A 55,085-nucleotide genomic window follows, 5' to 3' on the forward strand; every position below is an offset into this window, starting at 1 on the left:
TGGTTGCTGGGAGATGGAGACTGTCATTCCTCCGTTTTTCTTCACGCGTGTGAAAAACACATGCACACACTGAATACAATCACAGACAAAACTGATTGAACTTGCCTGCAAAACCATCAGTTTTTCCCTGAAAAGATCCCAGCACAATCCATATCGCTCAAGTGAAAGAGGCCTTACCGATTCAATACTGATGACAGTCCGCCTCCCGGATACGATCAGATTTCCATACGCTCGTGTGAAAGCGGCCATTGGCAGAACTACACAACTTCATCCACTGTATTCCCAATCACTTCAGTGGGAAAAGCGCAGCACTAACCAGCTCCATCCATATTGATGACCTATTCTATAGATAAGTCATCATGGCCTAAATCTTGGAGAAATCCTTTAACCAGATGTAAGTTTTCTCCTCCACCAATGAGTTAAAAATTGCACTTCTTTTGAGTGGTGCAATCTGACAATATTGTCCCCAGATCAGAAAAGTTTGTGCACCCCTGATGTAGTGCAAAGAGCCAACTATTTCCTAGAGAAATATTCCTGAACACTAGAGGGCGCACCATACAAACTATTTAGGGTGAAGGAAAAAGTAATGCCTCTATAAACTCAGGCCCCATTCACACATAAGTATTTCGGTCATTATTTTGCATCACTAATCGAAAGCCAAAACTGGAACTCGAATCTGCAGAAAAAAAGTATCATGGAAAGGATTGCTCCTCTTTTTGTTTTTGGACAAACTTTATTTATATGTGTTAATAGAGATATACATTTTTTTTAAACCACACTCATGGTTTTTATAGGCAGTGTTTTGGACAAATTTTTGGTTCTAGGTTACAAATGCTAATGCAACTGACCAGAATACTGCCTGACTGAGTAACCTTAGGCCCCTTTCAGACGAGCGAGTTTTCCGCACGGGTGCAATGCGTGATGCGAACGCATTGCGCCAACCGCACTGAATCCGGACCCATTCATTTCAATGGGTCTGTGTACATGAGCGGTGATTTTCACGAATCACTTGTGCGTTGCGTGAAAACCGCAGCATGTTCTATATTCTGCGTTTTTCATGCAGCCCTGGCCCCATAGAAGTGAATGGGGCTGCGTTAAAAAACGCATTGCATCTGGAAGCAAGTGCGGATGTGATGCGTTTTTCACTGATTGTTGCTTAGAGATGTTTGTAAACATTCAGTTTTCTATCATGTGTGTGAAAAACGCTTCAATGCGCATTTCACCTGCGCGATAACAACTGAACGCAATCGCAGACAAAACTGACTGAACTTGCTTGCGAAATTGTGCGAGTTTTCCTGAACGCACCCTGAACGCATCCGGACCTAATCCGTATTATTTGTGTGCAAGAGAAGCCTTACATCTCCTGATAATGTGCGAAGTAAAATAAAGCGGGATTTTGAAAGTGGATTCTATTTTTTCCGATTGTGCCAAGAATAAAAATGTTTATTCTTGGTGCGGTTTCTACATAGACATCATGGGAATCCATGGTGGGAGTCTGCGTACAGCTAAGCCGCATTCAATGGAGTTAAACTGCAAGTTGGTCCGCAACTTTGAAATTGAAAAAACGCAACAGAACCGTGGCGCTTTCTACTACGCAATACACACATCGCCTTGTGGTGGAGAGAAGTTGAAGGAACAGTTGAGAAACTTTTCAGGAGAGATTTATCAAAACCAATGTACAGGAAAACTGTCTTTGTTGCCCGTAGCAACCAATCAAATTCCACCTTTCATTTTCCAATGGAGCTCTGAAAAATAAAAGGTGGAGTCTGATTGGTTGCTATTTGCACCAGTTTTGATCAATCTCCCCCTTCCTTTCTACCACAATAGATAGATGGGAGGTTACACGGCTCACCTGTTCCTCATTACTGCTGGGAGCTCTGTAGCCTTTGTACAAGGCAAACACTTGCTGTGCTCTACTGAGCGAGAACTCCACGTTTACCACTAAACCCTCTGCCAGGCTGAAGCGATTATCAAGATGTCTTGCAAATTCAGGCTTTTGCTGGAAAATGCAGATCAGTTGGTTGTTATCTGTCAGAAAGGAGAAGAATTCCTGCTCCTGGAAGGAATGCAACATCTAGTGGTGCTGGAGAAAGCCAGCCTGGTGGTCGGCAAGTAAGTCACTGTCACCCATCACAACCTTCTAGAAATCCATTTACCTGTCTATTAGCATGATTCACTGAAACACTGGTTTAGTATTTTCTACACAATAATTATTATACTGCTCCCTGCCATTTGCCTTAGACCAGTGTTCTGTATAAAAACTTCTCAAATGTCTATAGAAAAATATTTAGTTACACTAGTGAATACTCCTAGAGAGGAGCGAACTTGTGTTTCCATAACTTATTGTCGGTGGTAGCGGAATCCATAACGGAATTCTTAGATAACCCGAACCTTGTAAGCCGAACTTAAAACACAAGTTCACTCAACACTAAATACTGACATTTTAACTTTCTCTAATGAAACAGAAAGAAATCCCATTACTATTTCTCTTTTGGTATTTCTTTCATGTCTCCAGATACCTTCCACTAGGTGAGTTGTATTTAGTGTTGAGCGAACTTGTGTTTTAAGTTCGGCGTCTAAAGTTCGGGTTATCGAAGTATCCCGTTATGGATTCTAAATTCCGTTATGGTCCATTGTAACGGAATCCATAACGGGATACTTCGATAACCCGAACTTTAGATGCCGAACTTAAAACACAAGTTCGCTCAACACTAGTTGTATTCCATATACAGCCATATTCTAACAAAGCACATTTGGCTTTGGCTTTGTCTAGATCACGTTTCCCAATTTTTATTTTTAGGGACACACTCATGCCCTACAGATCATCTTGGGCCACAATCCCACAGTCAGGACTATTTCACATTTCCGTTTTTCACTGACTTGTGCTTATCTGCATTTTCTGCAGATAGCACACGTACCCATTGATTTTAATGTGTCTGTTCACATAACACCCACTGGCGGTGGGTCAGTGAAAAAAATCACAGAAACATGCAACACTTTCGTCTGTGATGCGGCCCAAACGCGCCCATTATTGTCTATGGGTCTGTGAAAAAACATGGACAAAACGTGGTGGCCATTTTTCACTGAGCACTGATAGGAGATGCTTTGGAAATTAACTTTCAGCTGAGCAGTGTCCGTGAAATATGAATGACACCCAGAAGGAAAAAAAACAGACACACAGGACAAACATGCACCGATTTCCGGACAAGGAAATGTGAAATTGGCCTCAGTCTTTGATCAGTAATTTTCTTCAGTGATTGTGAGCCAATACAAGGTGCCGGTCCAAAACACAGAACAGGTGGAAATGTTTCCATTACACCTTCACGATGTAGACTTCACTCCTGGTTTTGTCTCGGAGTCACTGATGAAAATCACTGATGAAACACTGACCAAATACTGCCTGTGTGAAACTGGCCTAAGGCCATTTTCGCACAAATGATACGGATTGGCTCAGGGTGCGTTCAGTGAAACTCGCACCATTTTGCAAGCAAGTTCAGTCAGTTTTGTCTGCGATTCCGTTCAGTTTTTTCCACGCGAGTGCAATGCGTTTTGCTGCGTTTTTCACGCGCGTGATAAAAACTGAAGACTAAGTCTCATGCACACAACAGTATTTTTTCACGGTCCACAAAACGGGGTTCCGTTGTTCCGTGATCCGTTTCCGTTTTTTTTTTTTTTCGTGTGTCTTCCTTGATTTTTGGAGGATCACCAGACATGTAAAGTCGACAATCTTGTGTGCCTCCGTGTTTTTTCACTGACCCATTGACTTGAATGGGTCCGCGAACCGTTGTCCGTGAAAAAAATAGGACAGGTCATATTTTTTTTGACGGACTGGAAACACGGATCACGGACGCGGATGACAAACGGTGCATTTTCCGAGTTTTCAACGGACCCATTGAAAGTCAATGGGTCCACAGAAAATCACGGAAAACGGAACAACGGACCCGGAACCCAACAACGGTCGTGTGCATGAGGCCTAAGGCTGAGTTCACACGGGCGAGATTTCTGCGCGGGTGCAATGCGGGAGGAGAACGCATTGCACCCGCACTGAATCTGGACCCATTCATTTCTATGGGGCTGTGCACATGAGCTGTGATTTTCACGCATCACTTATGCGTTGCGTGAAAATCACAGCAAGCTCTATGTTGTGCGTTTATCACGCAACGCAGGCCCCATAGAAGTGAATGGGGCTGAGTGAAAATCGCAAGCATCCGCAATCAAGTGTGGATGCGGTGCGATTTTCACGCATGGTTGCTAAGATGACAGTCTATTCACTGTATTATTTTCTGTTATAAGGGAAAATAATAGCATTCTTTAATACAGAAGTAGGTGCATAGTAGGTGGTCAAATGAGGGTTAAAAAATAAAAAATACTGTGGTGATGGACCATGTGATTGGACCATGTGATCTGACGTCACCACAGGTCCTTTAGCTGGCAGCTCATGATTAAAGAAGTAAGAAGAGACCGGCAGCTACGCGATCAAGAGGAGAGGGTGAGTTAATTATTTTTTATTTTTTAACCCTCAATTGACCACCTACTAAGCATTCTGTATTAAAGAATGCTATTATTTTCCCTTATAACCATGTTATAAGGGAAAATAATTACATCTACACAACACCTAACCCAAACCTGAACTTCTGTGCACCCGCGCGATAAAAACTGAACAACGGAACGCAATCGCAGTCAAAACTGACTGCAATTGGGTACCTACTCGTGCGGGTTTGCCGCAACGCATCCGGACCTTATCCGGACACGCTCGTGTGAACTCAGCCTAACAAAAAACATCTCTTGGCAGCCATCAGTGAAAAACTCATTACATCCGGATGCAATGCATTTTTCACTGAAGCCCCATTCACTTCTATGGGTCCAGCATTTAAGTGCGTAAAATAAATAATAAAACAGTTCTATCCTTTTCCGTAATGCAGACAAGAATAGTACATGTTCTGTATTTTTGCAGGTGCCACAGAACGGACATGCGAATGTCGACAGCACACGGTGTGCAGTTCGCATCTTTTGTGCCCCATTGAAGTGATTGGGTATGCATCTTACCCGCAAAAAATGTGGATCAGATGCAGACAAAAAATATGTTTGTGTGCATGATCCCTTAGGGAGAGTTCACATCACCGTTATTTTTCCATTCTGATCCATCATAAGAACAGGGAAAAAAAAGATTATTTTAAAAAACGGATCCTGTACATCAGTTATGCACAATTGGCATCCGTTCAAGCCATTTCCTTCTGAGATCTGTTTTGGGTTTTTTTGTCGGAAAAAAAGGTCCTTCCTCCAGTACATTTTTTTTCTACCTATAAAAATGGATCTCAGGCGAAAGTGGCTCTAACAGATGCCAAATGTGCATAACTGATGCACAGGATGCTTTTTGTTTTACAGGATCCTGTGAGGTTTTTTTCTGTTCTTCTGACAGATTAGAAGAATGGAAAAATAACGGTGATGTGAACTCTCCCTAAACAGTGTAGTCCTAAGGCCTCTTTCACACTGGCGGATCGGGTGACGTGCAGGAAAAGATGTGGGTGCGTTGCCGGAAAACGTGCGTCTCCCCCCCCCCCCTCCCCACGAGTGCAAAGCGTTTTAATGCGTTTTGCACGCGCTTGAGAAAAATCTTGGTACCCGAACTCGGACTTCTTCACAGAAGTTCGGGTTTGGGTTAGGTCTTGTGTAGATTTTATTATTTTCCCTTATAACAAGGTTATAAGGAAAAATAATAGCATTCTTAATACAGAATGCATAGTACAATAGGGCTGGAGGGGTTAAAAAATAAATAAATTTAACTCCCCTTAATCCACTTGTTCACACAGCCCGGCTTCTCTTCTTTCTTCTTTGATGACAATCGAAGAAGAAGAAAGAAGAGAAGCCGGGCTGCACGAACAAGTGGATGGAGTGAGTTTAATTTTATTTTTTAACCCCTCCATCCCTAATTTACTAAGCATTCTGTATTAAGAATGCTATTATTTTCCCTTATAACCATGTTATAAGGGAGAATAATAAAGATCGGGTCTCCATCCCAATCATCTCCTAGCAACCATGCGTGAAAATCGCACCGCATCCGCACTTGCTTGCGGATGCTTGCGATTTTCACGCAGCCCCATTCACTTCTATGGGGCCTGCGTTGCATGATAAACGCACAATATAGAGCTTGCTGCGATTTTCACTCAACGCATAAGTGATGCGTGAAAATCACCGCTCATGTGCACAGCCCCATAGAAATGAATGGGTCCGGATTCAGTGCGGGTGCAATGCGTTCACCTCATGCATTGCACCCACGCTGAAAACTCGCCCATGTGAAAGAGGCCTAAGGCCTCTTTCACACGAGCGTGTCCGGATAAGGTCCAGATGCGTTGCGGCAAACCCGCGCGAGTAGGTACCCAATTGCAGTCAGTTTTGACTGCGATTGCATTTCGTTCAGTTTTTATCGCGCGGGTGCAATGCGTTTTGCACGCGCGTGATAAAAAACTTCTTCTTCACAGAAGTTCAGGTTTGGGTTCAAAGTCAATAGGTTTTGGAACCGCGCTGCTGGGAAATATGTATTCCGGTCCCAGGTGGATGATACAAGGGTGTCAGCCCCTCTCCTCGACAACCAGAGGGTACGGTCCTCCTAGACCCCCTCCTCTACAAGATTTAAGGAGATAGGCAAGATAGTGAAGCACCCTTGAGAATGTTATAATAAAAGGTTTTATTCTACTTACAACAGGTCAGTAGACAAAAGGCATAAAATTACAAAATGATCGTCACGTTCCTGCCCATGGGCAGGAACGTGACGATCATTTTGTAATTTTATGCCTTTTGTCTACTGACCTGTTGTAAGTAGAATAAAACCTTTTATTATAACATTCTCAAGGGTGCTTCACTATCTTGCCTATCTCCTTAAATCTTGTAGAGGAGGGGGTCTAGGAGGACCGTACCCTCTGGTTGTCGAGGAGAGGGGCTGACACCCTTGTATCATCCACCTGGGACCGGAATACATATTTCCCAGCAGCGCGGTTCCAAAACCTATTGACTTTGCCTGTGTGAAACCTACCACACTATCCCGGGACCAGCAGCAGCGCAAGTAATTGTCCGTGTTGGGACACAGGACTGACTTTCTGTTTTATCTGTATTTTACCTAGGTTTGGGTTCAAGGTTGTGTAGATTGTATTATTTTCCCTTATAACATGGTTATAAAGGAAAATAATAGCATTCTGAATACAGAATGCATAGTACAATAGCGCTGGAGGGGTTAAAAAAAGAATTATTATAATTTAACTCACCTTAATCCACTTGTTCGCGCAGCCGGCATCTCTTCTGTCTTCATCTGTGAGGAATAGGACCTTTGATGACGTCACTGCGTTCATCACATGGTCCATCACATGATCCATCACCATGCTGCGGTTTTATCTTTTGCCTGATCAGTCAAAAAGACTGAAGACATCCTGAACGGATTGCTCTCCATTCAGAATGCATGGGGATAAAACTGGTCAGTTCTTTTCCGGTATAGAGCCCCTAGGACGGAACTCTATGCCGGAAAAGAAAAACGCTTGTGTGAAAGTACCCTTACCCCACTCCCGGCGCCGCTCCTGGTCCCCGCATCGCCGCTGCTGCTTCTCCTTGCACACCGATGAAAACATCCGGTGTTGGGGGGGGGGAAGCAGCCAATGGCAGACGGGGACGAGCCTCCCTATCATCGCGGGTGACGCTAGGGATTCCTTCTGGCATTGGCTGCTCCCCCCTGACACCGGATGTTTTCATCCGTGTGCAGGGAGAAGCAGCAGCAGCGGTGTGGAGACCAGGAGTGGCGCCGGGAGTGGGTTAAGTATACTACAAGTGAGGGGCCCGGAACATGTGGGGGGGTTATCTTGAAATTAGATAACCCCTTTAAGGGGTTTATATTCTTTAGAATAACTAATATGTGCAGATGCCATTAGCCTAATACACTATTCAGGATGTTGAGTGTTCATGATTTATTCTATGGAATTAAAGCATCTGTAATAAAGACATGTATTTGAAACTGATCACAACAGTATAACATAGCATTGTTGTTTTTAAGTGACGGCTATATAAAGGCTATAGGACCCACAGAGACTATACATGGTCAGTTTTCACATGCAGAATTTGAGACTGTGATTGACTGCTCTGGAAAATGTGTTCTACCAGGTAAGTGACTGTACTTTGTTACATATCTCTCCACAATAATCAGTCTTATTTTGTTTTTCAACCTTTATAACAATATTTTCCACACAAATATATATCAAGATTTGAAAAAAAAAAAGAAAACAGAAGATCTTAATATTTCAGTTGTCAAATTGATTAATAAAGCTAACAAAAATAACATTTGCCATATAAATCAAGCGACCATAATAGTGCCAGGCAGTGGATAAATACTGCTGTAGTATATTGCAAACAGTGTACCAGCTTCTAAATAACAGTGCCAAAAATTAGGAAAGTAAAAGCCATTTATGACACACCCAATTAATAGTGCTCCGTGCAGAATAAGCAAGCGTTACAGTGCCCTAATAATACTGCCATGTATAATGGTTGATTATGTGATGGATAAACAATATCCTGTTGTAAACAATGTCCATTGACTCCTTGTTCAATTTGTTTTCCAGGCTTTGTAGATGCTCACACCCATCCTGTGTGGGCAGGTGACAGAGTACATGAGTTTACTATGAAAGTAAGTTGATTTAAAGGGGTTGTTCAATTTATTAAATGATATCCCCCAACACAACTAATTGTCATAATATAACAAAGACTTGCCTATTTCATCCCCCAATGCTTCATTTGTTTAGCTGCAGCAACGACATGTCCGATACTCCATGTGACAGCTGCAGCCAGTTACTGGCCTCAGCAATCTTGTGCCATATACCGCTAAGGCCAGAGATTGACTGCAGCAGTGCCTGTTGTGAATTTTTTTAATAAGCCTGACAACCGCTTTAATGTTGGCTTAAAGAGGACCTTTCACCGATCCTGACATTGTGAACTAAGTATCATGACATATACAGCGGCGCCCGGGGATCTCACTGCACTTACTATTATCCCTGGGCGCCGCTCGGTTCTCCCGCTATGTCCTCCGGTATGTTCGGGGACTTGGTTATAGTAGGCGGAGTCTGCCCTTGTTCTCCAGGGCGTCTTCTTCTTCTAGGCTGTAGCGCTGGCCAATCTCAGCGCAGAGCTCACAGCCTAGGAGTTTTTTTTCTCCCAGGCTGTGAGCTCTGTGCTGCGATTGGACAGCACTACAGCCTAGGAGGAGACGCCCAGCAGAACAAGGGCAGACTCCGCCTATTATAACAAAGTCCCCTAAGTCTCCGCCTACTATAACCAAGTCCCCGAACATACCGGAGGACATAACGGGAGAACGGAGCGGCGCCCAGGGATAATAGTAAGTGCAGTGAGATCCCTGGGCGCCGCTGTATATGTCATGATACTTAGTTCACAATGTCAGGATCGGTGAAAGGTCCTCTTTAAGATACTTTAATATACTGTTGCGTATGCTACAAAGAGATTTATTCATTTTTCAATGTATATTTGGGATATGATAATACAGTTAAGAGCAGTGCTGAGAGGCACAGGGACTAAGGTACTCCATATGCAACCATACATGCTCTGTGAATACTGCTTTGTCATGTGCACAATGTCCATGTCCAATCTTCTATGTGTGAATGGCTGTTTATTATATGCTCTCCTACATATTTAACGCCACCTTTCTCTGTACGGAATTTAGCTTGCAGGTGCCACTTATATGGATATTCATCAGTCTGGAGGAGGAATAAATTTTACGGTAGAACATACAGAATCTGCTTCAGAAGAAGAACTGTTCTGTAGCTTTAAACAACGGCTAGAACGCATGCTCAGGGCTGGAACCACTTTAGTAGAGTGCAAGAGTGGATATGGGTTAAAACTAGATACAGAACTAAAGATGCTAAGAGTGATTGAACGAGCTCAGAGAGAAATGGATATTGGCATCTCTTCCACATATTGTGGAGCTCATAGTGTACCAAAGTAAGTAGTATTAAGCGCATACTGATATGACATTAATGCATGTTGTCCTAGTGATCTGAACAAAATTTCATTTCTATATAAATTTGTGAGCAATTATGTTTCCGGAAAACTTCTGTAGGAGATTTGTTTTAACGAAAGGTATCAAAATTCTATGGGTGCTTTCACACATGGCAGATTTGTAGCAGAAAATGTCTGCTATTGAAAAATCGGTCCAGTCATCTGAATGGGACTTGCGAAAATCCAAATGCTTCCCTCCAAAACAACCCCATTCAGATGAAGGGAACAGATTTTCAGTTGCAGAAATCTTCAGTACAACATCGGCCACGTGTGAAGGTACCCTAATACTTTAGTTCCAATTAACCCAATGTCAAAAATCATGGATACTTATCCCTGTGCTTTTTTTCTTGCGTGTCAGAGGAAAAAGTGTTAAAGAGGCCACGGATGACATTATAGAACATCATCTTCCTGCCTTGAAGCAAATGGCATTAAACGATGAAATTCACGTAGACAATATTGATGTCTTCTGTGAAAAAGGAGTCTTTGACCTGGAGTCCACAAGACAGATTCTTCTTGCTGGGAAAGCAATTGGCTTACATCTAAATTTTCATGGAGATGAACTTAACCCCATGAATTCAGCAGAGGTATTTGTATGTTTTAAGTATTTGTCTAGATTAAATTAAATGGCGAACAATGGTTTCAAATTGGCTTCATCTACATAGCTTCCAACTGTTTTACATTCATGGGTGTCTGCATAACCCCTTGAGGACCACACATTTTTAAACTGTTACAGAATGTTAAAATGCTGGAAAAGGCAGCTTATAGAAATGTGCCTGTCCAAATTAGAAAGGAGCTTTATTATACTATTTTGCTATTACTGACAGATCCAAAACCAAAGCCCTGCGACCACTGGATATAAGGAGAGCACCTCAGGTTGGGCAACAAGTACTGTATGCCAACTCTATTATGGAAATTGTCCTGCCAGAGACAGGGGTGTGTAATGTATGTGCCACCTCATCTATATCTGAATGAGCTTCTCTTGTTTGGCAGCAGATCAAATGATCCTGTCTATTGGTGGTCTTTCTGGGTCGTCCGAAGCCTGTTCGCTGTACATGTCCTCACGTAACCACTGCTTCCAACACCTCATAACAGTTAGGTCAGAATGACCTAGATGGCAGGCAATTAATCAAACTGACCATCCTGCTTCTCTCCGTCCAATGATCCGCCTCCTCTCCAAAATCTTTCAACTAAGCAAAATGTCTTTGAGTGTTATGTTAAGACATGTCTAGCAGTCAACGATATCTCCTCAAAAGGTACACAACCCAAAAGCAGCCTCAGAAAGCCTTTTCATAGGGTAGCAGGGGAAGCACTTTTACGCCCTCTTGTGACAGAACCCCTTCCTCTATTTACTATTTCGGTTTCAATACATTATATTCAGAGATGATTTACTGCTGGAATCTGTATCTGCCAGAAATCTTTGGTCGCTTCACTTAATGTGTAGGTACAGTGATGGGGAACATTTTTCTGATATACTTTATTTAGTGAAGTTGTACATATATAGTAGAAAACTTGCCCAGAAATGTCATTTAGCAACACTCCTAAAGAAGCACGGCCACAAAAAATGGTACTCTGACCTGTTAAAAAGGTATATGATGTAATCTGTAGTGAAGGTAATCCTTTTACCAGTGACTGTATTTGTGTGTTATAACCTCCCTTCTGCTTTTCAGCTGTGTCATGTGACCAACGCTCTGATTTTCCAAATAACACAGCATCCTATGTGTGGACAGGAAGCCGTTTTCTCTATGTATTCCCATGGGAGCCTCAATGTCAGTCTCTTAGGAATAAACACACAAGTAACTGACTTCCTGTCCTGTGTCAGTTGGAGATCAGAGAGTTGGTCACATAACACAACTGAGAATCAGAAGGGAGGTTATAACTCACAAACAGTCACTGGTGAGAAGATTACTTTCACCTACAGATTACATAATTTTCTTTTCTAACCGGTCAGAGATTTAAAATTTTTGTGGGAGTACTACTTTGAGTGTTAACCGCCTCACGTCCGCCCATAGACTATAAACGTCCTATGGGTGGACGTCTATTTCTGACAGCACGTTTTAAAACGTCCTGTCAGAAATAGCAGCTGCACGCTAATCGTGCAGCTGCTGATCGGGTTGCCCGCTGTCAGTGACAGCAGGGCAACCCTAAGACAAGGCAGGGACAGTTCCCAGGTGTCCCTGCCTTCACGATCGCTGCAGACACAGCGCTCACCGAGCGCTGTGTCTGCAGAGCAGGAAGCGCTGTGCGCTTCCTGTTCCGGCCCGGCGGTCATGTGACCGCCGTGACCGGAGAGTGCAGGGGCTGTGTGAGGTCTCTCAGAGACCTCGATCAGCCCTGCACTGAGGCTGTACAGCGCTGGGTTGCTGCTGTACAGCCTCTCTAGGGGTGCATTTGTCCTGTAACTGGGGCTACTATGTCAGCCCCAGTTACAGGAGAAATCAACAGTGAAAAAAAAAAGAAAAAGTGAAGTAAATGTCCCCCAGAGGTCTTTTATGACCTTATGGGGGACGAAAAGTGTAAAATAAAAAAAATTAAAATAAAGGGTTGAAAATAAAAAAAAATAAAAAAGTTTCACATGTAAAAAAAAAAAAAAAAAAGTCCCCAAGGAATGAAAAAAAAAAGTTAAAAATAGAAAAAATTTAAAAAAGTATACATATTAGGTATTGCCGCGTCCGTATAAACCAGCTCTATAAAAATATCACATGACCTAACCCCTCGGGTGAACACCGTAAAAAAAACAAAAAAAAAACTGTGTCAAAACAAGCAATTTTTGTCACCTTGCATCACAAAAGGTGCAACACCAAGTGATCAAAAACGCGTATGTCCCACAAAATAGTACCAATAAAACCGTCACCTCATCCCGCAAAAAAATGAGCCCCTACATAAGAAAATCTCTCAAAAAATAAAAAAACTATAGCTCTCAGAACATGGACACATTAAAACATAATTTTTTTTGTTTCAAAAATGCTATTATTGTGTAAAACTTTAATAAATGAGAAAAAGTATACATATTAGGTATCGCCACGTCCGTAACAATCTGCTCTATAAAAATGTCACTTGACTGAACCCCTCAGGTGAACGCTGTAAAAATAAATAAATAGAAACTGTGCTAAAACAACCAATTTTTTGGTCACCTTGCCCCATAAAGTGTTATAATGAATGATCAAAAAATCATATGTACCCAAAAATAGTACTAATAAAACTGGCACCTTATCCCCTAGTTTCCAAAATGGGGTCACTTCTTGGGAGTTTCTACTGTAAGGGTGCATCAGGGGGCTTCAAATGGGACATGGCATCTAAAAACCATGTGGAGTTCCTTTTCTTCTGCGCCCTGCCGTGTGCCCATACAGCAGTTTATGACCACATGTGGGGTGTTTCTGTAAACCGCAGAATCTGGGTAATAAATATTGAGTTTTGTTTGGCTGTTAACCATCGATGTGTTAAAGAAAAAAATTGATTAAAATGGAAAATCTGCCAAAAAAGTGAAATTTAAAAATTTGATCTCCATTTTCCTTTAATTCTTGTGGAACGCCTAAAGAGTTAACAAAGTTTGTAAAATCGGTTTTGAATACCTTGAGGGGTGTAGTTTCTACAATGGGGTCATTTATGGGGGTATCCACTATGTAGGCCCCACAAAGTGACTTCAGACCTGAACTGGTCTTTATAAAGTGGATTTTGGCAATTTTCTTAAAAATTTGAAGAATTCCTTCTAAACTTCTAAGCCTTCCAACGTCCTAAAAAAATAAAATTACATTTCCAAAATGATGCCAACATAAAGTAGACATATGGGGAATGTTAAATAATAAATATTTTATGAGGTATCACTTTCTGTTTTAAAAGCAGAGAAATTGAAATTTAGAAAATTGCGAATTTTTCAAATTTTTGGGTAAATTTGGGATTTTTTCATAAATAAAGGTGAAATATTTTGACTCAAATTTATGATTATCATGAAGTACAATGTGTCACGAGAAAACAATCTCTGAATGACTTGGATAAATAAAGGCGTTCCAAAGTTATTACCACATAAAGTGAGATATGTCAGTTTTGCTAAATTTGGCCTGGTCAGGAAGGGGGCAAAGGGCCCAGATGGGAAGTGGTTAATAAGGCATGTCCTTCTTCCTGGTACAGTACAGTGCAGTACTGACTGTGAAGATGGATGGGCTCCCAGCTGCTGCCCTCACTGCTCCCACATAGTGTACAGTATGTTCACATGCCTGCTATTTCTCACTGATCAGCATGGCCAGCACTGGCAGTGAGTGATTCTGCTGTATCCTCTACGCGCAGAGTAACCGGAGGCCGCGAGGTCCATGACAGCGAACAGTAAGCACTCGCTATTGTGAATGCAGAGAGAAGCTGTCCTACAGCATACAAGGAGAGTTATAGTATGCTTGTAAGTGGATGTGACCGCTACGTTTAAATACAGCGATCTCTTCCACAGTTTGAGGAGGAGTGATCACTAATGCCATATACAGACACGTTGTTTGCCACCAGCAGAGTTCTGTTTAGTTGACATGATCCATCTGCTGCTTCGACACGATGATGAGGTGTTCACATCAATAATCCTATTACCCGATGAACGAGCATTTCGCTTGTTCATCAGGTAATCGGCGGCACCTTTTAAACGAGCGTTCATACCCTTTTTAATTTTAACCAATGGGTGTTCACTTCAATTGCACAGCTGAATTTTCAGCTTGAGATTTTTGAAGCAGATCTGTGCAGAAAACGCAGAAAAATATACTTGGTATACTTAGAATGTAGCATGGTAACATCTAGAAAGAGACAGTGAGATTAATAATATTCTATATTTGATTAGTCTTTATTTATATGTCCCAGCTGGGAGCAGAGCTCGGAGCACTTGCTGTTAGTCACTTAGAAGAAATAAGTGATGAAGGGATTTCTGCGCTGGCTGCTGCAAAGTGTTCAGCCATTCTATTGCCTACAACTGCCTACATCTTGAGGTACTGATCGTGCACAGTGGTGTCCTTCATAGTCTGAAGTCATTTTTGGTTGTGTGAACAAAATATACTGTTCAATTAAAGGAAACCTGTCACCAGGATTTTGTGCATAGAGCTGGGGACATGGGCTGCTAGATGGCCGCTAGCACATCTGCAATACCCAGTCCCCATAGCTCTGTGTGCTTTTATTGTGTTAAAAACCGTTTTGATCAATATGCAAATGAACCTGATATGTGTCCTGTATCCGGAGATGAGTCCAGCGGAAAGGAGCCCAGCACCGCCCCGCATCCTCCGAATCTCCTCCTTGCTGGCTGATGTCACAGAGTTGGAGCGCCGAAATCTCGCGATGCGCGAGCTAGCGCATGCACAGTGTCGGCATCATGTTCATTCCCTGTGCTGGCATCAGCACAGGGAACGAACTACGCATGCGCTAGTTCGCGCATCGCGAGATTTCGCCGTTCCAGCTCTGTGACGCCAGCAAGGAGGAGATTCGGAGGACGCGGGGCGGTGCTGGGCTCCTTTTCGCTGGACTCATCTCCGGATACAGGACTCCTATCAGGTCATTTGCATATTGATCAAAACGGTTTTTTAACACAATAAAAGCACACAGAGCTATGGGACTGGGTATTGCAGATGTGCTAGTGGCCATCTAGCAGCCCATGTCCCCAGCTCTATGCACAAAATCCTGGTGACAGGTTTCCTTTAATTCTTTCTAAATCGGGCACACTCCTGATCTATAATATAACCAGATGTTGCATACTCTGATAACCTAATCCTCTGAAAGAATTCAGATCATGCTTATTGGATCATTCAATATTACTATATTCTGGACATATACATGTTTTTATTGCATGGATGATATGTATTTACTCTTTTTAATATTCACCAATTGTCCATATTTCTTTCTCCACTCTTAAAAGACTGAAGCAACCTCGAGCAAGGAACATGCTCAATGCTGGAGTAATAGTATCTCTAGGCAGTGACTTCAATCCCAATGCATACTGCTTCTCAATGGTAAGTCTACAGGATACTGGATTATGCATTCTAATAAGTAAAATGATTTCACTAAATAGCGAGGCATAAAGTATAACTGTCAGTTCAACTTTTTGTTGTTGTTGTTTTTTTAATGTGTAGGGACAGTGATGTTAATAACATTTGTAATAACTTAATTAGGGAATTTCTAAACGTTGCTGTCCGAGCATTGCTTAGGAGAATCTGTATTCAGTGTTCTGCTTTACACTGAATATGCCTAAGGCCTCATGCACGCGGCCATTGTGCGACTGTTCCGTGCATTGGGAACCGCAATTTGCAGTCCCCAATGCACGGGCAGCGTCCGGGACGGATCGAGACCTATTTAACTTATATGGGTCCGTGAACCGTCCACACCACAAAAAAATAAAACGTTTTTTTTTTTTTTGCGGTGCGGAGGCACGGACAGAAACTCGCCGCAGCTCCCATTCAAGTAAATGGGTCCACATCTGTGATTGCGGGCCGCAATATGGCCACTGCAAGGCACCGGCCATGTGCATGAGGCCTAACTGTAAGATACAGTGGGAGGCTTCTCAAACTGCCTCTGTTTTCCCTGCCCCTGCATAAAACTTATTTTATTATTTTACTATGATTTTTCACTAAGAGTCCTATTGTAAGATTCCCTGCCTATTAGACCTGCTGCCAGCACTGATTGCTGGCAGCCTCATTCTTCATCTGCCAAGCTCTTACTTACTAAAAAGGGATGCCTTGGAGGGCATTGCTGCCAGAAATCGGTGCTGACAATAAAATGCTACATGCAGCACTGATTGTTTGCAGTCCTGCTGTCCTCTATCTTTACAACATCTCCCTGGTTGGTTAGTAGGTGCTGGGAAGATAGAGAGAAGTGGAGCTGCTAGTGATAAGTGCTGACAGTAAGTGTACTCTGTTCATGTGTAAAACACTTACTATCAGTGCTGATACTTAGCAGCCCTGCTTTGAAGTTAGTTCCTTTGTAAAGTGGTTTTTAAAGAGTTCAATACTGAGGATAGGTCATCAATATCTTATCAGTGGGGGTCTGATTTCTGAAACTCCAGCTGTTTGAAGAGCCTGCGGCCCCCCAGTGAGTGCTGCAGCCATTTTCTAGGCCAATGACATCACATTCATCAGTCACATAGCTTTTGTGCAGCTGAGTACCATTTAAGTGAATGGGTCTGGACTGCAATACCAAGCACATTGCAATACCAACCACTATACAATGCACTGCTCTTTGCTTGGTTTGCTGTGATAGGCAGGACTGCCAGATGTCAGACACCCACGAATCAGATATTGACAAACTATCCTGAGGATAGGTAATCAATATTGAGTTCCAGGGAAAAACCTTTTAATTAATGATTTAATAACTTTTGAACCAGTATGCTCTTATTGAAGAGGCGATCTACAATGTCCCTCACAACGTTTTATGGTATCCTGTAAAGGATAGGTTGGCAGTACTAAGACTTCATAAAACAATATGCTGACTGCTGACAAATCCAATCCATAAGCTCGACTGTCTTACCAATCTTCAGTGGTGTTCTATGCAAATGAAGATAAATATATAGTCTCAAAGAAATAGAAAGCATGGCATTCGCCATACGGTAAAATCCTTTCTTTATTGCAAAAGTAGGTACATCACGTGTGGACAAACAAGACCATGGTTGTTGCGTGCGCTCCTGCACTTTATCTGGCCTACACAAACACTTCAATCCCGCACCTTGTAACCGTATTATGTCAGTAAGTGAAAACATTAACAATATATTGCAAACCATACAAATATGAGAGGCTAAAATGTGAATTATACATCACAAGGACAAAGATATTGAATAAATAATATTTTATCTATCACTAATGCCGAGCGGTCCTAGTGCCCGAGTTTTCATTATTATCTTAGCTTCCTTAGGTAAAAGTTCTCCGTGTGTACAACTCATGTTAATACAGTGGCTGGGTTTGGGGTGGTCCCAATGCTACGCTGGGTCCACTGGAAACCATCAAGGTGTCACCACATGTTGCTGCTCTACAGAGGGCATGGTAAGGGATGGTGCACCCCAATGGAAAATAAGTCCAGAGAGTGGGGTTTCACAGTAAACTAGTGTGCTTCTTTACTGGAGGAACCCAAGTGTAAAACAATACAGGCAAGGCACTGAGCTGACTTCTACAGTCTTCTCTCTGGCAGAAGAAAGTTCTGTACTGAAGAAAGGTCTGAGCTAGCTGCCTCTCTCTTTCAGAAGGCTGGTACCCTGGCCAAAGGGCTAGTGGACCAGTGTCTGTGGCTGTCACAGTGTAGGGGTAGGGGAGAAACACCAGAAGGACAACAGAAGGAAAATGACCAGGAACTAGGCCTCAAGGCTATGGAAATGGAAATGGTGACCACCTACGGAAACCCTAAACCTAGCCCTGACTCCTGTCAGTATGAATAGACCCTGAAGGTGGGAATATTCATACACCGTAAACCTAGGCCCTAGAAACCCTGAAAATCCCTAAGATTAGTAACAGGGTCTAAGACTACTGGTTCCTTCCCATATGAACAAACCAGTGTTTCCCTGAGGCCTAGTAAACAACGAGCAAACACAAAATACCAAGAGAAGTACAGGTCCTTCTAAAAAAATTAGCATATTGTGATAAAGTTAGTTATTTTCTGTAATGTACTGATAAACATTAGACTTTCATATATTTTAGATTCATTACACACAACTGAAGTAGTTCAAGCCTTTTCTTGTTTTAATATTGATGATTTTGGCATACAGCTCATGAAAACCCAAAATTCCTATCTCAAAAAATTAGCATATTTCATCCGACCAATAAAAGAAAAGTGTTTTTAATACAAAAAAAATCAACCTTCAAATAATTAAATTCAGTTATGCACTCAATACTTGGTCAGGAATCCTTTTGCAGAAATGACTGCTTCAATGCGGCGTGGCATGGAGGCAATCAGCCTGTGGCACTGCTGAGGTGTTATGGAGGCCCAGGATGCTTCGATAGCGGCCTTAAGCTCATCCAGAGTGTTGGGTCTTGCGTCTCAACTTTCTCTTCCCAATATCCCACAGATTCTCTATGGGGTTCAGGTCAGGAGAGTTGGCAGGCCAATTGAGCACAGTAATACCATGGTCAGTGAACCATTTACCAGTGGTTTTGGCACTGTGAGCAGGTGCCAGGTTGTGCTGAAAAATGAAATCTTCATCTCCATAAAGCTTTTCAGCAGATGGAAGCATGAAGTGCTCCAAAATCTCCTGATAGCTAGCTGCATTGACCCTGCCCTTGATAAAACACAGTGGACCAACACCAGCAGCTGACATGGCACCCCAGACCATCACTGACTGTGGGTACTTGACACTGGACTTCAGGCATTTTGGCATTTCCCTCTCCCCAGTCTTCCTCCAGACTCTGGCACCTTGATTTCCGAATGACATGCAAAATTTGCTTTCAACCGAAAAAAGTACTTTGGACCACTGAGCAACAGTCCAGTGCTGCTTCTCTGTAGCCCAGGTCAGGCGCTTCTGCCGCTGTTTCTGGTTCAAAAGTGGCTTGACCTGGGGAATGCGGCACCTGTAGCCCATTTCCTGCACACGCCTGTACACGGTGGCTCTGGATGTTTCTACTCCAGACTCAGTCCACTGCTTCCGCAGGTCCCCCAAGGTCTGGAATCGGTCACCTCTTCTCGTTGTGCAGCGTTTTCTGCCACACTTTTTCCTTCCCACAGACGTGCCTTGATACAGCACTCTGGGAACAGCCTATTCATTCAGAAATTTCTTTGTGTCTTACACTCTTGCTTGAGGGTGTCAATGATGGCCTTCTGGACAGCAGTCAGGTCGGCAGTCTTACCCATGATTGCTGTTTTGAGTAATGAACCAGGCTGGGAGTTTTTAAAAGCCTCAGGAATCTTTTGCAGGTGTTTAGAGTTAATTAGTTGATTCAGATGCTTAGGTTAATAGCTCGTTTAGAGAACCTGTTCATGATATGCTAATTTTTTGAGATAGGAATTTTGGGTTTTCATGAGCTGTATGCCAAAATCATCAATATTAAAACAAGAAAAGGCTTGAACTACTTCAGTTGTGTGTAATGAATCTAAAATACATGAAAGTCTAATGTTTATCAGTACATTACAGAAAATAATGAACTTTATCACAATATGCTAATTTTTTGAGACGGACCTGTATACTTATCTTCAATAGAAAATGGATGAGCAGGAACTCAGATGAGGACCACACACCAGCTCTTCCAACTCCAGGCAGATAATATCAACCGCATGGTATGAAGTGAGAGTCCAGACTAAATAGAGGAGCAGTAATGACCACAAGCTATACCTGAGACAAGAGGTGTGGTCATTACCAACAACACTGCAACAAGTGAAAACAGGCTGTCAGATGACCTAACGTGCAGCCAGTCTTTCAGATCTTCTAACCTCTGTCACTGGAGGGACCGTTACAGTATTCCCCCCCCCTTCTACCGGTGACCTCTGGACACCCAGGGCTGACCTTATCCAGATGAGCCCTGATGAGCCCTGTGAAAGGCTTTCACAAGTCTACTAGCATTCACATCTGTCGCTGAAACCCACATTCTCTCCTCTGGACCGTAAGGCTGCGTTCACACGAGCGTGTCCGGATTAGTTCCGGATGCGTCCCGGTGTGTTGCGGCAAACCCGCGCGAGTAGGAATGCAATTGCAGTCAGTTTTTGCGGTGATGGACCATGTGATTGGAGCATGTGATCTTACGTCACCAAAGGTCCTTTAGCCCATAGTTTATCTTTTGAGAAGTAAAGAAGAGACCGGGACTTATGCGAACAAACGGAGAAGGTGAGTTAATTTTTTAAATTTTTTTTAACCCTCAACTGATCACTTACTATGCATTCTGTTTTCAGAATGCTATTATTTTCCCTTATAACCATGTTATAAGGGAAAATAATACAGTGAATAGACTGTCACCTAGCAACCATGCGTGAAAATCGCACAGCATCCGCACTTGCTTGCGGATGCTTGCGATTTTCACGCAACCCCATTCACTTCTATGGGGCCTGCGTTGCGTGAAAAACGCAGAATATAGAGCATGCTGCGATTTTCACGCAACGCATAAGTGATGCGTGAAAATCATCGCTCATCTGAACAGCCCCATTGAAATGAATGGGTCCAGATTCAGTGCGGGTGCAATGCGTTCACCTACCGCATTGCACCCGCGCGGAAATCTCGCCCGTGTGAACGCAGCCTAACCCTTCTATCCTGAAAGGATCTACGGAGAATTTGTGAGTACACTATCCTGGCGATCTGAAATTCAAGATTACCCTCCACCATGATAGGAGCAGGAGGCAAGGGGGATGGTTCAGCAGGTTCGACATATCTCTTCAGCAATGATTTGTGGAAAACAATATGAATTTTTAAAGCCTGCGGAAGTTGAAGACGAAAGGCTACCGGGTTAATAATGGCAGAGATCTTATATGGACCAATAAACCTTGGACCCAACTTCCAAGAAGGTACTTTCAACTTAATGTTTCTTGTGGACAGCCACACTGAATCACCCACTCTCAGGTCTGGACCACTCATACGTCTTTTGTCAGTTATCCGTTTATACTTGTTGCCCATTTTTTATTTTTTATTTTGAATTTTCCGCCATATAGATGACAAAGAGGAAAATCTTTCCTTTTCAGGTATACCAGAAGTCTCAGTACCAGAAAATGTGCCAAACTGCGGATGGAACCCATATGCCCCCAAAAAAACGGCAACTTATCAGTGGACTCCTGCCTACGGTCATTTATGGCAAACTCGGCCAAAGACAAAAATGAAGACCACTCCACCTGATTCTCTGAGACAAAATGTCTCTAAGTCTCCAGATTCTGGTTAGTGCGTTCAGTCTGTACGTTCGACTAATGATGAAAGGCTGAAGAGAAGGACAAGAAACAAACTGAGTCCCCCTATCAGACACCACATCAGAGGGAATACCATGTAGCTTCACGATGTTATCGACAAACACTTGTGCAAGAGTTTTAGCATTAGGTAGACCTGATAATGCTATAAAGTGCGACATCTTGCTGAAGCGATCAACAACCACCAGAATCAGTTTTTCCTGAGGAATTCGGCAAATCTGTGATAAAGTCCATGGACAAATGAGTCCAAGGTCGGGACGGGATGGACAACGGAAGTAGAGATCCTGAAGGCCGAGTATGTGTCATCTTCGCACGTGCACAAGCTGACACATAGCCCTCAACACATTTACGCAATCCCGGCCACTAGAATCTACGAGAAATGAGATTGACCGTGGATCTGCTCCTAGGATGTCCTGTAAGAACTGTACAGTGATGTTCCTCGAACACCTTGTGTTGTAATTCGGAAGAAGCAAACAACTTCCCCGGAGGACAGGACTTCGGTGCATCTCCCTGGGGCTCCCACACCTCTGCCTCAAGGTCAGGATAAAGGGCGGATATTACCACCCCATCCGCCAATATCGGACCAGGATCTTCCGAATCGCCCCCAAGCCCCCCTTCCTCAGGAAAGCTACGCAACAAAGCGTCTTCCTTGACATTCTTAACCCCAGGGCGATAGGTGACAACAAAATTAAATCTGGTAAAAAAACAACCATCTGGCCTGCCTTGGGTTCAGACGTTTAGCCGACTCCAGGTAAGCCAGATTTTTGTGATCGTTAATTACCGTAATAGAATGAATCGCTCCTTCCAACCATGACGCCATTCCTCAAAAGCCAACTTAATGGCCAGCAAATCTCTATTACCTACGTCATAATTTTTTTCAGCAGTTGAGAACTTCTTAGAGAACAAAGCACATGGGCGCCATTTACTAGGTGAAGGGCCCTGCGACAAGACTGCTCCTGCCTCTACCTCGGATGCGTCAACTTCCACAATAAATGGCTGTGACACATCCGGTTGCACCAGAATAGGAGCAGAAGCAAAACATTCCTTCACTGCTGAAAAGGCTTGTAATGCCTCATTAGACCAGACTGAGACATCCGAAACTTTCCTAGTCATGTCCGTTTAAAGGTTTAACCACAGTCAAGTAGTTCAAAATTAATTTACGGTAGTAGTTGGTGAACCCAAAAAAAACGCATAAGCAACCCAGGAATTGCCCCTTCTGAACTGCAAATACACACTTTTCCAACTTGGCATATAATTTATTCTTTCTTAGGATCTGTAACACTTGTCTCACGTGATCCTGATGCATCTCCATGTCAGGAGAATAAATTGGAATATCATCCAGATACACCACCCACAAACCTGCCCACCAGATGATGAAAGATGTCATTGATGAAATGTTGAAAATCCCAAAAGGCATGACCGTATTCTCAAAATGATCTTCAGAGGTATTAAAGGCCGTCTTCCATTCGTCCCCCTCCTTGATCCTTACCAGATTATATGACCACCCTCAAATCCAATTTATAGAACACATTGGCACCGACAATCTGAACAAATCCGGGATCAAAGCAAGGGGATAAGGATCACTGACAGTAATGCGATTAAGATCACGGAAGTCCAAACATGGCCTAAGAGTTCCGTCTTTTATTCTTAACAAAGAAGAACCCCATGGGATTTGGATGGTCTAATATGACCTTTAGCCAAACTCTCGGTGATCTATTCTCGCATGGCTGTGTGACGGTCATATTGGTGTTTTGCCGTGACGCGGTTGCTGTGCAGACTGGTTGCCAGGGGCAACGTGTAGTTGGCAGTTTGCATGTGCACTTCCCCTTTAAGGTGTGCCTCCCTGCTGTTTGGTGAGCAAGGGGTTAATCTTCTGGCTAGTGGGGATTAAGGTGTTTCCTAGGTGTGGCCGCAAGCTTGATATAAACTTGTGGCTTGCTGGCTGGGTGCAGTTGTACTACAGCCTTGCTTGGTGTTGGAGCTTTGCTCCTTGCCTGTGTGTTCCAGCCCAGTCCTTGAGGGCCACCTTATGGAACATAAATTGTCCTCCCTTTTGTACCCTCCTTGTATCTTTACCCTCACTTGTTGTATGTGTGGTGTGGGTTTATGTTCTGGGTGTGTGTAGCGTTTTGTTGGTTGTTACATGTCTGGGCTGTTGTTGGTGTTGGTCCCTGCATGTATGCTATACGTTACCCTGTATGTTGATACCTCCGTGAGGGGGCTGGTTTCCCGGAGGGGTTACCCATTAGTCTGTATGCAGTGCTGCCTGGGGCTGCCGTGCTCCTTGCGGCATGGGGTCCAGGCAGTATCAGGAGTGATGGATACCTGTGTGTGTGTGTGTGTGTGTGTGTGTGTTGTCTGTACGGTGTCCTGTTTGGTGTGTGGGCACCTGTACTTATACTCTGGTTCCAGTCGTGGTGGCAGCGGCAGGCAAGTGAGTTTTCCGGTGTTCTTACCTGCCGATCCAGATGCTGCATATGGTTATTTCCCTTCCACCTGTTACTAGGCAGCTGGAGACTCTGGTTCGTCTGAGTCCCTGAGGAACCGGTTGTCTCCTATTTCTGACCCCTATGCCAGGGACCGTCAGGGTCAGCAGGATCTAGGTTCCAGTGCACGAGCCTTCCCACCTTCAGGGTTTGCTCATGCGGTCAGGAGATCAGGGTCAGGATTAGGGTGGCTGTAGGTTGTGGCCTGCTCCCTTCACTGTAGTCTGGCCTAGTAACAGTTCCCACTATACGGTGGGGAGTTTCCCCCACTACCCACCATGACAGGCTGCTCTTTCGGGTTCAGAAAGATTATACAACCGAGACTTGGGCAAACTAGCTCCCGGAACAAGATTAACGGGGCAATCATACTCACAATGTGGAGGTAACTCACCCACTTTTAAATGGATGTCCATTTTTGTGTGAGTGGAGCGGATGAAATGCAAACACTGAAATATTTTTGTCTAATGTACTTGTTGTCAACCCATATATACGGACGAACTTACCATCAACTACTAGGTTAACCCCTGCCCCACTGTCAATAAACACTTCAATTCCCACAGTTTTTTAATCTAGCGCCACCTCGGCAGACAGGAGAAATCAGGTACTACCAGCAAATGACAAAAGTAAATTCTCAGATTCCCCAGCCACACCACCAAGAGTGAGATGAGAATTAAACCTTTTTTTTTTTTTTTTTTTTTTTTTCACCTTGACGCCAAACATAAGGACATACGTTAACAAAATGTCGCCTTTTTCCACAGAAAAAGCAGAGTCTCTTCTTAAGCCTAAAGTTCTGATCACCAGGTCCAGGAGTAGCTCCTCCCAGCTGCATTGGTTCGTCACCAGACATGAACTTAAGTGTCTCTCTACCCAAAGTGTCGGAGGAGGCCGCCACTTTATATGATAGTACGCCTGAGAACGAACCTTAGATCTCTTCCTCAGGCGTCTATCAATACGTACAGCGAGGGACATGGCCGCCTCCAATGACTCAGGATATTCGTGAAATGCCAACGGGTCCTTCAGGCTCTTGGATAACTCTTGACAGAATTGACTACGGGGAGCTGGATCATTCCACTCTGTATCCATAGCCCATCTCCTAAATTCAGAGCAATAGGTCTCCGCAGAACGCTCTCCCTGCCGTAAGCCACGCAACTTAGTCTCGGCCAGGAAGATCTGATCTGGGTCATCGTAGATGAGACCTAGAGCTCTGAAAAATTTATCTACCGACCAGAGGAACTGTGATCCGGTCAGCAACGAAAAAAGCACAAGATTGAACGTCTCCTTTTAAGTAACAAAATGATTATACCCACTCTTTGACTCTCGTCCCCAGAAGAGTTAAGACGTAGTCTAAAATATAATTTGCACGCCTTGGAGTCAGGGCCAGGATTAAACCATCCTGGAAAATACACCATTGTTGTCCATCAGTGAGGCCCAATGTCAATCACAACTATTCCTGCTACATAGTGGATAAAATGCCCCTGATGCTCCACAGGATGGGAGTACAACCCAATACCAACTGCCCTCGCTGTACAGAGGCGGAGGCAGATCTTATTCATATGATGTGGTCCTGCAGAGAATTGGGTACCTACTGGTTGGAAGTGCTCTGTATGGTAGATGCAGTGTACAATATTACAGCTCCTAGGAGTCCAGTGCTTGGTGTTCTGGGCCACACTCAGGATCTAGCAGTAACAAAGGGGTGTAGGTTGGCAATAGCGAAAACTCTGTATTGTTCAAAGAAAACTGGTTGTGAAACGTTGGATTCAATCAATTGGTCCAAACTAGCAAGAATTGATAGGGGCTGTAAATCAGCTGGTTCGGTTAGAAAGGGGAATCTACCTGTAAAGAGGAGCACTTAAAAAAAAATTCCAGAAACAATGGGAGAATTGGATAGTAAAATCTGGTTTAGCCTCCCAGGACTTGACGAGATCATGGTTGGTAGACCCTATGAGAGTAGTTAGCCCAGATCAGAGAAGTAGGATTGTCCATAGATGATCATTGGATGAAGCAGATGAGGATGGAGTGGTTAGCTGGTGATAGGAATAAAGCAGGGATACTCGTATGACCCAGAGGTCATTTCCAACTTATTTCAAGATTATTATAAGGCACTTTACTCTATCCCTCAACAACTCCCATCTGACCCAAGGCGCAGTAGACTCCTCCTAGATTCCTTTCTTTCTAAGTGTGATCTTCCTCAGTTGTCAGGAGAAGCTCTTGCCTCATTAAACGCTCCCATTACTGTGGAGGAACTACAGGAAGTACTGAAACAGCTGCCCAATAATAAAGCCCCTGGGCCAGATGGTCTACCATACATCTATTACGCAACATTTTCTGATATTCTTTTGCCACATATGACGCTGTTGTTCAACTCTTTCCTACAAGGATCACCAATACCCACTTCAATGTCACACTCCTATATAACTTTAATACCTAAACCGGGTAAAGATCCCCTAGAATGTGGAAATTATAGGCCCATTGCACTTCTTAATTCGGATCTGAAAATTTTCACGAAAACTCTGGCTAACCGACTTTCAGACTGGCTACCCCAACTGATCCATAAAGATCAAGTGGGCTTCGTTCGAAACCGACAGGGCGGAGATAATACAAGGCGCACCATTGACTTAATTGATATCACAAATAAGCGCAGAGACTCGGCGTTGTTGCTAAGTCTTGACGCAGAGAAAGCGTTTGATCGCTTAGGGTGGCCTTTTATGTTCTCTACCATGGAGGCCTTCGGTCTGAAAGGCCCTTTCCTTACAGCCCTCCATGTTCTATATGCCCAACCTACAGCGATAGTGAAAATGAAGCATGCTCATTCTTTGCCTTTTCCTATAAAAAATGGTACGCGACAGGGATGTCCACTGTCCCCTCTGCTCTTCGTTCTATGCATAGAACCCCTAGCGGCGGCCATTAGGTCTCATCCTGATATTCATGGGATTAAAGTGAATGCAGTAGAATTCAAACTTTCACTATTCGCAGATGATATCCTGCTAACATTAACTGACTTACATATTTCGCTTCCCAACCTCTTTAAATTACTAGAGATTTATGGTAGATTGTCCGGTTATAAAATTAATACCACAAAAACTGAGGCTCTCCCTCTTAACCTAGCCCCTGATATTTTGACCACCTTAAAATCTAGCTTTAATTTTCAATGGACGGAAACGTCCTTGAGGTATTTGGGGGTCAACTTAACCCCTACTTATTCCTCGTTGTACGCTCAAAATTTTCCATCTATGTTCCGAGAACTCAAGGCCTTACTGATTAAATGGATGCCTTTTCCCATTTCCCTTTTGGGCCGTATAGCATCAGTTAAGATGAATATTTTGCCTAAATTACTGTATTTGTTTGAGACTCTCCCAATTCCTGTCCCTGAGAAGGAGCTGCGGGATTTTCAGTCATCCATATTCAGGTTCATCTGGAATGGAAAGAGGCATCGCATAGCTTGCTCAATTTTAATGTCACCCAAAACTCAAGGTGGATTAGCAGTTCCAAATATTAAAAAATATTACTGGGCTACACACCTTAGAAGACTGCCAGCCTGGTCCAATATGTACGCGTACTCCAGATGGATGGAAATAGAGAAGTTGTGGATAGCCCCTGTACATCCGAACTCACTCATTTGGTACTCCCTACAACCCTCACTTAGACCTGAACTACTGGGCCCTATGTCTTTTACATGTAACATATGGTCGAGATGTAACAGACTGTTTTCACTTGCATCGGAAAAATCTTCTATGGTCTCCTTTCTGTATAACCCACTATTTAAGTTGGGAATGAGCACAGCTTTTCTTAAAACATGGTTTCCCAGGAAGTTGTTCAGATTTGCGGATGTTGTAAACTATAGGACTCTGGGCTTGTTCTCATTTGACGAGGTACGTTCCTTGCATCAATTACCAGAGTCTTGTAGGTATCAATATGTGCAGATTAGCCATTTTTTTTCGGACCTCTTTCACTCAACGAAGGTGTCAACCCCCACGCCGTTTGAGAAACTTTGTAAATTGACTGTTACAACGAAGGGTCTCATTTCAGACATTTATCTTATCCTATCATCCTCCTCTGTCACTCACTCCTACATGTCTAAATGGGAAGTAATTCTAGGCCATCCTATAACGTATGCAGAATGGAAACAGATATGGGAACGGGCAGCGAAGTCGTCCTCATGTATCACATATAGGGAAAACACATATAAAGTGCTTATGTTTTGGTATCATACCCCACAGCTATTAAAACACTTTAGCCAAGATATCTCTGATAGATGTTGGAGGTGTATGATAGGTGAGGGGACCCACCTTCACATTTTCTGGGAATGTCCTGTGATTGTGCCCTTCTGGAGAATGGTGGAGTCTGTCTTTTTTCAACTCCTCGCAATTCGTTTTCCTTTTACACCTTTTTTTTACTTATTGAATATGCCAAAAATGTCATTAAAAAAACAATTCCTCCTATTAGTCCTTCAGGTGTTAACGGCGGCCAGACGCCTAATTGCGAGGTTTTGGTTGAGGGCAGACGCGCCTACCCGAATGGACCTCATACATAGTGTAAGGGAAGTTAGGAAAATGGAATACTTAACTGCATGTATTACTAACTCAGTCGATAGATTTACAAAGATCTGGCAAACATGGGATGACGCTTTTGATCACTTACAATAAAAGACCTTTGATTACCAGTTAGATTGTTATTTTTCCCCCTTCCTCTAATTTCCCCCATGTGTCGTGTCATTGTAATTGTCTTATGTCCTTTTGTGGTTTCAGCCCTTAGTGCGTTTATTGGCCTCAGATGCAAAATGTATGTTTTGTATACTAATGTACATTTGTTGATATTGACGTTATGCAACATAGTATTGTACCTGTATTGCCTCTTACGATTGTGCTATGAGACAGTGTACCTGTATTATTTTTTCATTGATAAAAAAATCAATAAAATAAACAATTTAAAAAAAAAAAAAGCAGGGATACTCAACCTGCGGCCCTCCAGCTGTTGTAAAACTACAACTCCCACCATGCCCTTCTGTAGGATGATAGCTGTAGGCTGTCAGGGAATGATGGGAGTTGTAGTTTTGCAACAGCTGGAGGGCCGCAGGTTGAGCATGCCTGGAATAAAGTATAGAATTTACTGAGGGAACGGAGGACACTGCACAGGGTAGGGAGGGATTTAGTGGGGTTTATTGTTGGATATGTTTTGTACTGTATGTTAAAAGACAAAAAAATTATCTGATTTAAAAAAAATATATAACTTTCTATAGGCACAGCCTATACAGAAATACTGTTGCAATTTCAGTCTGTCATAGATTTGTATAGAACTTCAATACAAGTCTATGGGAATGACTAAGCAATCTTTTGAGACATCAAAGAGTCTTTAGAGGGACGAAACCGAGCTAAACCAGAAAGTCAAAACGTCAGCGGGTCTGTTTTTTTGCCTCCCTAGTCCCATATAATAACTGGTAGGAGATTTCTAATTTCTCAGTGCACAGGTAGAAAGTCCCAAAGTTACTCAGTATTAGCTGGCTGTGTATTTATCCTTTCCACAGTGCAGTGCAATAAAACGTATAAGTGCAAACAATAGCATAAATGATGATAGTGCAAGTTAACCCTTCCAAGTGCATTAACCCCTTAGCGCAGAACGCCGTACATGTATGGTGGGGGATGCATTGCCAGAATGCATTTCGCCGTACATGCACAGTGGGATGATCGGACGGTCACCAGGGCGTTGCACGCCCGATCACTGCAGGGGTCCGGCAGTCCCTGGTAGCCAGGCCCCTGCTGTGTCCGCCGGCATCGCTGTTTACAGTGATGTAATAGCAAGCGATCAAAAAGTCATATGCACCCCAAAATAGTGCCAATCAAACAGTCATCTCATCCCGCAAAAAATGAGACCCTACCTAAGATAATCGCCCAAAAACTGAAAAAACTATGGCTTTCAGACTATGGAGACACTAAAACATGATTTTTTTTTTGTTTAAAAAATGAAATCATTGTGTAAAACTTAAATAAAAGAAAAGTATACATATTAGGTATCTCAGCGTCCGTAATAACCTTCTCTATAAAAATATCACTTGACCTAACCCCTCAGGTGAATACCGTAAAAAAAGCCATTTTTTGTCACCTTACATCACAAAAAGTGTAAGCAAGCGATCAAAAAGTCATATGCACCCCAAAATAGTGCCAATCAAACCGTCATCTCATCCCGAAAAAAATGAGCCCCTACACAAGACAGTCGCCCAAAAAATAAATAAAACCATGGCTTTTAGAATGTGGAGACACTAAAGAATCTTTTTTTTTTTTTTTTTCATGCTTTGTTATGTAAAACTGAAACAAACAACCCAAAAAATTTCATATTTGGTATTGTCGCGTCCGTGACAACCTGCTCTATAAAAATACCAAATATAAAAATATAAAAACTGTGCCAAAACAGCTATTTCTTGTTACATTGCCTCACAAAAAGTGTAATATAGAGCAACAAACAATCATATGTACCCTAAAATAGTACCAACAAAACTGCCACCCTATCCTGTAGTTTCTAAAGTGGGGTAACTTTTTTGGAGTTTCTACTCTAGGGGTGCATCAGGGGGGCTTCAAATGGGACATGGTGTCAAAAAAACAGTCCAGCAAAATCTACCTTCCAAAAACCGTATGGCATTCCTTTCCTTCTGCGCCCTGCCGTGTGCCCGTACAGCAGTTTACGACCACATATGGGGTGTTTCTGTAAACGACAGAATCATAGTCATAAATATAGAGTTTTGTTTGGCTGTTAACCCTTGCTTTGTAACTGGAAAAAAATTCTTAAAATTGAAAATCTGCCAAAAAAGTGAAATTTTATCTCTATTTTCCATTAATTCTTGTGGAACACCTAAAGGGTTAACAAAGTTTGTAAAACCAGTTTTAAATACCTTGAGGGGTGTAGTTTCTTAGATGGGGGTCACTTTTATGGAGTTTCTACTCTAGGGGTGCATCAGGGGGCTTCAAATGGGACATGGTGTAAATAAACCAGTCCAGCAAAATCTGCCTTCCAAAAACCACACGGCACACTTTTCCCTCTATGCCCTACTGTGTGCCCGTACAGTAGTTTACGGCCACATATGGGGTGTTTCTGCAAACTACAGAATCAGGGCAATAAATATAGAGTTTTGTTTGGCTGTTAACCCTTGCTTTGTTACTGTAAAAAATTGATAAAAATTGAAAATTTGCCCAAAAATTTAAATGCTCAAATTTCATCTCAATTTGCCAATAACCTCTAAAGGGTTAACAAAGTTTGTAAAACCAGTTTTGAATACCTTGAGGGGTGTAGTTTCTAGAATGGGGTCATTTTTGGGTGGTTTCTATTATGTAAGCCTCACAAAGTGACTTCAGACCTGAACTGGTCCTTTAGAAAGTGGGTTTTTGATTTGCTTCTAAACTTCTAAGCCTTGTAACGTCCCCAAAAATAAAATGTAATTCCCAAAATGATCCAAACATAAAGTAGACATATGGGGAATGTAAAGTAATAACAGTTTTTGGCGGTATTAATATATATTATAGAAGTAGAGAAATTGAAACTTGGAAATTTGCTAATTTTTCAAAAATTTTGGTACATTTTGTATTTTTTTATAAATAAAAAATTGTTGTTTTTTTTACTCCATTTTACCAGTGTCATGAAGTACACTATGTGACAAAAAAACAATCTCCGAATGGTCTGGATAAGTAAAAGCATTTTAAAGTTATTCACACATAAAGTGAAACTGGCCAGATTTGCAAAAAATGGCCTGGTCCTTAAGGTGAAAATGAGCCCGGTCCTTAAGGGGTTAAAGTAATGAGTTGATGGCTTTTGTGTAATAGCAATAGGGAAAAATGTCCGCAAACTTCCATATTCCAAAGTACCCTTGCTCCAGGGCACTACATTAATTGTTGAATCCTCACTAAGCCAAGAAACTGCATATGTCTTGCATCCCCATTATGGAACTTGCATATATGTTCAATAAGTTTCAGTGAACCCCCTTTTGTCTTTAATGAATGTACATGTTTTCTGAATCTTAGGCCTCATGCATACGACCGTATATATTATGCGGTCCGCAAAAAAAACTGATCCGCTGAAAATATGGATGACATCTGTGTGCATTCTGTATTTTGTGGAACGGAACAGCTGGCCCCTAATAGAACAGTACTATCCTTGTCCGTAATGCGAACAATAATAGGACATGTTCTATTTTTTGGCGGCACGGAAATACGGACATACGGAAACTGAATGCACGCAGAGTAACTTCTGCTTTTTATTTTGACCCATTGAAATTAATTGGTTCCGTATATGGTCCGCAAAAAAAACAGAACGGACCTGGAAAGAATATACGTTTGTGTGCATGAGGCTTTACTTGCATCACACTAAAAATATAGGCCACCCTTTATAATACAGGACACATGTGCAAATTTGTGTACACCGCATACTATTTTACATGTGATCAAATCTGTGACTCTTAATTCTCAACCACCTAGATTTACATAAAAGCAGCATTGCCCACACCGATAATATCACCTGGTAACATATCTTTCAACCAATTATCTGCATGTCACATAAACTTCTTATACTTCTACAAGATATAAGTGGTTGCCGACTAGCAATATCTGTCAGTGTAGAATCATTCTGCTGATCAAAGTTTTAATGGCTATATTGGAAGGAGAAAACAAATCTCCTTTAGGCCTCATGCACATGGCCGTTGTGCGTCCGTTACGTGCATTGGGGACCGCAATTTGCAACGTCCGTGCGGCGCCCGGGACGGATCGAGACCCATTCAACTTGAATGGGTCCGTGATCCGTCCGCACCGCAAAAAAAAGAACCTGTTCTATTTATTTTGCGGTGTGGAGGCACGGACAGAAACACCACGGAAACACTCCGTAGTGTTTCCGTTCCGCACCTCCGTGATTGCGGACCCATTCAAGTGAATGGGCCCGCATCCGTGATGCGGGGTACACACGGCCGGTGCCCCGTGTATTGCGGACTCGCCATATGCGGACCACAATACAGCCACGGGCACACAACGGCTGTGTGCATGAGGCCTTACTGTTTATTCTTCCTTTTTTTTTTTAATTTTTTTTTTTTTTTTCCCTTACTGATCAAGGACGCCAAATTTTTCATTCTAGTCCCATTAAGTGATTGATAAATGAATGCTTTAGGGTACTTTCTTCTGCCTAAATCAATCACTTAGTCCCCTGCATTGCATTTCAAAATGGCCCTTATCAGAGTTTTTTTTCTCATGCATTGGATGGTAACTCCCATACTTCAATAAAGGCTGGCTGTCGGTTTCTTAAACTCACTAGTGTGCACAAAACCATCCATGCACTGCAATATCTGTTCTCCAAAATGACTAGTAAAAACATGTTCACCTCATTCCGATTCAGATAAGACATAAATGCATCAAATTCCAAAGATTATCCTGACTATACAAAAAATCTATAATCTATGTACCGTACACATGGTTGAGTATAAATCATATTGTCTTGGAAGTCCACCAAAAAAACTGATTAGTGAAATTGGTGCCATTGGGGTCCCCATTATGGTCCCTGCCCTTTGGCGGAAACATCCATCACTTAATTGAAAGGAATTGTGTTCCAGAAGAAAACTTAGTTCACACACATTCTCTACACAAGGCCTGTGTCCTTATTGTTGCCCAAAAGGCAACACCTTACTTCCTACACACCTGAATCAGATGGGATGCAGTTGTAAAGGCTCTAGACGTCTACACTCGCCAACTTGTAATCTTCCTGCCAGTGAAATGTTACTATTTCCAGAAAATGGGAGGTGTCTCTCAAATATTAAGATTCCTACAAAAAGTAGAGGTCTAAGGATCCACCACTATGGAGCATCCAAGTGGTTTGTCCAAAGATCTGTGTACCTTTTGGAATAATGTACCAATAAGTTTTTTTTTAGGAAACTTGATCATAAGCCTGCGAGCAAAATTATCTGTAAAAAAAAAAAGGCTCTATCCCTGTACATAACAGTGACCTAAGCAAACCATGGTATATTATACATCAACTCACTATTCAACTGTTGCAATGCTTCTTCCAAATAATGTCTGGAAAGCAGAATTAACCCCCCCCCCCCCCTCCCCATCGGCCAGCCTCCCCAATACATCACATTGCGTACTCAACCATTGCAATGCCTATTGCTCACTCTGTTAAATTGGGAATAGATTTAGGATATGTCAGGGCCTGAAAATCATCCATAACCTGTCTATAAAAGATGTCTAAGGAAGAACCAGCCATTATTGAGGATGTGGTTATGGATGTTACCTATCCTGCAAATGTATCTGTATCTCTTAATTTACTTAGGAAATAATAATATATATGAACTTGACAGACATATACCATATTTTCAAACTTACTATGTAATTATGTATGAATATTTGTTTTGTAGCCTATGGTGATGCACCTTGCCTGTGTCAATATGAAGATGTCTCTGAAGGAAGCTCTGGCTGCTACCACAATCAATGCTGCGTACTCTCTTGGAAGATCTCGCACGCATGGTTCATTAGAGGTTGGGAAAGAAGGAGATGTGGTTATCATTAATGCTCCACGGTTTGTATTAACAAATTCAATGTAACTTGCTACTTTAGTCAGTAAACTGAACTTTATATGCAAGGTGACTACTGTAACACTGCTTTGTGTCAATCATTGGGTGAATTAGTGCTACGTTTCCTCTCTGTATAATAACCTTTGTTCGGGCCTTTGTTTTTATCAACTAGTTGTAAACACTCTTTTCATGGTAAAAAAAAAGTCTAGATTTTTTTTTCCCTCACAAAATGTTCTGACCACGTTGAAAAGTGTAAAGTAAAATATAGAACCAAAAGCAAAAATAAATATATTTTATGTAACAAAAAACAAAACAAATAATTTTTGCCATAAAGTCGCTGTAGTCATAACAACCCATTCTTACTTCATGGTTTTATATGTACCTCAAAAAAGTGCCATAAAAATTCAACTCATCCAACAGAAACGTATAATTTCTAGCTCTCCAAATGTGAAGTCATGGAAGCTTTTTTTTTTTTTTTTTTTTCTAATTAAAAGTGCTTTTATTGAGCAGAAGTATTAAAACATAAAAGAAACTATACATCTTTAGTATAGCCATTATCTAGCCAACCCATAGTTAACATATAAACCCAAACTTAACATCTAAATTAAGTTGCATGGGAAATTGTTAAAAAAATTTTTTAATGCAAGCAGTTATATACTGTATATACTCAAAATTGTGCCATTGAAAAAGAAATCATGGCTGTGTGAAAATGCCAAAAATTCATTCTATTAAATATTTTGTCATAGTTTACCAGTTTTCCTTGTAATGTAGTGGGTTAGAGATAGTATCCATCCCCTATTGTGCTGATAAGAACACATTCCTGAGTGATCTGAGAGACATGCATGATGCACACTGGAGGAGGGGCTGATGAGAATAACTGTGTTCTGCACTAACAATTATTTGGGATTCGACTAGACACTTCATCCTAGGTAGGATGTAAGTATTGATTTGCCCTATCTCTTTTACACCCTGGGGTGTCTCTCACGTCTTATAACTTAGTAGAAAGCTATGTGTTATAGCATGATCGAACGGACCCTACCCCATATTTAGGCAATTATGTTTATTTACTTTTTATTATTCAGTTTGTGATTTGTTTGTGTTATCGTATATTTAATCACACTTAGCAAATATATTTATTCACAAATCTTATTCATTCTGAAATATTTTGAATTCACGTTACGTTACACTAATGCATCTCTAAAGAGGTTGTCTGGTCTAAATGCCAACAACCTTAATGCTCCTAAAAACAAAACAAAAACAAAAAAAACTGTCCATGTGGTCCTGCCAGTACTCGCAGGACCATGAAGTAGCATGATCTTATGGCCTTTTTAACACAATCGTTCCGTGCATCGGGGACTGCAATTTGCGGTCCCCAATGCACTGGCCCCATCCATGCGGCAACGGTTCCAGACCAATTCAACTTGAATGGGTCTGTAATCTGTCCGCACCGTAAAAAAATAGAACAAGTTCTATTTTTTTGCGGTGCGAAGGCACTGACAGAAATACCATGGAAGCACTCCATAGTGCTTCCGTGCCTCCATTCTGCACTGCAGCTCCGGATTACAGACCCATTAAAGTGAATGGGTCCCCATGCGTGTGCATGAGGCCTATAACTGCTGCAACCAATCACAGGAATTAGCAGTCACATCTGCTTCAACAGCTCATCCCAGCAATGTCATGTCATTGAAGCAGATGTGATCACTGAGGCCTGAGACTGGCTGCAGTGGTCATGGGAACAAGTTATTTCCTAATCCTGCAGGGACTGGAAGCAACTGGAAACGTGGGCATGGCAGGATCATGGACAGGTAAGTGTTTTGTTTTTTAATGGGGATAAGTTAGGATTGTTGGGCTTGTTAGCTCCTAGGCGTGAAAACCCCTTTAACACAAAATATGCCAGTCCAGTAGGTAAATCAATTTTAAAATCTTAGTGATTTCAGATTTTTGAAAATTAGTCACAGTTCATACTAATATAAATGTAACATTTGTTTTTGTTTTATTTTAGATGGGAACATGTGATTTACCAGTTTGGGGGACACCAAGAATTAATTGAATATGTTGCTATAAAAGGAAAAATTGTTTATAAGAATGAAAGAATTCTTGGCCTATAAGAAGGTTGCAGCTTTAAGATGGAAAGAATTACTGTGGTCAATTGGCGATAACTGCATAGGGGAACAAGCAGAGACGCACTGAATGTGTTTCTAAACTTTGCTGGACTCCTCCGCTGGACTGCATTACATCTGACTATTAAATCATTCACCAATGTTAGACCTGCTGTATATTTAGGGACATATAGTCAGATTTCTCTATGGAGTTGATTGAATGCAAAATTAAGTTACAGTATACTGGAAGAACATTAGAGGCCACATTAATTGTCAAGCACAATAAATAATTAAAAAAATCTTTATTTTGGCCTAGACATTTAGTGTTCCATGCCATAAAACCATAGGTTTTGCTCATAAACTACAGCCTGTAAAATGGTCTATTCTCATCCTGAGGTGCATTCATGTTTCTGTAGGTTGCTGAGAACACATCTGACCAGAGTTCTGGTGCAGTCTTTACATCAAATGATGTAGGAAAAAATAACTTTCCTAGAAAGCATTCTGGACAGATGCCAGTTTTTCTTTGTATGACACCCCTTTAGATGCAACTAGGGAGACTTATCATGAGGGGAATTTTATAATCAAATTTGCAGGAGTCTGCGTTGCCATAATTTGCACCAAGTACTGTCAGGTCCATAAATATTGGGACATCGACACAATTCTAACATTTTTGGCTCTATACACCACCACAATGGATTTGAAATGAAACTAACAAAACGTGCTTTAACTGCAGACTGTCAGCTTTAATTTGAGGGTATTTACACCAAAATCAGGTGAACGATGTAGGAATTACAACAATTTGCATATGTGCCTCCCACTTGTTAAGGGACCAAAAGTAATGGGACACAATAATAATCCTAAATCAAACTTTCACTTTTTAATACTTGGTTGCAAATCCTTTGCAGTCAATTAGTCTGGAACGCATAGACCTCACCAGACGCTGGGTTTCATCCCTGGTGATGCTCTGCCAGGCCTCTACTGCAACTGTCTTCAGTTCCTGCTTGTTCTTGGGGCATTTTCCCTTCAGTTTTGTCTTCAGCAAGTGAAATGCATGCTCAATTGGATTCAGGTCAGGTGATTAATATGGCCATTGCATAACATTCCACTTCTTTCCCTTAAACTCTTTGGTTGCTTTTGCAGTATGCTTTGGGTCATTGTCCATCTGCACTGTGAAGTGCCGTCCAATGAGTTCTGAAGCATTTGGCTGAATATGAGCAGATAATATTGCCCGAAACACTTCAGAATTCATCCTGCTGCTTTTATCAGCAGTCACATCATCAATAAATACAAGAGATTTAGTTCCATTGGCAGCCATTCATGCCCACGCCATGACACTACCTACCACTGCCATGCTTCGCTGATGAGGTGGTATGCTTAGGATCATGAGCAGTTTCTTTCCTTCTCCATACTCTTCTCTTCCCATCACTCTTGTACAAGTTGATCTTGGTCTCATCTGTCCATAGGATGTTGTTCCAGAACTGTGAAGGCTTTTTTAGATGTCGTTTGGCAAACTCTCTAATCTGACCTTCCTGTTTTTGAGGCTCACCAATGGTTTACATCTTGTGGTGAACTCTCTGTATTCACTCTGGTGAAGTCTTCTCTTGATTGTTGACTTTGACACACATACACCTACCTCCTGGAGAGTGTTCTTGATCTGGCCAACTGTTGTGAAGGGTGTTTTCTTCACCAGGGAAAGAATTCTTCGGTCATCCACCACAGTTGTTTTCCGTGGTCTTCCGGGTCTTTTGGTATTGCTGAGCTCCCCGATGTGTTCCTTCTTTTTAAGATGTTTTGGTCACGCCTAATGTTTTTGCTATCTCTGATGGGTTTGCTGTGTTTTTTCAGCCTAATGATGGCTTGCTTCCCTGATAGTGACAGCTCTTTGGATCTCATCTTGAGAGTTGACAGCAACAGATTCCAAATGCAAATGGCACACTTGAAATGAATTCTAGACCTTTTTATCTGCTCATTTTAATTGGGATAATGAGGGAACAACACACACCTGGCCATGGAACAGCTGAGAAGCCAATTGTCCCATTACTTTTGGTCCCTTAACAAGTGGGAGGCACATATGCAAACCGTTGTAATTCCTACACCGTTCACCTGATTTGGATGTTGTTTGTTTCATTTCAAATGCATTGTGGTGGTGTATAGAGCCAAAAATATTAGAATTGTGTTGATGTCCCAATATTTATGGACCTGACTGTATATTAAATGTTACAAAGTATGATAAATTTGGTGCATCTAAGGCCATTTTCACACAAGCATGTTCGGTTTGGGAAACGCCCTCCATGTGACTGTTGCATTTCCCAGACTGAACACTATTCCACTAACCTAAACTTTGATGGTTACCGTGCTGCCATTAAAGGGATTATCTGGGAATTAATATTTGATGACCTATCCTGAGGATAGGTGTACAAAAGAAGATGGCTTCGGCAGCATTCCGCAATATCAAAAATACTTTAATCGTACCTCCAGACACAGATGGCAACGAACGTTTCGACTGTGCAACAGTCTTTGTCAAGCCTAGTGACACAAAATCTGATAGGCATATATATACCCCCCTCATATAAAATACACACCCCGTTACATCATTAGTGCAGATCACTACACAATAAGATACACATGTTCATACTTTAACTCACAGCTAACGACATGTCCAACGAACTCGTGTAGTTCTCCTCGGCGTTCCCTTATCTGTAATGCGCAGTCGCGTCTCAACCCATCTAAAACCCGGAAGTATCATACGTCGCCATGGCACCCGGAGGCGCACGTGTCTCTAGCCAATGAGCTGCCAGAGGGCCTCACTGGCGTCACAGACTGCGCGTCAACCTCGTAACACTCACCCAAGAGCGCACATCCGTGCGTCGATGGCGTGGGTCACATGAGGTACGCAGCCAGTAACAACATCGCGCAGGTACCGGCGCCATGACAACGATGACGCCACGATCAACGCTGCTTACTGTGAAGTAAATATGTGCTATCCGTATCCAAAATGAACTGGTTTGTGCACCATATAGACAACACAGATAATAGCCTGATTACAGAGGGACATCAAACCGGACTGTACATATTCATGATCATAACAGGTATAGAGCAAAAACATATCATAGCAAGTACAGATAGCAATACAAACAGTGTATCCCATGTATACATCACATATGGATCATCATCATAGCACTTTGACATATAAATTTGGGGACCAATCCCCCGGGGATGCGCTACATATAGGTTAAAATCATAATGTCCCTATACTAAGAGGATAAAACAATGACACACATCAATCGATGGATGAGACCTTGAACTCTAGATTCAAACCAAAGGGTTGAAGGGACCTAAGGGTATGGATCCATTTAAGTTCCTTTTTCCTCAGTATTCCCTTCCTGTCCCCACCCCTTCTCAAATATCCCACGCTATCAATAGCCCGAAATCTCAATTGATTGATAGAATGTTTGCAATCAATGAAGTGTTTGGCAACCGGTTTGTCGAGTGCACCTGTTCTTATTGTACTTTTATGTTTATTAATTCTTTCCCTCAATTCCATCGTAGTCTCCCCCACATAGATCAAGCTACATGGGCACTGTATCATGTAAACCACATCTGTGGACTTACATGTATAGTGACCCTTGATTTTAAACCGTTTACCACTGTAGGGATGTGTAAAACCGTCGCCTTTCATGATGCCACCGCAGTTGCAACAGGAAAGGCAAGGGAAATTACCATTCCTCATTGGTGCTAGTCTTTTCTGTCTTTCGATGTCCTTACCCCCTATATCCGCCTTCACCAATCTATCCCGTAGGTTGGGGCTCCGTTTGTATGCCATCATTGGGGGAACTGAAAATTCAGTGACTGCAGGTAATCCTTTCTGCAGGATCTGCCATTCCTGACGCAGGATGGTGGCTATATTGCCGCTATCGCTCCCAAAGATGGATACAAATGGAATTCGGGGGGGTCTCATGTTTCTGTGGTTTCTTTACCAAAGTGGAACAACGTTCCATAGATGTAATCCTATGCTTGGTACGGTTAATCAATTTGGTGGGATAACCTCTCTTACTGAACTTGTCGCACATCTCATCAACTCTAAATTCAAAGAGGGTGTCATCTGATACGATGCGACGTACTCTAAGTAATTGACTCCACGGAAGGGAGCTTACCATATTCTGAGGGTGACTACTGTCATACATTAACAAGGTGTTCTTGTCTGTAGGTTTTTGGAAGAGATCAGTACAGATCCTTCCATTGAGCACCTGAACTCGGACGTCAAGGAACTGCAGCTCACGGGCAGAATGCATCACGGTGAACTGCAGGTCCCGGACCCCAGAGTTCAGGTGCGCATGGAACTCATCCAACTCAGGCACAGTCCCCGTCCAAATCAAGAAAATGTCGTCGATGTAGCGCCACCAGCACAGGACTCTCTCAAAAAATGTGGAGCGATACACCAGCCGATCCTCCACCTCCGCCATGAAGATGTTTGCGTAGGTGGGGGCCACATTGGACCCCATCGCCACACCCCGCTTTTGCTGGTAGAAGGTGTCCCCGAAGAGAAAATAATTCCTCCTCAGGACCACCTCCAGGAGGGCGAGGATCAGCCGGCGCGCCCCAGGAGAGAGCCCTGTGCCGGCCAGGGCCACATCGACGACATTTAAACTATAAGAGTGATCAATGGATGTATACAGGGATACAACATCAAAACTCACAAGCAAAAACTCCGCCGGCAAGTCAAGTGAATTCAGCTTTGTCAAGAAATGGCCAGTATCACTGATATAGGAGGGAGCCGTGGTCGCGTGGATCCGCAACACTTTGTCCAAAAAGATGGATACAGGATTAAAGATGGAACCCCTGCCCGACACTATAGGTCGGCCAGGGGGATCCACAAGACTCTTGTGGATCTTTGGTAATACATATATCACAGGGGTGATCGGATGGCTCACACGCAGAAAGCTGTTTAGTTCATCGTCAATGACTCCTTGACTAAGAGCCTCATCCAATAACACCCCTATGTAATCAAATGTAATTCCATAGTATTCAATCTCTTGAGGTCTTGCTCCACTTTACGTTTCAGGATATCAACAGAGGGGGAGCTTAGAAATGTCACATCACATCCATCTACATTGATAAGTCGCTGTATGTCCTCATCAGTATATACATACATGTGTCTTGGCGAGGTATCCATATTCTTACTTGGACCTGGGGGACCCTCCATGATGTGTATCACCACTGCGTCCAACTCCCCAGTGCACGCCTCTCGGATCAAATGTAGAAACAAATAGTAGTGTAGAAGCAGCACTATGCGGTCTCAGGATAATGCGTCTATATCAATGCAGCAGCCTAACCGTAGGCCCTTGATCCATCAGGCCAAATCGTATACGTGTAGAAAAGAAGATGGCTTCGGCAGCATTCCGCAATATATATGTATTACCAAAGATCCACAAGAGTCTTGTGGATCCCCCTGGCCGACCTATAGTGTCGGGCAGGGGTTCCATCTTTAATCCTGTATCCATCTTTTTGGACAAAGTGTTGCGGATCCACGCGACCACGGCTCCCTCCTATATCAGTGATACTGGCCATTTCTTGACAAAGCTGAATTCACTTGACTTGCCGGCGGAGTTTTTGCTTGTGAGTTTTGATGTTGTATCCCTGTATACATCCATTGATCACTCTTATAGTTTAAATGTCGTCGATGTGGCCCTGGCCGGCACAGGGCTCTCTCCTGGGGCGCGCCGGCTGATCCTCGCCCTCCTGGAGGTGGTCCTGAGGAGGAATTATTTTCTCTTCGGGGACACCTTCTACCAGCAAAAGCGGGGTGTGGCGATGGGGTCCAATGTGGCCCCCACCTACGCAAACATCTTCATGGCGGAGGTGGAGGATCGGCTGGTGTATCGCTCCACATTTTTTGAGAGAGTCCTGTGCTGGTGGCGCTACATCGACGACATTTTCTTGATTTGGACGGGGACTGTGCCTGAGTTGGATGAGTTCCATGCGCACCTGAACTCTGGGGTCCGGGACCTGCAGTTCACCGTGATGCATTCTGCCCGTGAGCTGCAGTTCCTTGACGTCCGAGTTCAGGTGCTCAATGGAAGGATCTGTACTGATCTCTTCCAAAAACCTACAGACAAGAACACCTTGTTAATGTATGACAGTAGTCACCCTCAGAATATGGTAAGCTCCCTTCCGTGGAGTCAATTACTTAGAGTACGTCGCATCGTATCAGATGACACCCTCTTTGAATTTAGAGTTGATGAGATGTGCGACAAGTTCAGTAAGAGAGGTTATCCCACCAAATTGATTAACCGTACCAAGCATAGGATTACATCTATGGAACGTTGCTCCACTTTGGTAAAGAAACCACAGAAACATGAGACCCCCCGAATTCCATTTGTATCCATCTTTGGGAGCGATAGCGGCAATATAGCCACCATCCTGCGTCAGGAATGGCAGATCCTGCAGAAAGGATTACCTGCAGTCACTGAATTTTCAGTTCCCCCAATGATGGCATACAAACGGAGCCCCAACCTACGGGATAGATTGGTGAAGGCGGATATAGGGGGTAAGGACATCGAAAGACAGAAAAGACTAGCACCAATGAGGAATGGTAATTTCCCTTGCCTTTCCTGTTGCAACTGCGGTGGCATCATGAAAGGCGACGGTTTTACACATCCCTACAGTGGTAAACGGTTTAAAATCAAGGGTCACTATACATGTAAGTCCACAGATGTGGTTTACATGATACAGTGCCCATGTAGCTTGATCTATGTGGGGGAGACTACGATGGAATTGAGGGAAAGAATTAATAAACATAAAAGTACAATAAGAACAGGTGCACTCGACAAACCGGTTGCCAAACACTTCATTGATTGCAAACATTCTATCAATCAATTGAGATTTCGGGCTATTGATAGCGTGGGATATTTGAGAAGGGGTGGGGACAGGAAGGGAATACTGAGGAAAAAGGAACTTAAATGGATCCATACCCTTAGGTCCCTTCAACCCTTTGGTTTGAATCTAGAGTTCAATGTCTCATCCATCGATTGATGTGTGTCATTGTTTTATCCTCTTAGTATAGGGACATTATGATTTTAACCTATATGTAGCGCATCCCCGGGGGATTGGTCCCCAAATTTATATGTCAAAGTGCTATGATGATGATCCATATGTGATGTATACATGGGATACACTGTTTGTATTGCTATCTGTACTTGCTATGATATGTTTTTGCTCTATACCTGTTATGATCATGAATATGTACAGTCCGGTTTGATGTCCCTCTGTAATCAGGCTATTATCTGTGTTGTCTATATGGTGCACAAACCAGTTCATTTTGGATACGGATAGCACATATTTACTTCACAGTAAGCAGCGTTGATCGTGGCGTCATCGTTGTCATGGCGCCGGTACCTGCGCGATGTTGTTACTGGCTGCGTACCTCATGTGACCCACGCCATCGACGCACGGATGTGCGCTCTTGGGTGAGTGTTACGAGGTTGACGCGCAGTCTGTGACGTCAGTGAGGCCCTCTGGCAGCTCATTGGCTAGAGACACGTGCGCCTCCGGGTGCCATGGCGACGTATGATACTTCCGGGTTTTAGATGGGTTGAGACGCGACTGCGCATTACAGATAAGGGAACGCCGAGGAGAACTACACGAGTTCGTTGGACATGTCGTTAGCTGTGAGTTAAAGTATGAACATGTGTATCTTATTGTGTAGTGATCTGCACTAATGCTGTAACGGGGTGTGTATTTTATATGAGGGGGGTATATATATGCCTATCAGATTTTGTGTCACTAGGCTTGACAAAGACTGTTGCACAGTCGAAACGTTCGTTGCCATCTGTGTCTGGAGGTACGATTAAAGTATTTTTGATATTGCGGAATGCTGCCGAAGCCATCTTCTTTTCTACACGTATACGATTTGGCCTGATGGATCAAGGGCCTACGGTTAGGCTGCTGCATTGATATAGACGCATTATCCTGAGACCGCATAGTGCTGCTTCTACACTACTATCCTGAGGATAGGTCTGACACCTGGGACCCCTGCCATTCAGCTATCTTGTGGATAGGTCATCTATATTTCCTGGATAACCCCTTTTAACAATGTAGACCAAATAAAAAATGTAGTACTAATTAATATAATGCTGCTGAGGCTTGTACGGCCACACTGTACTAGGCTGACCACATCCCAACCACAGCACAGCCGCTCTGTGTGGCCGTACTATAAAGATTTCAGTTTACCATATTTTTACATTTTGAAAAAACCCTTTTTACTTTTAAGCCCCTTTAAGCTCTTCAGATCACTTGTGCCTTATATTTCAATGAATTATAATATACATTGCATAGTTGGAATGTTCTTATGGAGCCCTGCAACCTGCAGGCCTCCCTAAGAACTACAACTGTAATAGGGTTTCTACAGACAGACCCATGCTATTGAAATTTAATGGCTTCCCCTGTTCCATCATCTGCCAAAACATAGGTCTGGCTAAGACAGCAGCACATGAACAAAGTCATCCAGGAGATCTGTGGATAGTTACATCTCAGTGGTTAGAGCTGTTGCCTTGAAGCACTGGGTTCATGAATGCAAATCCGACCAAGAACAACATCTGCATGGAGTTTGTATGTTCTCCCCGTGTTCGTGTGGGTTTCTTCCAGGCACTCCAGTTTCCTCCCACACTCCAAAAAATATACAGATAATTAGCTAATTATTGTTAATTGGCTTCCTTTCAAATTGTCCCTAATATACAGTAAATGATGGTAATGTGTGTACAGTGGTGCAGACTATGCTGGTGATATACCATGAACATGAAATAATTCCATAATTTAACATCCCCTGAAAATTAAGGTGGAGATTTATCAAAACTGGTGCAAAGGAAAACTGGATTTAGTATCCTGAAAGCGCAATACAAAATGCTAATGTATTGAATACATTTTTATTTATGCATTTGTGATACCAAAAGAGGTATAATACAGTGTGGGCTCAGCATGCATGTGGAACCTGCATTCCCTGAATTTAATGGAGGCCGGTATGGCACCAGTGGAGGTAGTATTTAGTGTAGGTTCCTGTCCTAAAGAGATCGCCTTGTTTGCAGACAGGCGCAAATGATTTTGTATGAAATGTATTTGCCAAGAGTCTCACATTTATAATGTAGCATAAACATTAGTACATTTTCTATAGGTGGTATGGCACTATTGTATTTACTTTATTATTTGTGTTTGCAGAGTACGGTTACATTAGTTACATAGTTTTTTGGGCTGGGGGCTGCAAAAAAAATAAAAAAAAAATATATAAATTTAATTGGCACTCGTCTGTTACACAAGCTGATGCAAAGTGACTGGGGATCATTACCACAGTCATTGCTCCCTCATTCAGTTCTATTAACTATTAGTAGCCCATCCCTGATCAGGGAGATGTGCTGACGATAATTGTACATCTTTCATCCTGATAATATATGCAAATCAGGCAACAAACGAGTGATTCCTTGTTTATCAGCTGATCAGCGGCACGATTATACCACCAGATATCAGGAATGAGCGTATCTATGAACACTTGTTCCCAGTAATTGTCCTGAATGTCGTGCAGTGTAATACGGGCTTAAAAATTTCCCAGTAAAAAATTATTTTTAACACATTCCTTCAGCATGGCCCTGAGACCTGCCTCCATCTTCTGGTCCTGGCGCTGTTTACATCTGGCTGGCTATGGGCATAGTCACTTGCACCGCTCCGGCCAATGACTGGCCTCAGTGGTGATGTGGCCACAAGCAGCATTTCACAGCTGAAGTCAGTCATTTGCTGGAGGGATGCTCCGGGACTGGAAGATGCAGACAGGAATACTGTATTATTCGCTTTATAAGACGCCCCTGGGTTTTTGAGGAGGGAAAAAAAAATATATATATTTTGAACCAAAAGGTGTGCTTTTGGTGGGTTTTGAACTAATGGTGGTCTGTGGATGACACTGTTATGGGGGTTATCTGTGGCTGATGCATTGCTATGGGGGATCTGTAGATCACACACTGATATGGGGAGATCTGTGGACGACGCACTGTTATAGGGGGATCTGTGGATGACACTGTTATGGGGGGGATCTGTGGATGACACACATAGCATCTTATGCTGGTCCCCTCATGGCCCTATGTGTTACAGTATTACGTTATTAATGTGTCCCCTTATGTCCCTGTGTGAATAGTGACCCCATTACACTGGGCCCTGCTCACAGCAGTCTTTACATGTAAAGTCTATTTATTTAATGCTCAAGCAGTGGCTCTGGTTTGTTAAACTAGCGTAATCGTCTGTAGTAGTACTCACTATCAAAGCTCCTGCTCCGCCAGCTTCATTAATGAAGTGGGAGGAGCATGACCGAGTGAGTGACGTTACGCTGCTGGCCTGCCCGCTGCTTTGATAGTGAGTACTACTACAGACGATTACGCTAGTTTAACCCCTTAAGGACACATGACGTATCGGTACGGCATGTTTCCCGAGTCCTTAAGGACACATGACGTACCGGTACGTCATGTGTTGTTCCGATCCCTGCCGCCCGGCCGGCTGTGATCGGAACAAGGTGCCTGCTCAAATCATTAAGGAGGCATCTCGGCTAAATGCGCGGGGGGGTCCCGTGACCCCCCGATGTCCGCGATCGCAACAAGCCGCAGGTCAATTCAGACCTGCGGTTTGTTGCGCTTTCTGCAGTTTCTGATCGCTGCGGTCCCTGACCGCGGCGATCAGAAACTTTAGTGTGGCGAAAATATATATTTATCACCCCCCCCTGCACCTCTGAATGATTTTAGCCGGGTGGGAGGTGCAGGGGGGGTGTTGCGGGCGGTGGGGACGGTGCGAGAGGCGGGCGGTGCGGCAGGCGGGATCGCGATCCCCCGCCCGCCTCCCATTGAATAATCGTTGGTGTACAGTGGGTATACCAGGGTGCCAGCACATTGCTGGCACCCTGGTATAAACGGCTGACATCGGTGATGTGATGTCAGCCGTTTAACCCTTTCCATACAGCGGTCCGTACGGACCGCTGTATGGAAAAAGTTAACAGTAAGAGGGAGCTCCCTCCCTCTCCGATCGGGGGGCTGCTGTGCCTTTGCAGCCCCCGGATGGGAGAGGGAGAGAGCTCCCAGACAGCCCCCCGCCAGCCCCGTCCTCACCCTTCCCCGTCTGCGAAGTTGTGGCAGACGGGGAAGGTTCCCATGGCAACAGGACGCCTCTCAGGCGTCCTGCTGTCCTTGGTGCTGAACAGATCTGTGCTGAAAGCATAGATCTGTTCAGTGTAAGTAAAATACAGTGCAGTACCCTATATAGAGTACAGTACTGTATTATACAGACATCAGACCCACTGGATCTTCAAGAACCAAGTGGGTCTGGGTAAAAAAAAAAGTGAAAAAAAGTGAAAAAAAAGTAAAAATCAAAAAACACATTTATCACTGATTTAAAAATTAAAAAAAATTTCCTACACATGTTTGGTATAGCCGCGTCCGTAACGACCTGATCTATAAAACGGTCATGTTACTTTACCCGAACGGTGAACGCCATAAAAATAAAAAATAAAAAACTATGATGAAATTGAAATTTTGCCCACCTTACTTCCCAAAAAAAGGTAATAAAAGTGATCAAAAAAGTCGCATGTACGCCAAAATTGTAACAATCAAACCATCATCTCATCCCGCAAAAAATGAGACCCTACTTAAGATAATCGCCCAAAAACTGAAAAAACTATGGCTCTTAGACTATGGAAACACTAAAACATCATTTTCTTTGTTTCAAAAATGAAATCATTGTGTAAAACTTACATAAATAAAAAAAAAGTATACATATTAGGTATCGCCGCGTCCGTATCGACCGGCTCTATAAAAATATCACATGACCTAACCCCTCAGGTGACCACTGTAAAAAAATAAAAATAAAAACGGTGTAAAAAAAGCCATTTTTTGTCATCTTACGTCACAAAAAGTGTAATAGCAAGCGATCAAAAAGTCATATGCACCCCAAAATAGTGCAAATCAAACCGTCATCTCATCCCGCAAAAAATGAGACCCTACTTAAGATAATCGCCCAAAAACTGAAAAAACTATGGCTCTTAGACTATGGAGACACTAAAACTTTTTTTTGTTTTAAAAATGAAATCATTGGGTAAAACTTACATAAATTAAAAAAATTGAATACATATTAGGTATCGCCGCGTCCGTGACAACCTGCTCTATGAAATTACCACATGATCTAACCTGTCAGATGAATGTTGTAAAAAACAAAAATCATATGTACCCTAAACTAGTACCAACAAAACTGCCACCCTATCCTGTAGTTTCTAAAATGGGGTCACTTTTCTGGAGTTTCTACTCTAGGGGTGCATCAGGGGGGCTTCAAATGGGACATGGTGTCAAAAAAAACAGTCCAGCAAAATCTGCCTTCCAAAAACCGTATGGCATTCCTTTCCTTCTGCGCCCTGCCGTGTGCCCGTACAGCAGTTTACAACCACATATGGGGTGTTTCTGTAAACTACAGAATCAGGGCCATAAATAATGAGTTTTGTTTGGCTGTTAACCCTTGCTTTGTAACTGGAAAAAAAATATTAAAATGGAAAATCTGCCAAAAAAGTGAAATTTTGAAATTGTATCTCTATTTTCCATTAAATCTTGTGCAACACCTAAAGGGTTAACAACGTTTGTAAAAATCAGTTTTGAATACCTTGAGGGGTGTAGTTTCTTAGATGGGGTCATTTTTATGGAGTTTCTACTCTAGGGGTGCATCAGGGGGCTTCAAATGGGACATGGTGTCAAAAAAACAGTCCAGCAAAATCTGCCTTCCAAAAACCAAACGGCGCATCTTTCACTCTGCGCCCCGCTGTGTGGCCGTACAGTAGTTTACGGCCACATATTGGGTGTTTCTGTAAACGGCAGAGTCAGGGCAATAAAGATACAGTCTTGTTTGGCTGTTAACCCTTGCTTTGTTAGTGGAAAAAATGGGTTAAAATGGAAAATTAGGCAAAAAAATGAAATTCTCAAATTTTATCCCCATTTGCCAATAACTCTTGTGCAACACCTAAAGGGTTAACGAAGTTTGTCAAATCAGTTTTGAATACCTTGAGGGGCGTAGTTTATAGAATGGGGTCATTTTTGGGCGGTTTCTATTATGTAAGCCTCGCAAAGTAACTTCAGAGCTGTAGTGGTCCCTAAAAATTGCGTTTTTGTAAATTTCTGAAAAATTTCAAGATTTGCTTCTAAACTTCTAAGCCTTGTAACATCCCCAAAAAATAAAATATCATTCCCAAAATAATTCAAACATAAAGTAGACATATGGGGAATGGTAAGTCATCACAATTTTTGGGGGTATTACTATGTATTACATAAGTAGAGAAACTGAAACTTTGATATTTGCTAATTTTTCAAAATTTTTGGTAAATTAGGTATTTTTTTATGCAAAAAAAAAATAATTTTTGGACTTCATTTTACCAGTGTCATGAAGTACAATATGTGACGAAAAAACAATCTCAGAATGGCCTGGATAAGTCAAAGCGTTTTAAAGTTATCACCACTTGAAGTGACACTGGTCAGATTTGCAAAAAATGGCCTGGTCCTTAAGGTGAAATAAGGCTGTGTCCTTAAGGGGTTAACAAACAAGAGCCACTGCTTGAGCATTAAATAAATAGACTTTACATGTAAAGACTGCTGTGAGCAGGGCCCAGTGTAATTGAGTACAGTGACTGCATCGGGCCCTGCCATGAGTGCAACAGCGGTTTCCGGCCTCCAGGCCCTCCTCCCACCCTGTGTGATAGAGGTTTACTGTAACTGATGCATCGCAGGGTGCACTGTGCAGCATAGTGGCCAGCGATGTATCAGTGTCAGACACTTAAAAATTGCACCATTCGCTTTATAAGACTCACTCCCACCCACTTTGGGGGGGGGGAGTGCGTCTTATAAGGGAAAAATATACAGTATTTTTACTGGGAAACCCCTTTAAGTGGAGATATTTCCTTTCTGTCTATTCACAAATGAGTGCTTTCCTTCACTGCACGGCGCTCACTGGTTCTTACTGCCTCCTGCACCCCCAGATATACTGTAGGTGCCCTGCAATAACCAGTAAGCACCTGAGGGCTCATTCAGACAACCGTATTTTTGGTCTGAATCCGAACCGCACTTCAGTGGGGCCTCAAGAGATGCAGACAGCACTCCGTGTGCTGTCTGCATCCGTTGCTCCAGTCCTCAAAATGTGGAACACACATGGCTGGTATCAGTGTTTTTTTTATTTTTTATTATTGTCTTTTATTTATTTCCTACATTATTATATTTTTTTTTTGTTAATTTTTTTTATTTTTTTTTTTCAATATATTTTTGCCACACAAAGACCTCTGGGGGAAACTGATATATATATATTTACTACATAACTTGGGGGGTTGGGGGGAACCCAGTCAGATTTAAGTAAGGGGCTGGGCCAGTTTTTGGGGGGTTTAGTAGGGTTGCTAACGAATTTGGGGGCGGCGGGAAATCCCGCATTGCCGGCGTGGGGGTGGCCACGGGGGGGCCACCAGCTTCGGGGTCATCCATGGTGGTTTCAAGGGGTACTTCGGCGTTGGTGGAAACGCAGGCAGGTGGGTCTGAACAGGAGGATATAATGAGGTTAGATGATAGGGCAAAGGGTGAAGTCTACGTTTGTTTTGAGGGCCCGTTGGGGGCACATTTGTTAGAGAGTGCATCTGGAAAGGGGAGTATGTGGACATATTTTCCCTTCTCCCTGTGGACAGATTCAATTTGGATAGGGCGCGAAAGAGGCAGGACGAGGAGAAGTGTAGGTACTGACTGATACCATGGACGTTCCCTAACTGGTTGCAAGCGTTCGTGATATTGGCCAGTGTGATGGGGGAAAAAGTGCCGGAGTGCTGCTCCGTGCTTTTTTGTTACCTGGATGCCATCAGGGAAGCTTACTGTGTATATGGGGGTATGGCCTGGCTGCGTTACAACGAGCAGTTTAGGCAGCGGAAGGCGGTACGCCCTAATATAAAATGGGACCACAAAGACATCGCTTTGTAGCTAAAAGTGACGGCGCCAATTAGGTCAGGCCAGCCCTTTCGGAGCGAATCAGGAGAAGGGGGACAATCCGGATTCACGGCAGCATCCGCGAAGGGATTGTGCTTTCTATTCAATGAACGGGGGTGTAAATTTGGAGCTAAGTGCAAATTCAAGCACGAATGTTCCAATTGTGGTGGGTCCCACGGAGCCACGCGGTGCTTTACAGGGGCCAAGCAGAGGGGGAGCGAGGGTTCTGGAAAAGGGGAGACACCGGTGCGTCTGCAAGGGAGCACCCAGATGTAGTTACAAAAAAAGTTGGAAAAGGAAGTTAGACTGGGAAGGATGGCTGGCCCGTTTTTGGAACCACCTTTGCAGAACTTGCGTTTGTCGCCACTGGGAGTGGTCCCAAAGAAGGAGGCGAATACTTTTCGCCTGATTCAACATCTATCCTTTCCAAAGGGATTTTCCTGTATTGACCTGACCCTGTGTTCAGTAGTCTATACCTCCATTGATGCGCAGTGAAGTGGGTTAGAAAGTTCGGGAGGGGGGCATTGATGGCGAAAACTGACATCGAGTCAGCATTTAGACTGTTGCCGGTGCATCCGGATAGCCTGCATTTGTTGGGATGTTTTTGGGAGGGTACATTTTTCGTTTACCGTTGTTTACCAAAGGGGTGTTCTTTATCATGTGCGTATTTCGAGAGGTTCAGCTCTTTTTTCTAGAATGGGCGGTAGTGGATTCCTCCGGATGTGAATCAATTATTCATTATCTGGACGATTTCTTATGTGTTGGCCCCCGGGATCCAGGGTGTGCTCTTTACTGTTGTTGTTTAATTCCTTCGGGGTTCCCCTAGCGGCAGAAAAAACTGTGGGACCGACCATGGAATTGAGCTTCCTGGGCATAGTGATTGACTCAGTGAGGATGGAATGTAGGCTGCCCATGAACAAGGTTGAGGACCTGAAAGAGGAAGTGGACAGGGTGCGGCGACTGTAAAAAATACAATTGCGAAACCTACAGTCTCTCCTGGGTAAGCTCAATTTCGCTTGTCGGATCATTCCCATGGGTAGAATATTTAGTAGGTGTTTGGCGGCGGCACCTCACCACTACATTAGGCTAGGAAAAGAGCTGAGGGCTGATCTGCAAGTTTGGGTATCGTTTCTAGAATGTTATAATGGCAGGGAAATGTTTATGGGTGACGTGGTGGACACCTTTGATTTCGACCTTTTTTCTGACGCTGCGGGGGGGAGGCTGTTATGGGGTCTACTGTGGGGGTCAATGGTGTGCGGGAGGTTGGCCCGATACCTGGGTGGAGAGAGGCTGGGTCAAGAATTTAGTGTTACTGGAACTGTTCCCCATCGTAGTGGCGGTAATGCTATGGGGGAGGGATTTTAGGAACAAGAAGGTCCGTTTCCACTGTGACAACATGGGGGTAGTACAGACTATTAACGGGTTGTCTGCTTCTTCACCGTTAGTGGTGCGCCTATTACAGAGGCTAGTCTTGGAGTGTTTGTCACTCAATGCTTGGGTGGTAGCAGTGCACGTACCAGGAGTCGACAACTGTATTGCTGATGCTCTCTCTCGTTCACAGTGGGAGCGTTTCCGCCAGCTGGCCCCAGAGGCAGAGGAACGCGGGCTGGACTGCCCGAGTTGCCTGTGGGAACTCCTGGAGATACCGTAGCGGGTCTCATACGGGCTTCACACGCACCCGGTACGTGGGAAACATACAATAGGGCATGGCAATGCTGGGAAGAATGGAAGACCAGGTTGGGTGTTGAGACAGATGACTTCGAAATTCCCATGCTGTTGTTCATTGGGCATTGTAGAGAGGAGGGCTGGTCTATCTCTAGAATTAATAGTTGCGTTTCGGGTTTCGCTTTCGGTTTTCGCCTCAGGAATTTGCCGGACATCACCAAGTCTTTTCTGGTGGTGAGGGCATTAAAGGGTTGGCTGCGTTTTCAGTCGGGGAAGGATGATCATAGGCCAGTGTCTCTTGCTTTGCTTTTAAGGTTGGGGGAGCAATTAGTCGACGTCTGTGCCTCGCCGTGGGAGTTGCGTTTGTTTAGGTTGGCTTTTTCACTGGCATTTTTCGGGGCATTGCGTTTGGGCGAATTGGTTTGTCAGTCGGTTAAGAGACAGAGAGGCCTGTTCAGGGATGATGTGGACCTCTTTCCGGATAGGGTGGAATTTCGTATTAGAAGATCAAAAACTGATGGGGAGGGAAGAGGTCGCAAAGTGGTTCTTTTTGCGGTCCTGGGTTGTTTAATGTGTCCGGTATACTGCTTGAGGGAGTACAGGGTGGAGGTGAAGGGGACTACTTCCCCTCTCTTGGTGCATGCGGATGGGTCTTTCCTTTCCCGTTTCCAATTCGCAGCGGTCTTCAAACGGTGTCTAGGGCAGTTGGGCATAGAGCTAGCGGGTTACTCTAGCCACTCCTTTAGAATCGGGGCAGCGACAGAGATGGCTAGACGGGGGCTGGGGCAGGAGGTGATAAAGCGTATAGGGAGGTGGGAATCGATTTGTTTTAGATCATATATACGTCCAGATAGATTGTGATACTGCGTTTTTACTTTGTTTCATCCCGTATGGTATGCTTCTTTGATCTTATTATTTCGTTTATAGATTCGGACCCAGCGCTAATCTGGATAATGGGTCACTCGTACGTTTTCTGGGGAGCCATCCGGGCAGCTGTTCGGCCGGATGGTCAACAGTTGGGGTTTGATCGGTCGGTAGCGCTGGTAAGATGGTTGGGGCGTAGGGGAATGGTGTGTGTGGGGTGGGGTGGGGGGGGGGTGTTGCCTGAGGTCCACAAGTGTGTTAGGTTGGACAGGGCGCCGAATGTGTTGGTGTTGCACGTGGGGGGCAACGATTTGGGAGTGCGGCCGTTGAGGGAGTGAGTGAAGGATGTTAAAGGGATTCTGTCACCCCACTAAAGTAATATTTTTTTTTTTTTTGGCGACTTAAATTCCTTATACTGCGATATATCAATCTATAATGCTCTTACTCATTTTCGTTCAGTAGTTTAATAAAAAAACTGACTTTTGTAAGTCCTCTGACTGGCCCCTGTCTGCAATTCAAATCCTGCGCCTGTCTTCATTCGGCGCAGGCGCTCTGAGAGAAGGAGGCTCGCCTC

The 55,085-nt window shown here is 43.2% G+C and overlaps 1 protein-coding gene across 1 annotated transcript; it reads left to right on the top strand.

Annotated features, from left to right (window-relative positions):
• The first annotated feature begins 1,833 nt into the window (after positions 1-1,833).
• AMDHD1 (amidohydrolase domain containing 1) lies at positions 1,834-37,277 on the top strand. Its single transcript, XM_040409047.1, has 9 exons — positions 1,834-2,112; positions 8,036-8,142; positions 8,598-8,662; positions 9,710-9,987; positions 10,403-10,628; positions 14,875-14,999; positions 15,917-16,010; positions 34,714-34,874; positions 36,872-37,277. Exons 1-9 carry the CDS (start codon positions 1,976-1,978, stop codon positions 36,975-36,977), a joined length of 1,299 nt encoding a protein of 432 aa, XP_040264981.1. The 5' UTR covers positions 1,834-1,975; the 3' UTR covers positions 36,978-37,277.
• Positions 37,278-55,085: the final 17,808 nt, after the last annotated feature.

The sequence above is a fragment of the Bufo bufo genome, chromosome 1 (assembly GCF_905171765.1).
Source record: "Bufo bufo chromosome 1, aBufBuf1.1, whole genome shotgun sequence".
Classification (NCBI taxonomy): Eukaryota; Metazoa; Chordata; class Amphibia; order Anura; family Bufonidae; genus Bufo; species Bufo bufo.

Coding starts and splice junctions, on each gene's coding strand:
- AMDHD1 (XM_040409047.1), top strand. CDS start 1,976: ATGTCTTGCAAATTCAGGCTTTTGCTGGAAAATGCAGATCAGTTGGTT. Junction 9,988..10,402: donor GGAGCTCATAGTGTACCAAA/GTAAGTAGTATT, acceptor CTTGCGTGTCAG/AGGAAAAAGTGTTAAAGAGG. Junction 10,629..14,874: donor ACCCCATGAATTCAGCAGAG/GTATTTGTATGT, acceptor TATATGTCCCAG/CTGGGAGCAGAGCTCGGAGC.